Here is a 72,089-nt window from a genome sequence, read left to right as displayed (position 1 = left end):
GTAAAAGCCATAATTCTTGCTGTTTTTACAGTCTCTGGTTCCAGTAAATTGCATTTTTGGGTTCAGAATATTCCCAGAAACAGCTTGTGGTTCAGAGAACTACAGTGATAATAGCACAAATGCATGAGGAGACGGGAAAACATGAAGGCATTCATTTTGCATGAACAATAATGCAGACAGATAACAGTAGATATATAGTAGGAGTTTGCAGTACACTGTAAATTAGCATGAGATATTAACAAATTAAAATGAATGATTCCTTTAGAATCTGGCCTATGGAGCCAGTTCTTGATGCCTAACCTACTCAAGGAGCAACAATGGAAGGCCAGTAAGCAAAATGTTAAACATAACCCATCGAGATAATTTTAAAATGTTAAATTTCGAATCAAACTACACTCAGACTGTCATATTGGAAAAAAAAACACATACATTTTTAAAGTGTTTGTTATTTTCAGGAGTCTTCACTGTAATTGTCCTTAATGATGTAACACTTATGAACACACAGAGAATGTGACAGTGTGTTTGTAAGGATTGCGTCACACTTAAGATAGTTCTGCTGCACAGTAAGACTTAAAATGCGAGGCAAAGATTACAGGAGGGAGACCGAACTGCTGCTGTCAGGGTCTCAGTCGACTCCGAGCTTCAAAGGGACTCAACTCCGTAAAACACAGAACAAAAAACACCTGCACTCTCCTCAACTGAATCTGGATTCCTGCACTCGCCAGATTCCAGTCTTGCTTTGTTTTCTGGTTTTACATTCAGCTCACCGTCGCCACAGCGCTCTAGTTATGCCTGATTGGCAATTAGGGACTCGTCACTTCCAGCAAGCGCAGAGAAAAGATGACAGACGTGATTTGGTGATTAGGTCTCATCCTTCAACGTGCAGTCCCAGATGCATGCAGGGCTGCTGTGTATCTAACCTCATCACTGCCATATTAGCCTCTACAGCCGAGGAGAGCGCAGCCACAGGTGAAGCTAATGATGGAAAAGACTCTCCCCACTGGGAGCGTGATTAGTTGAGGGCCTGGGCGGCGATGTTACTTATCGGGGACATGATGAATAAAACATCAACTGTCAAACCAATGGTAATGAGAGATGGGAAACGAATTTTGCAAAAACACACTGTAGACGGGGATTGAAAGGGCAAATGCGGAGAAAACAAACAAGAGATGCAAGCTCTGACAACAAACACACGTCTGCTGGGTAAATATGCTTTAAAATCAATGGAATGCAGCAAACAGAAGCCTTGCAAATTGAAATTTTGATGGCAGTTTCTATGCTTTGGCAATGTGATTATGTAAAAATGTGAGACAACTAAGGTTTATTAAATGACAGATTTGTTGCTGAAAATTTGTGGCTGTGATCCAGTTTGAGTCCCAATTAAGGGTTCAAAGATAAATTGGCAACACTGTAAGACTATGAACATGACAGTAAAGTAAAAAGTAAATCTGTGATACACAAAATTACATTTATTATTCATTCAATATCATTAATTCTATTTATTTAGCAAGCATTGCTCTTTCTCTTTTGGTAATTACTGGATGCGTTTTAGTCTTGAGGCATCTAAAAATTATTAAACTGAGCACTCTTGGTATCAAACACAAAGAGACAATGCCTTATTACAAGAGGTCACAAACCAACATCAGTATTTGGACAAATAACTGAGCTGACGATAATAAGTATAAAACTATGGAAAGTGAAGATAATAAATTAGAAAGAAAAATACAACCTTCCTGGATGGGTTTTCTAATAAATTATCCAAAAACTGACTATGTCACAGTTGAAGTGGATGACAAGGATCAGTCTTGTATTATGTTACTGTTTCTGCAATTATATTTGTTGAGGTACAGTATATTGCTTGGAAAAACAAATTGTGAAATTGTTTGTAGTTTAAATAACAAGATAGGAATGTACATTTCTGGTTAACCCAGCTAATCAAACACGTCAAAGTATTTTGATCCACTGATATAAAAATCTAATTCTCTCATAAATCCTGGTTATTGATATGCAGCATTGGCCAGTGATATTAAAGGCATAACCACCATGTTGTAAATAATAGAACAATTCTACCAGCCAATTAAATTACACTTTCCCACAATGTATTCCTGTTATACTCCAAACCACTAGGTCAAGATATACTTCAAATGCAATCTGAAATTACATCTACCACAGTAGCACAATGTCGAAGTATGATATACAACAGAAGTGAGTACACCCCTCTGCAATATCACTTAAATTTCAACTGATTCAGAACTACATCCCCTTACAGCAACAGGGATTTTTTCCTAATAGTATAATAAAATGGAAGAACTACAGTTTCGATTTACTGTTTAAAAATAAAGGTCCCACAGTAGGACCTCAAAAGTGCAACTAAAGTCAATACTTTTCATTACCAAGATTCAGATCTTATTTTTTCAATACTTCATATGTCCAATTTTATTTTTGATAACAGACTGAATCCTCCTCATCATAAAAGATATCAAATTTCTGGAGAGATGTTCTGCTGTTTCAGGAAACTTCTCTCAGATGCTCATTGCTGGCAAGTCAGGCAATAAACCTCTGTGCTTCACTGCCAGGACTATGCATTCACTGTGTTAGTCCCGGACAAGTTTACACCAAACAAGCTGGGTCTATCTAAACCAAACAAATTTCTCCTGACCATCATCTAACCAAAGAATGTGCTGCCTTTATTCGTCATATTTGTTTTCATGGTATTTAACAAAGTTTAGTCTTCGAGTTTTGTTCCAAGCAACAAACAACTGTTTTTGGATGCCATTCATAAAAACTGACATTATGAACAGTTCTTTAAACTGTCTGCGCTTTCACAGAAAACTTCCACAGATAGTCCCTCTGCAAAGTCTCAAGTTTTCACAATTAGATTGTGCAAGTAGTGCACTGTCTGAGGGATGACCACTGCAGCCCTGAATAGTGGTACTGTCACTTTGTTCTCCTGATTACTGTTCCAGCTGTTTTCACTGATTATGGTTCATTAATTTGTCTGTATGAAGATCTTTGTGAAGTCCAAATTCAGAGTTTTTAGCTCCTCTTGCTAGTCTTTTTCATAGGGAGCCATGATGTAGACATGCAGATCAAAACAACCCATTGGTATATGTTTACATCTCATTTTACAAACATGCTGTTAGACTTGAAAATCAGAGATGTACTCACTTTAGGCCCCATGTTTTCAATAAGGTTTCCCTAAAAATATTTATCTTCATGTTCATAAGAGGAAACACTTTACTTGTCAGCTTAAAAATAATGCAGCTGAGAGGTGCTATAATTCTTGATCATTTCACCTCTAAGTGACATTGCACAGGGGTGTACTCACCTCTGCTGTAAACTGTATTTTTGACCTCGAGCAGCAACAGAAACTGTATTCAGTTGCCATGTTGGAGTACAGCAGCAGTTATTCATGCAGAAACATCCACTGTGGGCAGTGTAATTTATCACTGGATGTGTTGGTGGGCAGAATGGAAGAGGCTCCGCTGATAAATGGAGGTGAGAGGAAACGACACAATAAAGATTAGAGATACAAAGAAAGAAAGACGCCACTCGATGTCCTTGACCATGAGGAAACATATCGGTCCATACTGCACTTATCGCCGACTCACCTGATCTGTATTCATGGGAAATGTGAGCTATGGGCCACTGCTACAACATATACTCCTCCACGAAATGCAGTTTTGGCCTCTCCGACTTCGCCAGTTGAATCATTTGACCTCATTTGGCTCTTATGTCGGTGCACAGACACGCAAACTGACAAGGCAAATATGTAATAAAGCCCATTCGGTTTTGCTACGGTGCCGTATGGAGCTTGACAATACAGCGTGGAGGAGTGGAGGACATCCCCGAGGACGGAGCTTCACAACTCTCTGGGCAATGAGCCTAGAGTGCAATGTTTTCCAACAACTTCACTGAGACCGTTACCGAGTAAAGCTGCCATGGACTCACTTTTATCTCTCTGCTGGGCTCGATGCGCTAACAACTACAGCAGTTCATCCCCCGACTATCACACCATCCATCCACTCGCCTTTACAGTACATACCGGCATGCATCACCACACACAACCTCCAAGCACACACACTTATGACAAGCACACGTACATAGTGTACAGATAATACATTTAAGCAGGAAGGTGGGGGATGCTTCACCACCAATAACCACAGCCATCTCTCTTCGTTTTTTTTTTTATTATTCCATTCATCCACAGTCGAGATGTAAATGGTGCACTGGATTAATCACATATAAGGCCTGAATACAAGTACTGCCAGGTGGCAAAACTGAAAATAAAACAGCATTAGAAAGAGTAATGGAGGCAGTTTGAACAGACAGAAACATCACATATAAAAACGTTCGCAGACTACTGGACTCACACTAACAGGAATACTAAACAGTGACAGCAGGTTTGATAGCCAATGAAATTAAATCTGCACTACAAACTATAACTACAAAGTATAGACTACATCTGGCTCCACTGTACACCATTTTAGTACAGAAATACAACTATAATTCCAAGTTCTTTGTTATTAAAAGACCAAACATATATGACCCTAAACACCTGAGTGGAAAACCAATGAAATAGACAATATTAAACCTGAAATTATAAATTTTTTCAGCCATCTGCCTGCCTACTGGTGCAGTGCCTCAAAAATTCTGTTTCTGTACAACTAAACTTTATTCTGAATTCCATTTTTTCGACCGGATTACATTTATTTGACATTTATTAATACATTTCTTATCAACATATCTTTGCCAGTCATTTTATTGCATCACTGTTGCACCTTTCCAACCAACAAATACTATATTAAATGGGTTGGGAGCATTTTCACTAAAAACCTGCTGCAGCCATTAGCAACATTATGAAAGTGTTGAGAGTGAACCATAATACTAAAGTTTCAGGCCACACTACTAAACAATGAAATGAACAAGTCCAAGTGAGCTGCAGATTGAGGTGATAATTCTCCAAAAGTTAGAGTCAGCAACTGTAATCTGACAGTCTTTGTCAAATTAAATGAATATCTCCTCACTGTCCCCTAGGTGGTTGTTCTGTATTCGTGCTGCAGAAAGTCCGGTGTTTGTAGCTATAGACTGGATAAAATGAAGGCTTGTGGACTACATTTTGAAGCCTTGAGTTTGGCATTTGGCCCTCACCTCCACACGGTGATACAGTAGCAGCCTGATGATCGCAGTTGCTCAAAAAAAAAAACCCACCCTGCTTTATCCTCTGTTTTACTGTAAATGGGACCGTAAATTACAAAATGAACATCATTTCGTAAGAAATGAAACTTAAAACTCAAGATTGAGAACATGAACTCATGAACAATGTTTACTGAGTGAACAAATCAAGTAAGAACTTGGGTCATTTTCTCATAGAGTTCTATACAATCTGACTTGTATTTGCAACCAGATCAGTTGCCCCCTGTTGGCTGTTAGAAAGAATGCAGGTTTAAGGCACTTTAGCATGGCTCAATCAAAGCATAACACTATTCTAACATGTCTGGTCAAAGAGGATGAAGACAGGAGATGAGAAGAAAAGAGTCAGTAAAGAAGGCAAATCTGGCACATGCTATGTAAAGATGCTAACTAGCTAAATACCAACAACTGCTGTCCAGAATGGCAGACTGCACCTTTAAGGTTAACAACTCCAGTCAAATAGTTTTCATATTGTCAGTGCTATTATAAAAATACAAATAGCACGTTCAATAGTGAACTGTAATGTCCCTAAGGAACGTGGCCTATGCTAAATAATTCCAGGTTATTACAATGTGGAGCTTAAATTTGTAGGTTATGAAAGCACTGTGTTAACAAAAGTCAATCTGGGAGCATGGCAACAATGGTAAAAATGGACTTAGTAGAATAGGATGTGTTCCTCCATAAGAATGCATTGTTACTGTATTACATGCACATGGTTTCTATAAAGTGACTAAACTGTGCAATCTGTTTGACCGTCGCATGGTTCTCGCTCCACTGGATCATAGGAATTAATTTAGTGAGTACAGGGTTATTGTGACTGATAGAAACAAAGTCCGGTCCTATAAAAATAAGATCCAGTTTATAACGAACCAGAATTATCCCTGATTGAGCGTCTGTACACAACAACACTGAATGATTGGCCTGTCAAAAACAGACGGTGGGCGAGTAATAAGGGACTGCAGCGATATATCGGCGTGCAGAGATGTGTTAAATGTGTAGCAGAGATGAAAAGTGATGCTGAGATTGAAACTGAAATAGGTGGGAGAATGGGACTGTGAAAGGTGGCTGCAAATGGAAGACATGGATACGGAACGAAGGTGAGAATGGAGGTTGAGACTGGGGCCACCAAGAGTCAATCAGATTACCAGAATGGACGGACAGATGCAAGCCGGACGGATGATTAGCAGGTGTCCCCGTGCAGATTCGGCCTTGATGACACGACTTCTGAATGAGCCAATTAAATGGTCCGTCACAGCGAAGGGAGGAAGTCATCTGTGGAATCACTCTGCTCCATTTACACCAACACCACCAGGTTGTCTTGTGATTGCACCAATCAGTGGTGCTGCGCATAATTTCAATCCTGTTTGAATATTCCAGGAAATTTTCAGAGCGACTTACATCCCCGTCATCGCTAGGGATGGCTGCCACGAGCCGGTTTTATTTGGGAGCCCCAAACCTTTCATTTTTCTGCATTATTTTGACTATCAAAGACCCACATTGGAAACAGGCAGGTATGACTATCAGCTTCTCATTTATAGTCCTGTCTCCGGTTAAAACGATCACACCGACGACTGATTGTATCAGCTGCAGCTAATTAACGTTAATTCTGCAACAGCTGCGAGGAAACTTCAGTCTGTTGGTTAATGTGTTCTACTGTCATCCTATGACAGGCAGTCAGTTGTGATTTTGGAGTTCAAAGAATGTGATTTTTCAATTTGAGGAAGTTATTGCTTCATTTTAGGTTTAGATTTTGTAATGTCGTCCCTCAAAGTCATGCTCTCTCTCTAAAATGGACACTATTTGGGTGTAAATCTGGCCTGCTAATGCTCAAAACTGTTAATCTGCACTCAGATTTACTGCTGCTTCCACAAGTATCCTTTGCTTTAGTTTGAATACATCTCTTCGCACTTGCGACTTTAGTTTTGCAGTTGCACCTTCACTTTCTGCAGATGACATTGTTCTGTTCGTTTCATCAGGCCTTGACTTTCAGCAAACGCTGGAGCAGTTTGCAGCATGGTTCTCTCCTGGAAGCTGGTGGCGAAAATGAAACTTAGAATGTCTTTTTAGGTAATTATTCAAAAAGTACAGGTTTACAATACTTAGTCAAGATAGTTTGGATACTGAATCAGTCAAAATGGAGCTTCGACTGCCAGTTTAGATCAGGGTTGAATCAATACTGCCTCAGTGCCAGTTCTATTCAAAAACCAACATTCACCATCAATCACAACAAGCATTTTCAATTTGGTTTCCTTGTCGGGTGTCAACTCGTCAGTGTTGGTTCGGTCTGATTTTGCTATTTGGGCTCCTCCACTCTAAGTTTGGGGAGAGTCGCTGCCTCAGTAGTTTTAGTATCTTTGGATCTTATCTACGAATGACAGGAAGATGGATTGTTGCAGCTTTAGCAGTAACATTGGCTTTGTGTGAGATTGTGGTGGTAAAGAGGAAGCTCAGCTGGAAAGTAAAACTCTCGATTTACCAGTTCATCGATGTTCCAACTCTCACCTACAGTCCTGAACTCTGGGTAATGACCAAGAGAATGAAAGCGTCCACATGATCCATCACCTTCATTGCATTCTGGTAGCATCATGATGTTTATTGCCATGTTTTTCATTTTACAACTTTTGTTGGTTGCAAATGATTAAATTTATCTTAATGATATTTTAAAGGATTCTGAAGAAACTCTTTAAACTTGGAAGATGTAAAATGAAATCAAGTCTGTCTGCAGTCTTTGTCTGTGTGACCAGTTGATTCAACTAAATATCTCAAGTTCATTCATCTAGTTTTCTCAGGTTCAGGCAACTTAACTCTTCTCATTTAACATTTTCACAACTCAAAACATAACTTTGAAAGAAATATATAACTTGAGTGGAGTTAGCCCACATTTTTAAGCTGCATTTAAATCATTTACAGCGCAGACATTTTTTTAAATATTAGTGCATATTGATTAAGAGAATGCCTCATTTGTACATTTAAACAAACAAAAAAGTAATCTCAAATATTGCAATACAAAACATACCTGTCTTAATGTAAGTAATTAACTGGGAGAGTTTCATGGTAATATCTATTAGTTTAAATTAGTGTTTTCCAATGAAAATATATTTTTGAAATACAAATCTTTCTCACATTATGAGGCAGAAATCTGGATTTCAGCAGCACTTGCATGAAGTAAACTATATTCTGAAGGTTTTCACAGAGGGGTTTGTTCGTGTGTCAACTTGAGTTATAATACATTTTATTCCTAAAAACGAGGCGAAATTAAAATTTTTTCGCTGCTTCTTGCTGTTGGAAGTATTTTCTGATTTATGGACAGAAAAAAAAGAGATATCTAAAATTACCTCTAAAACTTGACAACAAAAGAATGGGTCTGCTGCTGGCTTTTATTCAATGTTCAGATTTCTGTTCTGAAAATTAATGTTAAAAAGAGCATTTGTATAAATACAAAAGCACACTTGTGCATTTAAAAATTTCACAAAACTTGAAAAACCAATCTTTGTTTTATTGTATATAATCAGCTGGGGAAGTTTCATTGCTATCTGTTGTTTACTCTTAAATAGCAGTTTTCAATAAAAATGTTTGAAATTTTACAATGCATATCTTTAAAGGTTGTTTCTGTAAAACATTTTGTTCTTTAGACTTTAGTAGAACTTAGTTGTAACAAAGTTTCCCATTTTATTGCCATCTATATTCTGGAGTTTTTCACAAAAGTTTGCATCCATTTATCATTCACAGTCTGATAATAGAGTGTTTTATTCTTAAAAACTTTTTTTCCTCTTTTTGTTGACAGTATTTTCTGGTTTACGAAGTTAAAAAAAAAAAGAAAAATGTCTAGCATTTCCAAATATGCAATAACAAAATATCTGTGTCTTACTTTAAGTAATCAACTGGTAAAGTTTTTATGGTTATCTATCAGTTTCCATACGTTTTATAGAAATGTTTATAAATTCCATACATTTGACCAAAACAATGTATGGAATTTTACAAGTCTGAAGTTTGTTTTACCAAAATTTCTCCCATTTAAGTTAAGAATCTCACAAACTGATGCCAAACGTTCCTGTTTCATTTCTTTTCATATTTTGAATACTTTCAGAGAGGAGTTTTCTCATTTATCATTTGCAGTTTGATTTAAGGAACATTTTGTTCTTAAAAATTGCAGAAACTCGATTCATTTTTCTTGTTGTTGGCAGTATTTTTTGATTTATAAAAAGAAAAAATCCCCTTTGTAAAAACCTGAAGAAAATTAATCTATTGTGCAGCTTGCTGTATCTTTTATGGAAATTAATGCATATTTGTTCATATTTGAATATATATAACAGGATTTGCACATTTAAACATAAAATTTCAGGATTCTTGTAATGCACAAAATCATTGCCTTAATTGGGGAAGTTTTATGTTAATAACCTGTAGTGTATATAAGAGGAAATGCACATCATTACCATTTACATTTAGCACCAATTTCAGGTATAGTGATTTTTTTATATTGTCTTCTGGGATTACACTCAGAGCCCATAAAATGTGCACTAAACTTTTAGGATGCACTAGTTTTCCACTCAGACAACAGCTTTTTCCAAGTGAACTGCAAGATAACATTATCTTCTCTAACATGTGCATTAATGCAAGATGTGGCGTTGATGCTAGCGTGGATCCCAATGGGAGTTATAGAGGAAAATCCAATCGGGGTCAGGAAGGGGCCAACACACAAACACTGAAATGCCGCCAAAGATGCCAGCGTGCAGCGAAAGCGTGCGCAAGTGAGCAGAATGCATAATGTTAGCATAAACTCAAAGAGGCTATTTGCTAATTCCACACGAGCCCTGGCATGATTTAATAACCCTTTATGAATGAAAGCTGCTTTCTCGTGTACAGGACACACCGTAATTATTATATCAGCACTGAGGCGGTGAGGAGGGGGAATATAAGGCAGACAGGATGGAACATTACCCAGCAGTTATTTACATTTTGACTGAGAGAGCTATTAACATGCTTCTGCAAACACAGACACATAAATAAATGACACACAAATGCAAATTTGCACGCGAGACAATGCCTTTACGCTCCAAAATTTCTATGCAGGTTATGTCATTTTTCATCAAACTGGCATAAGGGAAAAGGAACAGGGGAGAAAAAATGGCAATTAGTCTTTTTGAAAGAGGGATTGATTGTTCATATTTAATCACTGTTACATGGTTTTTTGTGGTGCATGGGCTGAGCGGCTTTCATGTTCAGTTCACTGGCTAACATGGGAATAGGGCCTGACTAATTGAATTGCTGTGTTGTAACAGATCTTAATCAGGCGAGAGTTTCAGCACGAGGACAGCAGGTTCGTATGTCTGCAGGCCTCATATCTGATTGCAGGCAAGAACAATTATAACCCGATGCACCGGCCTGCTGCACCGGTGATAAAACACGCAGCCGATGATGGCAGAATAGCGCTGCTCTTTCAGCTCTCTTAGCATTTGTTTCCTACACATTTGCAATTTAAATGCACCAATCAGGGTCTGAGGGGGTTTTTCAGACCCTCCATAATCAAGAAGAGGTGCCTTTCAAGAAAAACGACAGTTAAGTGTTTATATGATACTCGGGGCCACTTTAGTGGGACACACTCTGCATATCAATGCTATCTAAAATAGAGATAACAGTCAAATTGCAAGAGTGTGTTGCTAATGGCTAATGCTTGAGCATGGATGTGCATATATTTGTTTTTAATTGTCCACATGCATGTATGTACTGATAAATATCTGAAGATGTAAGTCACTGTCTGTGGAGATATAAGAGGTGGAATAACTATTCAGATTCTGCCCTTGACCACAGATCGCTCATAAAAAAAACACATATGTAACAGATCTGTATTGCTAATAGATTTTTTTAATAGTACATTTTATTACATAGAAGCAAGAATTCTCAGTTTTCCTATGAGCTTGCATGTAAATTTGCTGTTTTATGCCGTTTGCTGGTAAACCAAACCATCTTTCACATTCAAAGACTTTGTTGGTAATTTCCTCAGATTTGTATACCTGAGTCTGACATACGTATAACTCCAATGGTATAAATGTCTCTTTTTAAAAACTGTTTTCATTCACAAGTATTTTGAAGGTAAAGTTGGGTTGACAGTAATTGAAAAAAAATGCAAATATTTCACATTAATATGGGTTTAAACTGTCTAAATGCCAATTCATGGTTTCCACATGACCTGTCCATACTACAACACACTTTGCCCCTGACACCAAACACAAAAATAAATCACATGGATGTTGCTGAAAGGCTGTGACCTGGCACTTTTAACAGGATATAGCAGCTCGTTATAGAATTAAATCATGGCACTGGTTTTATTCCTGAGGCGTATTGAGCACTGAAGGTGGATATAGCATGGGATATCTGGAGATTTTAGGACTTCCCAAAGTCTGGCTGTGGCTACTTCAATTAAAACCCTTTTAATGTTTAAGTAGAAAGCTGTGTATTATGGAGAATCTCTTCATAACAGGCATTTGTTTTAAGTAGAAGTTAGCAGTGCAGGCGGTTCATGAAGGAGTGGAAGCCAAAATTTACATCAATTGTTCCCTACAGACCTTTGCAGACACATAGATGGGATTATAATGTCAAACATCTGTGCAGGACATTTTTTGGATCTATTGTCTTTTGACAGCATTGACGTTAACAGTGACTTTTTTTAAATGCAACAAATGACACTCAGGCAGAAATTCACTAATGTAGATCTGTTCACTAACGCTCCATCTTTATTCCTTGAATATTCTCTCTGCTCCATTCAAATCCAATGCTGTGAAAATGACTACACTCCCAATCTCTGAGAGCCACTTCTCTTGTTAAATGATGTATCTGCCCACATCAGTCAGCCTGTTGGCTATGTACTTTGAATTTATTGCATTGCTGTCATCCCCACCTTCCAGGACACTAAACATTCATCCTTCATCCTCCCTATTGCTTCCTTATCCGGATGTTCAAGACACCTCACCCACTCTCCATCAGGCACTGCCAACTGTACTTCACCACCGCCAGCCTCTAGACTAAGAGGTCCTGGCTTCATCTAGGGCACCACTCCACGATGGTGCCTCTCACCGGAGTCCAACCACCATATCACTCATAATAACATGTTCAAATTCGGCAACAAGAATAGCACTTAGAGGGCACAGACCTCCACCCAGGCTGTTCATTCTCACATGGCATTGTCAGAAATGAAGCATTTTTATTTAGAAATGCAGCATTTGTTTATTAGTTTTTGATGATTGGAAATAATGGCACTATAGAATGTGGCCATTTAATATAGATATGCCCACAAATAAAATGACCTTGTGCTGAGCACAGGTGTGTGTTATGCATGTATTCGTTATGTACGGGTACCAATTTGCGTGAGCTAAATACGTAGCGGGCAGTGGGAATTGATGGGACTTTGAAACACGACCACAATTTCATTAGTTGTTCCTTGTATAATCTCGTAGGGATAAGTTCCGATCAGTCAGCAGTGGTTGATTATTAGTAGTATCGCAATCATGTGATTGAAAGCATGCGGCTGACGTAGCGTTCACCTGTAGTCATAGTTACAGTGACGGCGTGCCACTATCTTGCAATAACACAGAAATCTTTAACAAATCCGTGGATACAGACTATAAGCTGTATCACTGCCGAAATGTAATCACTCTGTCCTTGTGTCATTTCTGACCTTCCCTGAAAATTTCATCCAAATCCATTGGTCAATTTTTGAGTAATGTTGCAAAAAGATGGAATGACAGACGGACAGACAAACGTGCACCGACTGTCAGATAATTCCACCACAGAGTAATAAACTCTACTTTTATATATTCTCTGTTTAATGTAATTAATTTAGAACAAGCAGCAACCTCCAGTGCTGTAAAATGAAGCCTAAAACTGCAGTTCCTCAAATGACAACATGAGGCTGCCTCCAAAAAGTCAATCCCCATAAACCTCCATGTTCAAAATGTCCAGTTTTACAGTGGAAATAAACATGTTTACAGCCTGGAACATAAAACAGTTTTGGTCTCTATAGCTAATTTCTTCATTCGCAACAGCTGTACAATGGGTAAATATTTATGGAGCTTGTTTAAATTAAATCAAGGCTTAAAGTTATGTATAATTAAGGGCACAGACACTTGCAAAATGGTAGGTTCTGTTTGAAACCTATAAACGACATTATGGGGGTTTTGTCTGTCTTTATGTACAAGCTAAGGTTTGGAAATAATCAGTAAACAAAAATAATATTGTAAAAGAAACTCAGAACAACAACTTTGCAAGTACAATAGTACTATGTTGCTGTATTTATGCAATTAGCATTGTGATAAGAAACAAAGAAATTAACGTGAGCTTTTACACAAGCTATGTCCTCACCATATGGGTCTTCTATTTGAGGTTTCACCAGTAAAATCTACTGTATAGATTCATATTCATAACAGTAAATATGTTTATTATGCACAATGGCCCTTATCAGAGCTCTTATATTAATGTATTGGAATATTACTGCCGATGCATTGAAGGGTAAGGAGTGTTTTATATCATTTATACTGCTGGATGAGCCTTGTTGTTGGTGTAACGTATCTGAAATGTAAAATAAGTAGCAGCTAGCTGTTGAGTAATTCTGGCTCAGTAGAAAATATTTCACTGTAGCATACTGGAGTATTCAAGCAGCAGAATGAAGTGCAACCGTGTAAGTGTATTTTCCAGTATGGGGCAATGCTTCAGCTTTCTCAGAATTCTTCTCAATTTTCTTTGAGAAGTGTGAGAATATCCGGCTCCTCGAGATGGATTTCATTCAATCTCGGACTCCCTGCTGCTGATCCAGAGGAGGCCCCGCAGCTGGAACACCATTACTCTGCTTTTATCACCACACTCTTCACTCACTTTCCTCTCTGAAAGCAGCCTCTTCTATCTATCCATCTCTGGCTAGATTTAAAATTGCCTGGGCTATCTGTCTTGGAGCACGGTGTAAACAGTATTCATCGTGCAGCTCCAGTGAAACACAGTAAAACGGCCTTCACTCGGCCGTCTCAAATAAAAAAAAAAAATCCCTGACAATAACAAAACACCCGCTGTGTTAGCTGCACTGATGAGAGGAATGGGACCATTCAGCATCGCACACGAGTAGCCACGGTCCTGTGAAACCTGTATTTTCGCTCAATGAAAACATCAAAAACACAATCCAAAGCACATCCCTTTGTCCCGTTGAATCTCCATATGAAATGTATTTGCCGAAGAGGTGCTGTTGCTGGCGATGGAGGGCTCCATATGTTCCACATTTGTTTACCCAGTCATTACAGGCCTCTTCACTCTGTGCGGCCACGCTGTTGTCTTAGCGGGAGCGGCGCTGGCAACGCACACACCTCCTCTTTTTCATCTCCATCGTCACGGGAACGGCAGCCACAGGGGAGAGTCGGTCCACAGGAAATTAGGAGTGTGACAAGATAAGAGCCAGCGTTCATCTGATACTGTTCCCTGGCAACCAGTAAGCGCAGTAGAGAAAATAAAACAGAACAATGTGCAGGAAACAGCCCAGTGTCACATCAGCTGTCCCACTACATTCACCTATAGACGAGAAAAACCAAACTCCAGCACCTACTTTAATGTAGGTCATGTATGAGGAGCATTATCTATGAGTCAATATTTCACTATCATCCTTCAAAACACTGCCAGGAAGACGTGAGCCTCAGCTTTATGGGTTTCCACATCAGCATGTGCTGATAAAGTGTTATTAAAGCAGCTGTCCAGCCAAAACAGTCACAATGAAACTCATGAAAAGTTAACTCCAGTTACACAAAACCATGCAAAAGTTACAGAAGAAGTGTCAAACGTGGAAATGTAAGCAGCTGAAATAAATCAAGTTCTGACACAGAGAACATTGTAAACAGGACTGTAGTTACAAAGCATTTAACAGGTTGCAGTAGTCTTATTAGCTACTAACTCCAACAACCAACTGCTACTTTGACATTTTGTCAGCTAATTTGCTTCTAACACTAGATGCAGGTCAGTCAGTATAATTTCAAATAGCAGTGTTGCTCTGCCACCTCAGATTTGGTTCAGAGTTTATTCATTTGTTATTTAGGACTCAAAGTTCTGTGAAAATATTTTGGCTGTTATCCGTTGGAGCCAGAAGTACATGTTCTGTCATCATCCCAGCTCTAACTATGAGGAGTTGAAGATGACACAAACTTGACATTAAGATCAGCAGAGTAAAATTAATTGGCTTTTGAGAATTTCCTTTCCACAAATAAATGAAATAAATCCACTAAGGAATGATGACTAGCATTTTCTCTTGTTGGCTCTAGTACAAGCTTGATGTCTGGTCTTGTTCATTTAATAGCTGATATGATGTGTTTCAATACACATTAGATTTATTGAAATGTTCACTGAATCATCATCCATTTGTCTGTTCAGTATTCATTTCTAACATATGTATGGGAACAATCTGTAAAGCAAAATAAGGTCTCATGTTGTGTCAAGTTCCAACATGGAAGCAACTTGTGACTTTACACAAATGACAATATATAGACTCCTATGAAAACCAGTTTTTATGATCCTACCAACAAGTCCACATCACTATTTTTTAACATGTAAAATAGCAAAAAAAAATCGAACACTGGCTTACTACAATTGCCATACATCAAATTCTACTGATTTTATATTTTATATATATATATATATATATATATATATATATATATATATATATATATATATATATATATATATATATATATACATACATACATTTTGAGGAACTTTCTGAGGCCCTAATTCCACCCTCATTGGAAGTTTAGCTATTTTAAAGGGCCAATCATAAAAAAATTTGATTTGACCTCTTCCGGAGTCATTTAATCATTTCAGTATGCTAGCAACCTGATTTCATGACTATGGGAGTAACATCTCTCAATATATTGAACAGTTTAAATGGCTTACCAGGTAAGATGTATTTTTTGAGGATGAAAACACAAAAACTTCCAGTTCTGAAAGCATGAATCTCTCAAAATTCAGTCCAAATATTCTACAGAACTTAATTTTGGGGTCCCAAATAATAAATACATGAACTATAGTAAATTTGGGAGGGAGAAGCAAAATATTTTCTGAACAAACACTCACTGACCAATGGCAGGTTAACATCAGCTTGACTCTAAGGGTGTCAAAAGTTTACTTTATGTCCTAATCCTACATTCTTTTTAGGTTGCATATCACTAAATCGCATGAATTCTTTCCAGCTGATACGTCATCTGCATGTGCATCCAATGCACACCAATTTCTTTAGGTTACACGTCTGAAGCTGTTTTCTTTGGACTAGGTTATTGTACCATTGTAAGAGTAGGTCATTTCAGTTTGATAGTCAGCTGTATTTACAGGGAGTGAAGTCTACAGACAAGGAACTAAATCAAACTGGTAGAAATGTGGGTCACATAGGTTGAGAAAGGCTTAATAGAAAGTATCAGGAGTTCAAGAGAGGCGGATCATAAAGTGGCAGTGTTTAAGTTTTAAACAACTCACGGAACTATTGAGTGCAATGGGCTGGGCTGATTAATCCAACTTATCTTCCTCTCTCTGTCACTACTTCACTTAAACACTCACATAAGGCGCTGGATAGTTCAGGTCCTGTTATGCTCTGGGTTGTAATAATCTGCTGTGATGAACTATAAAGCAACCATCATTCACACATCTCTCTGCACCGAGACTGCAGACTCATTTTTATGTGCACTCGCTGAGGAGAATCATTGCATCTAATATTTATATTTTATAATCCTTTAATAGGCCCATATTATGATGATGTATTCCAAGATAAGCATCTGTGGTGCTAAAAATACACCGAGCCACATCTATAACAAAATATTACCATGAAGACATGGTGGATACAGTTCTGGATATTTAGTGTAATTTGAAAGTGAAACAGACCTCCTCATCCTGAACATGGTTTGGCTCCGATTGGGTTCAGGTGGTTGATGAACACATGTATTTGCAGATTGGCTCTTTGAACGGTTTGGATGAAAAACCTCAGACCTGCAGATCACTACTGGTGATTTTCTGCACTCGCGGTTGCTGCAAAGATTGAAACCTGCTGATGCCAGACTTGAAAAATTTCCATTGATGAGGAAACCCAGCTGTGGAACAACTAATGAATCTGAGCCCTTGTTTGGCTTTCTGTGTTGAGTTCAAAGACTGGTCAGCTACAAAGGGGAGTTGGAGGGTCGTGTCTACCGAAAGAGAAGAAATACTTCCTAAGATCCCAGCAATTTTTAACTGATTGTATTGGCACAAGCATAAGCCTCATCCTTTGTTTATCTTTGTTTACCTCCACTGTCATACAGATATTGTTAAAAAAAAAAAAAAAAAAAAAAAACTGTATTATCAGTCAATAAGTAATGTAAGCTGCGCACATTTCAAATTTGTCCTGTGCTAATTTTGTCATTTGAAGCCATGGGCACATGATATAGGCCGCAAAAGTGTGCTAGTAGTATGCTACTGAAATATAAATACGCAAATGTGGTTGATCTTGACTTGATGTAACATATATGTGCTGTCCAGAGTTCATGAAGCATCACTGAAGTCTTTGTCATAGTGCCCCTTCACTAGCTAAACCCTCACAATATTCTTTGTTTGCTAACACAAAACTGCCTGCCTTCTCCGGTCCCTGGAGTACTAAGCAGTAAGAGGCTCCACCTGGAAGCACAACCAGGTACTACAGCTACCCTGTAAATGGCATTTTGGTATCAACAGACACTAAATATTAAATGATAGCATCCTGGCAGGACATTTCTACTTGCTACTGCTAGCCATAGATAGCGGTGCAGAGTAGGGATAGACTATTAAGTTATTTTTTTCAAGGACATCAGCCGCCAATATTTCAAAAAGATACATATTTGCAGTAACAATAGAAATCTTGATGCCAAAATTTTAAATAAAACATACTCTGACACAAAACATAATTGAATTATTTAGTTATGTTTTACAAATTTTTAATTAAAAGCTAACTTTTCAACATTTATCCCTCAGTGTTGATTGGCTATTACTCCTGACAAGTACAGATAGTGAAAAGCAGTGTAGCACATTTCTAAAATCAAATTATTTCATCCAAAATCGGTGAATAAAAAGACAAAGACAATCAGAAGAATGCTAAATGTCAGAGTCGATAATCACTATAATAATCATAGATAATCATTAGTCAGCCACCTATTACTGATGAGTAATCTGTGATGTATTCTTTTCAAATTTACTTTTTAAAAGATGAATCATATGTAAAGAGTTTGACGAACTTCACACTACACTAGTCAGCAATTTGGATGTCAGCCAGAAGATGGAAAAGTAATTTACATGTCTCATTTTATCTCATTTAGTCTAAATCATCCTAATGTGATGAAACCTGCAGATGAAAGTGAACACCATTTCACCCTAGATTGTTCACAGATGATAGAAAAGGAAAACGTTTTCTTTCTTTTTTTAAGATTCAGCTGCTCACACAAACTCCTGTGCAGAAATACATCCCATCAAAAAGACTATCAAAGCCCATGCAGCGAGCATACAACCCCTGACTCTCACAGCACTATACACAGCATGAACATGGCCTCGGTTACGTCCACGGAGAAAGAGAAGGTGATGTGTGGGCCAGGATCGCAGCAGTTAACCTGGCTCGTGTTCAAAAAGAAAATACATTAAATTCTGGATGCCTACTAAGGTCATGAGTCCATGAACTGACGGGTCAGAGCTGTTTTGGCGGCATAAGGAGGACAATATTCAGCAGGTGGTTTTAATGCTGTGGCTTATTGGCGGTGAGTGCATTGAGTGCAAAGACAACCATAAATCTACAGGAATAAAGATTTTTGTGACCAGGGAACATTTTCACAGTGGATATTTCAGAAATCTTGGTTCTACCTCTGCATGTGTACAAGACTTGTGTAACGAGCGGGTTATTTATAATACTAAGAGTGCCGTACGCTCAAGTTGAAGGGCTTGTTGGATGGTTGATCGGCATGTGAAACCCCCTCCTCCCACACTTCTCCACTGTCTAAATTTGAACTATTTCTGTAAAAGACAATCCAGAAATCACACCTACTTCGTGCAGCGTCTGGATAAGCTTCTGCATTCTTTACGCAACTATTTCTGCTTTTGTGTGTGCATGTTCTCCAGGAGAGACTGTCCAAAGGTATGTACTGTTCAATGATAATCTTTAAGTGCAGCTGTACAGAACATCTACGAACTCTTCAGCCTTCCAGTGTGGTCAAACCTCCCTGTTCTTTTAAAGTATATAAAGCATCTGGGTCAATATAATTGCAGGACTTTTTGTAACATAGTTACATAGTAACATAGTTTTATCCAAAGCGACGTACATCTGGGAGTAGATCCAACACAAGCAAGGATCTAGTCAGAAGAAAACAACCTGGATAAGAGCCATAGTACAACTTCAAATGTGATAATAGGACCGTGGTTATGTGGTTAATGTCCAATCCTTGATGAATCTGCATGCCGTCTGCATGCCGTTTATGAGGTTTCAGGCTGCATCTAAAAACACGTCATATGAGCAGACAATATGGCTTAAAAAGAGGTTTAAATCAAGATCTTAGACCAGAGGTAAAATGGCCAGAAACGTTCTGTAGCCTGAGCCTGGATTAAGCCATTTTAACGTGGGAAGTAAGAGTCTGACAGTACAAAAAATTTTAAGTTATCGGACTTTCAGTCTGGCATGAGTACCAAACAAATACAGCCACTGCACATGTAACTGTGGGTTTTTTAGGAGTTTAATCAAAGCCTGGAGCAGGACTTAAAAGTAGAGAATCCTGATTTTTAAAAACTAGCCCACAAAGAGCTAAAACATCTAAATTTGTAGCCTTTTTGTTCTGCTCATTACACACTGAGCGCAACACACTCCGATATCTTCGTCCTGATGCTGATCCACCAATCCGCTTCTATCCCAGCTTCAGCACTAACTTGAAACCCCCTGGTGACCTAAACCATTACTGTGGAGGTCAGATCTCATCTCCACAGCTTCACTGACATCATTAGACATAATGCTCTTTCACACACCATCCATTGATTTACTGCTTCTCCTTCAGAAAATTAAGAGCAGCCAGAGATCACAGAAACCTCTTATGGTAGCATGGAACTATTTTCAATCAAGTCCGGACACGTGTGAGAGACACAATTGGTTCTTCTCACTGCTGCTGTTTATTAAAATAGAATCTGTTTGCCTGATGGGATTTTCACTCGTGCAACTCCTGTGGCCACTAAAAGCAACCTAGACGGAGGCCAATGCAAATTAATGTGTCAGTCGGCCTGAAGAAGAGCATTTTAATGTGTGCCTGTATTCTGCAGAGGGAGCCGACAACCAAAACCGGATCAGCAGCATGTGCAGAAATCTGTGCCAGGTGTCATTTTTAATTACAACATGACAACAGTGAGCCATCGGGCTGAAAGGCAGCGAGATAAATCGCTCTGACGGGTGATTTTTCTCGTCGCTGGACATGCAGGAGAAAGTGAGCATCTGTTCACATACATGTGCTGCCATAAATGAGTCTATTTTTGTCTATTTCCACATATGCAGGTAGGAGAAAGTAGGTCATCACAATAATTACAACGCACACGCTACGATTAATGTTGCAGTCATTAATATAACAAAAGAAATCACGCAGTCACTTGCTCTCATTGGTATTCGTAATAAAGTGACTGAAAGAGGATAATTATCTCCGGATTTCACTTTTTTCTCCCTGTCCTGACCTCCTCACAGAATGTTTTTGACAATTAAACTGATCAGCAGTGAAGTCACAGCAGGAAACCCTCTTAGCAGAGAGGGAGAAGCCAACATCAAAGGTACACTTTAGGAAAAAGGACAGGAAATAGATCACAAACACTCAAACTAAACAAGAAACCTGACCTTCAGTGCTCCTCTCAGACGACGGGGAATCTCAGTTAGAATCAATAATCAACATGAGACAAATCATCTACAAGAGACACTTAGATTACACATTTTCCCTTTTCCCGTCACAGTGACAGCCAAAGCATTTAGGAGAGCCGCTGCCAGTTTTTGCCGCCATTTTAAATTGAATAGCTTCTTTTATGCAGTTTAGATTGCAGTTAACAACAGCTATCACTTTAATGAGCTCATGAAAACAAAAACAAATCTGAGCAGGAAAAGTGCTGCCAGGAATTGATCCTATAGTTTGTACACATTCAGGTGCCAAAGATATTAACTGAGTCACAACAGTCTAAAGGCATCCCACAGCTGATTTCATTTAGGACTCAGCACCATTCTCCAGCACAGGAGAAACTTAACCTCATCAACATTCTGCTATGGGGGGGAAAGAAAAAGTTCTGGCTTGTTTGTATTTCTTTAAACCAATCACAGCCATTACGAGAGGAGCTAAGCCCAGGATGCAGCAATGGTGCCCCAATGAAATAGTAATTTGGGAACTAGTTTTAATGGAACATCTGCAAACACCGTCATTAAAATGGCTAATTCACAAAAAAGACCAACTGACCTAACTGCAAGATCTAAATCTTCATCAAAATTTTCCATTTTGAGCTTTCAGATTAATGCTCGGAGGCTGCTGTTCATGTTTTTCTATAGTGGAGGAGATTTTGAGAATAATGACAGGCAGATAATGGAAGTTAATTCAGGACCAATTATTAGCTCGTAAAGTTACAAATGGCTAAAAGAATGTGTTTTTTGCTGGAAAAGGTAGTAGATACACAGTTAAAGTTTTTTAAATTGTGTACATAAGCCATAACATTTACTTTACTGGGCATTTTTTTGGTTACATCACATTTTTACTCACTGTGGGTTAATTTTTTGCTGCAGTATAAAGTCCTGCATTTCTATGGAAACAACCTCAGACAAACCTTTAGTGCAGTAGAACAAAGTTTTAAAGTCGTAAATCATTTAATTTCTTTGATTATTTTACAAAAAATATGAAAAAGAATGGAATCAATATGTCCAACATTTTTCCACATGTGGTAACAATACTGAAAAAAATGAGGCACCAAATGCTGTAGATGGGATATTTGGCTAAGTGCATTTAGATTTTTACAACCTCTATAAACTAAGCATTTTTTACACCCCCCTCATTACTCAATATATTGCACTGTGCTGAGATTGCTATGAAAACTCTAGTCTCCAGGTTTAATTAATTTAGTTAATTTCTTCCAGAATTAAATGTGTGTCAGAATTTGCTGACCATTGAAAGCTGTGGCAAATTCCTTAAATGGACTTAATTTAATTCATCAGATTTGACGAGACTGAGAAGACCTAATGAATCTGTCAAGACATGAGATAAGGCATGCAAGATTGTATTTTAATCATATTTATGACATTAAAACAGGATCATGAATTAATTCATTAACCAAGTTTATTAATTTTAGGCTCTAAGCCCTAAAAAGTAATTTTCAATAAACGACTGAAGATCCTAAAGCGTTCAAAGATATCAATTATGTGGTGAATAAATTACTGATTAAACATGTGCACTGCAAACATGGAAGACTGAGGAGTTATAAAAAAACAAATGAGGTATTGATAGATGAATAAAAGAGTAAAATAAATGACAGTTTAATCTATTTTAGGAACAAAATGGCCTATCAAGGAAAAAGCTTTTTCTTATTTCTTTTTACATCTAAATGTAACACACATTCATGGCTGTGAATTATGAATACTTTGTACAATTAAAAATCCTGTGCAATATCTACTTTTTCTACATATGCACAATATCATCCTTTTTGTACTTTCAGACAAATCTGTGTAATATTAATACTTCTCTAACAATTTCTATTCATGAAAAAATCTGTGCAAAATCTCTGATATGTGCAATACTGTTATTTCTAGAACTAGTTACTTTTTTATTTTGCAGCTAAATTTCCCTGCTGTAGGATTATTAAAGGCTCATCTTAGCTTTTTTATCCTATCTTAATTATTGGACTGACTGTTATTTATGTGCTGACTTATGCATGTCTTAACTTTTTACTGTATTTTGTTGGCTTTTTGGAGGAATGAAATGATGCACATTACAGATAGTTATTCCATTCTAAACGGAAGAAAATAGAAGAAATAGCATCTTTTTACTTAAGATACAGTACATAAAAGGGTTTCCATTGTTTCAAAGTATAAAAAATAAGTTCTCTATCTTCAAACTATGAAAATTTTAAGACGTTTCATAGAGATGTAGCAGTCGGGATGCTTTAACTGTATTCGACAGCTTTTCACACAAGCTTTAAAACAAGATTTTTCAACAAAGAAAAATGCTGAGTGTGTCTTGGACCCGATGACAGTGACAAACCCTCAGCTCTTTCCTCTGCCAGCCCGGTTTCAGTTTCTCAAACCAAACGTCTCATGTTCAGCAGGGCGTCGGCTCACCGCTGGGCTCTGCCTTCACAGGAGCATCACATAAAAGCTTCGTGTCAGTCCTCATCACGTAACAGATCTTCTCCTCCACATGCAGCCTCTCTGCTGTCCACACATTTCCCTCTGAGCTCCCTCCACCACTCCTTTGCTGTCTGAACGTGCACTGATGTGTTCTGATGGGATGCACCTGAGCAGGGCGGTGACTCGGCTACAGGCTCGTAGCTCTGTCTGATTACATAACGCCGTGTGATGATGGTGACGTCAGGCTTGTTGCCAGATGGAGCAGAGACAGATGATGATCCTTCTTGCATCACGGACCGTCTGAAATCACCTGCAGCCTCCTCTCTTGGCATGTTTTATCTCGTGTGTTGTCTTGCCAGACTTTTACAAGTTTTACGGTCTTGCCAGCTCTTGGCGACATCTGAAAATTTTATCCTCTGTGTGATGCACAACCTTCACTCAAAACTCTTTCCTTCTTTTATCTTTTTTTTGTGCAAGAAGTTTTTCCACATTCAAAGCAGGAGAATAACCCTCTGAACCCCAAGTGTTTTTTTTTCCTTCTGTCACATTTTTCAATGCAATATAAAGTCCTGCACATCTTTGGAAAAAGCACAACCATGAAGAAAGAGAGAGAACTCAGAGACGTCTTCTGTGCAGTAAAACAGAGTTAGAATGCCATAAATCAGTAATCGCAAAAAAGTTGAATTTCTTTCACTATTCTTTTTTTACATTATTTAATTGAAAAAATCTAGAACCATGAAGTTAAAAAATAAAATGCTGTAGGTATTTTACTTTTGGCATTGTTCATTTGGTTTCATACTTTTGTTCTATTAGCTCAGTGTACACACAGTTTGCAATTCAGCTGAGAAGTTTCATATTTTTTGTCAAATCCCAGGCATTTGTAGCAGAATCAGTAATGGATTCACAGGTGCATCAAGGAGTGCAGATTCTTTAGTATTTTATAGAATCTGGTTACTACAAATTATTTATTTTTGGTTCATTTTTAAATGAGACATAGAAAAAAGTGATTTGGATGAAATATCACAATTTTAAGCTTTGGTTCAGTTGGGGTTTTTTTTGTTTTTTTACAACGAACCACAGGTCACATATGATGATTTAAAAAACCGTCCAACAGGTGAGAATCGAAACATTTTTTCTGTTTTTACAGTTTATGGCTCTGTTAAAAGGTGTAATTCTATCGATTTTTAAATGATAATATTCCTGTCGGACCCAGCAGAGAGTTTTGAGGTTCAGACGGTTAAAGTTAGAGGGCAAAAATAAGTCAAAATACGTGTGATTGTGGATTAGTTTCACTTTTTGCATATCAGTAAATCTTTATAATGATCAGTCCATGCAGGTAAAAAATTTTGTTACTTAAGATTAGGGAAAATAATCATACACACTTATCTCTTGTCCAGAGTCTAAAAACTGTCACTGATGTTCCTGCATCACAAGACTTTGCAGCACTGCTCAATAAATTTGAAAAATGTGGTTATGGACGGCTTGATTCTGACTCAATGTCACTGCAACAATGTCCTCATTTCACATCCAGTTCCAGGAAAAATTTATGTAAAGCATCAGTTACGCATGAGGGAGGCCGTTGGGCATGAATAACATATGGAAAACACACTTTCTAACACAGTATAGAAGCCAATACAAGGGTATATACAGCTAAACATTTCACTATATCACATCAGGACTCACCAGTAAAGAGCATCTGACCTATATTGTAAAGTCAGTGTCAGGTCATTGATTAAAACTAGAGCTGGGACTTTAAGGCGTTAATGTCGATTAATTAATTACAGAAAAAATAATGCGTTTTAAAAAATAACGCATTTAATCGCACCTTTCTCAGTTACCTAATTTCTGGCACACTGGTAACCATAGACCGTCTATGCTGGCAACACTGATGAACACTCCAGCCCAGTAGGTGGCGGTAATGAACCTAAAGTCTGTTTTCCAGCTGTGAAGAAGATCCACAGTAGTGACGTCAGCACAGGAAAATTTGGTGAACAGTGAAGGAAGACTAGACCGCACTGAGCTTGTTGGGCAGAAAGTTTTCTTTTAAAAAACTTCCCGATGGCAGCTTGGATAAAAGCCTGGTTGTGTGCAAATTGTATTGAGTTTTCTGATCACTGCGTCACTTCAAGCTGATGGTATCACCTCAGTACGAAACATGTTGCTGTTAGCACCAGAGCTAGCGTTAGCTACAACAGTTCTGGTACTGGCAAACAGTGCAACCATCCCATAATAGACCACTTCTCAAGACACTGAAAGTGCTTGAGTTTACAAAATGTGTTATAATGTTGAATATAATCACTATAATTGCACTTTGAGTTTGCAGAAATCTGTGAATGTAGTAGACAGATGAAAAATGTAGATAAATAGAAAAAAAAAATCATTTTTGTTGTTTCACCCTGTAAAGCCTGACCAATCAAAAAATAGATTAAAAAAATAAAATAGATGAGCTAGTCTCAGAAAGTCATATATCAAATATGATACAAATGTTAACATATGTCTATTCATCGACTCAGTCGTCAACCAAAATTTATTTGAATTGAAAAACTTTGCTTATTTTGTCAAATATCACTATCTGACAAAAATGCGATTATTCCGACTAATTCATTACAAATTCTCTAATTAATTAGATTATTTTTTTTAATCACATCAACCACTAATTAAAACCCTGAAAAGTCGCCCAATTTGGATGTTATCAGCCCATTTAACGCACATCTGTCTACATATGAGCCAGCAGGGATACCCCCACTCCCTTTCTGATCATTGACTAAAAAAAAAAAAAAAAGGAGTGACTCCAATAATATTGCTGACTTCTTGTGGTTGTGTGATTAAGTTCATGTAAAATCTCTACAGGAGTTACCACCCAGGAAACATCCAACATGGACCTTTGCAACATGTAGTGAATGTATCTGCAAGGTGTACAACCAAACCATGATCCTTTTCTAAACCTAACCAAGCAGGTTTGGTGCCAAAATTTAACCAAACTGAAAACAGTGAATCAATGAAGTTAAAGCAAAAGTTTAAACTAAGTCACCTAGCTTACACTTCTGCTAACCCCTCTAACCTCCAAATTCAGACTATTTTCCCTCTTTGTAATTGTAAAATTGTGGCTTCACCACCATTAGATGAGGTGATAACGCAGCTCTATTAAATTGGGTGATATCGCACCTACTACGGCTACCAAAAGGTGCAGGAAATCCCTACTGGTCCATCTATATGGTAATGATTTCCAATGAAAACTGCCATTTATTGGGCTGATAACATCTGAAACGGGTGAAAAACTCATCCGTTTCTCCCACAGTTACGTATTTATACGCTTTCCTCCATGAAAATAATCCCTTCCTGCCTTCAGGCTCAAATCTGCACTACACTACACAGTGGTGAGTTGGAATATTGGAGTAATTCAGCTACACGTTTGAAGAATAATGATACAGAAATCCCCAACCTGCACGTTAAGAGGATTTATTCCTTGATTTGAAACCCTGGAAGTCTGAATCCATGTTTTTGTTATCAGTACAATGCATTTCAAAGCAGAAATACTCAGCCATGGAGTTCACTGCATATTTTGCTCTTCTACTATACAAAAAACACATTGTGGATGTGACATAAAGGTTTTTACTGGAGGTGGTCTTTAAAAACCCTTATTCCAGATGTAAGGATACATCTGCATTGCTATTCTGGTATTAACAGTCATGGAAGAAGTCAGGTTAAGCAACACTACCTACAACACAGTTAAAGTAGAAGGCCAAAGAGGACACTAAAAGAAAGTGATGAAAAGAAAAATGGGAGTAAGAGAAGACAATAAATTAAAATAAAAAGCAAAAGATAAGGTCAGGCTGTCAAGCTCTACTTGAATCAAATGCCAACAAGAAGAAGTAGCGACAAAAGTTTTTCAAGTCCAAGAAGTTCTTACATGAAAAGGTAAACTGTTTTAGAGATTAAAAGTGGCCACTGCAAAGACCTGATTGACTTTATTTCCACGTCTGGATCTCAGAACATCCAAGAAGATTTGGTTCATCTGCACTCTAACTGGGGTATTATGATGCAAGATCTAAATAAAGGTGGTCCAAACCCATTTACATCTCCAAAAACAGAGAAAACCTTAAAATTAATCCTAAAGTGGACAAGTAGCCAGTGAAAAGACGACTGCTCTATGAACACATACAAAGGAATTTGAGATAACACTGTGTACTAGTGTAACTTTCAGCTCAATTAATCCTTTTGTCAGGGAGTCCGTTTCACAACAGAAAACATTTGACAAAACTTAAGTGGTACAGCGTCTCAAGGCACACATATCCAGACATTCCATTACACTGTATCAGATATAAATCTAGACGTTTGCTCCAAGCAGCCCCAAATTCTAATCTGCAAAGTGACAAGACGCTTCATCAATCAAACAAATGTAGTGGAATAAAAGTACAATATTCAACTCTAAAAAGAGGCAGAAGAAGTGTAAAGCACTCCTAAATGTAACTTCAGGTGCTCATATCTGGGGATTCCAGATGTTCCTCTCCCCAGCAATGTTATCCAGTTCCTCATGGGGGATCCAAAGGTGTTCCCATGCCAGATGAGCTATATAATCCCTTCAGTTTCCCAAAAAGCCTCCAAAGAACCATCTCAGATGGCTCTGTTTCACAAGAAGGACAAGCAACTCTACTTCAAGCTCCCTCCACATGTCCAAGTTCCTCACCCTATCACTAACTGTACATCCTAACAAGATCCATCATCTCTACACTTTCTATTTACTGTCTATCTAATCAGCCATGTTAGGAATTTTGGTAGCAGCACATTGTGTTTTTGTGTCAGTTTAGAACATCTAATCTAAAACAAACCAAGGATCTGAAAAATTAGCCTCATGATGGAGGTCAGGATGAATACTTCTGTCCTGACCTGAGAAACTGACCAGTTAGGTTAACAGAATCTTGTTTAAGAGATGTGAAACGGTGCTTATGTAACGACATGTCAGCAGAAAACTAATGTTACTGATTAAAAATTAGAACCGACTGGTTTAATCAAACTAATATGTGCTTTGACAGTAGTTATTAAAGGGCAAAGGCCCTCATTTTTATTTGCTAAATAAATCATGATTTCTCACAATTGTGTTTTAATAGGTTAGACTGAATTATGGCCAACATTGAGGTCCCTATATCATGTCAAAACTAAAATATGACGATACAAAATTCCCAGAAATTGGTGCACAAATGGAATTGAGACAAAGTCAGAGGATATTAGATAGGATATACAAAACTTTCAACTCAGAATCAGTGTCTGCATTCACGAACCAGCCTTAGTTTGCAATATTTTGCTGAAAATCAGTAAATCTAAGACTTGCACCTGACTGGCTGACTTTTACTTTATTGTTTTGATAATAAGAAAGTCTGATTACAGAAAATACTTGAAATTCACATTTAGACTAAGTGGCATGGAAGATTTCCTTGACCAATTTAAGAAGTGTCTCCACAATAATTGTCACTCTGGCTACTCCTTATTTACATAAAGATGAGCTCTAAGCTACTTTATGCAACTCAAGTGGCTCAATCATTGTTAATGTAAAATGAGACAGGTTCTACATCCGCATGGCTTATTTCACACCTCAGGTGTTTCCACAATCACTTTCTGATGATGAGCCGCCATTTTTGTCCAGTTTAAAATTCAGATGCACCTATGAGTGAAGCATTCATCCAATCAGATGCAGTCTGTGTTTATGTGGTTGCAGAAGGGTGCAACCTGGATTTCCTTTTAGGGAACACCTATTGTGATGCCTGCTAGTTGTAAACCCATTAAACAACCAGTACTGGGAAATTGCCTAACTCTCGTGCCAAAAAAGGGCCCTTTGGACATGTACTCATTTCGCTGTTTGCATCTTCAATCTTATTCACGACAAGTACAGATATAAGAAAATTTGAGAAGATGCATAGAATAACTTTTCACTACCTAGTGTTTTCTGCAAAAAAAAAAAAAACAGATTCTGCAGGAGAGGTAGGGTTGAATGATGTATATGTTGCAGAAAAGCAGAATCTATGCATGCAAATTTGCACTTTCTCCTTCCTTTCTTGCCTCCTCACTGCAGTAATCACGTGTAACTTGCCTCCATGTAACCCCTGACCTCTACATTAGTATGTGAAAGTCAGTATATTTACCAGGTCCGCAGGCAGGCAGTCAGACAGGCTGTCAGCTCCCATCAGCTGCTGTTCATCCGTGATTCAGCAGCTGGATGCAGAACCAGAGGGAGGCTGAGAAGAGGAAGACGAGCCGGATGTTGGGTAACACACTGGGCCTGGACCCTCCGTCATCCAGAGCCCTGCCTCGGCTTCCCACCAGCCCCGGAGTCACGCTGCTCGTCACGACGGCAGCAAACATGACAAGGAGACAAGAAGGCACAAGCAGGCAGGTTAATGGAGGCCCAGATTTAGTCGGAAAGCTCAGTCGCCTCCCCTTCGGACCCTTATGACTTTTACAAATCACAAAGTCATTCATTCACAGCCCGATTAGTGCACTGCCGTCATCCTAACACCTTTTGAGGCTACAGTAAAGTGTGTGTAGTTAACTTGGTTAATAACTGCGGGCTCCGTGATTAAACCCTTTACTACATTTGACAAGGTTTCAGTCTGACATTTGAGGTCCTGTGAGTAACACGGCCATCTCCTAGATTGACAGCACAATGACAGATATGCCAGTTTTGATTCAGTGAACTGACTAAATTTGTGATTTAGTAACATTTCTACTTTAAGTGAAAAATCAGAAAAGTCAGCGATGGCGACTTCAGGCACTTTTAGTTTCTTAAAAACCTTCTTCATTTTTGATCAAGTGAATTTGTAGTTGTCAGCTTGATCACAGCGACTGTTCACAATGAAGGGAATAAGGATGAAGCAGACCAGTGGTAGTTTCCTAAAGCCACCAAAATGAAAGCTTTTAAGTTCAACTTATCATGACAGCCACATACGACTTCTTCCTGCATCCATTAATCTGCGTCCTGAGGTTCATGCATTACCTCCCATGCTTTTGGGAATGCATGTTTAATTTACACTAGATCACTTCCTTTGTTCTGCAGCAGCGCATTAGTAGTATATCAAGTGTGGAATTTTCCAAGAAACATGCATGCTATACAGAATAGCAATACCATTGTAGAATACTGTATTGAAGCATAGAAGCAGGCCTGGTTTTGCACCAAAAGGATATTTCTGTGTATCAATGTTGCACATGTAGAAGTTTTGTTTCCATAAAAATCATCCCTTCCTGCCTTAAAACGGCTTAGATGTAGCTCTACACCATTGCTTCTTCTAGAATATGTGGATCTATCCCAATACGCTCCCCTTTGGCTCAGTTTTCTACAAACATAAAGTGGGTTAGGATTGTTTCTCTTGTTCTAAAATAGGTAATAATAATTGATTTTGTATATTTTAACATCTTTTCTGACTTGCTCTCTGGACTCACTCCTGTTTCATTGCTGCAGCTTCAGCACTCCAGCTCACCTACAACTCTGCTCAAACATTGTAAAACTACTCTACACTCAGTAATGGAGTATTCAAACCATACACGTTCAATCTGGAAATCAAGTCTAAATGAGAACAATGATACACAAAGCCCTAACACCGTTAACAAGGTAAATAAAAAATAGATTTTCACTGGAGGGGGTCTTTAAGAGGCACTGTTCCAGATGGAAGGACACACCTGCACTGTTACCTTGGCAGCAACACGACTCACACGTGTACTACACTACACAGAATATTATTAAGGCTGTAGAAAAATGTAGTTTGGCTCCAGAGATTTGATTCTTTAATAACTAAAGTAGGCTTGGTTTTGTTGTAACAAACTTAAATTAATACACTTTAAACTGACACTGGAATAATAAACTGAATGATAAAACAAAACCGAATTGCAGTTCATGCTGATCAGCGAGAAATGTCATTGAAGTGCAGGAACCTGAAAATCAAAACACGACCTTTAAATTATTAAGCCAGTTGTTTGGTTTCAAATGTCAATAAAAACACACAAATGAACCAATTCCAGAAATATTACAATACTGATTATGCATTAAAACATCTCATCTGTATGCAGCTTCTCTTATATCTGCTAGAACGTGTGACGAATTGGTGCCTCAAATCTGCATCTATGGTTATTGTGTCTATACAGTAACAAACAAACACAAACACACAAAGCCTGAAGCATCATCTCCGACCTGATAATCGAGGAGAAAGCTACAAAAAACCTGGAGTTATCGAAGCCATCATCAGAAAAGTTCACCTGCAGTTGGTTTCATTTCAAGTTCAGCTTCTTTTAAAGCCACAAGATATATCAGCTCTTTGTTCTGTGTGAGGTGAAGAGTTTTTCACGAGCTTTGCAAACCAAATTTACCGTTTTCACACCGGAAAAACCCGCATTACCCTTTTACATAATGTCTCAGTAACCTTGCACCATGCATGCTAAACTAATGAACTGAATCTGAGTGAGAGGGAATCCCCAGGCTACGTCTTAAACCAAAGACTACATTTTGTTTCGCTTTAAGTAGCATGAAAGCTGCCGTCAGGTCAAATGAGAGCTTATAATGTGAAAAGGTGTCTCTCACAGACAATTTATTATTTAGTGCTGCAGTTTTAGCATCTTTAAACTCACCGTTTTGCATTTTTAGTGTTTCAAGTCAGTCATGAAGCGTTTAACCAGCTTGTTGTCAGTGTTCAGTGGTGTATTAGAGCCAAAAAAGCTCTGAAAAACTTGCTAATTTACACTGCCTGACCAACATCAAACAACAGATATGTAAAGGTAGAATGATAAATGCATATAAGGACATGGTAGAGTGAGTCATAGGTAGCCTCACTCTAAAATATATCGTGCTTTATCATCTATTTTACTCTAAACAGAATCATCATTTATTTAAAGAAAAGTTGTTTTCTATTCAAAAAGTCTTTAAACAAGCAATTGAGACCATAAACTCATTAGGAAAATGTTTACCAGGTCAACAAATCAAGTGAGAAGTAGCTCATTTTCTCATAGACTTCTATACAATCTGACTTCTTTATGCAACTAGACAAGTCGCCCCCTGCTGACAGAATGCAGGTTTAAAACCCATGACCTATTTTGTATACAACTATGACATTTTACCAAACTGAAATATTAATTAATGTTTTGTGCTTTATTTTAGACACATTTACCAAAAATCAAAACTACTTGGAGTTTTCTGAAACATTGGGATATTCACTGGATTATAAAAGAAGCCTACAATAAAGATAATGTTTTGATTCAAATGTAAGTGGGTCATTCCATGAAAAATCAACCATTTCTTTGGTACAACATCTTTGTTATGCACAATGAAGCCACACAAAATGTTACCTTCAAATGATTATTCGAAATGTCATACTTAAATTTGCATAATTTTTCCAGTATTTTTGAGCCCTCTTATCTTCATAAGTAGGAAAGATAGCTGTTGGAATGGTTTTAGTTCTGAAAATCACATTTGAGAACTATTAAAAACAGTGAGAAAATAAAAAATCTTGTTTTTGTTCAGCACAGTTTTTCTAAAACTGACTTTGAGCATCTATATCATGGGATATATGATAGTTTCAGCAACAAAATTGTAGCAGTTTAATGTCCATTAGACTAATAGAAACAAGCATGGATGTGTTTCTGTTTTTTGATAATTCATCAGAGAAAACTTCAAAAAAAAATGCATTTTGGAGAAACATTCAAGACTCATATCAGCATGTGTGATAGGTGGTTGTTCAGAATAAGTTATAGCATATGAAACGATTATTTTTATACATCTCATCTTCTAGACATGATTCCCTCCATGTCAAAATAACTTTCTAATATAGTCATATACTAAGGAACAATACTGCTGCAATGGAAACAACTTACTATATACTACTGACAAACATTTTCCATTGTACTATCCAGGTTGAAATTGTTAAATTGCCCTATTTTGAGGTACATTAGGGCAGGCTTAGACAGTTTTTGTCTTTGGAGGGCGAAAGTAAATAATTGTAATGTAAGATGTGCCATCCTCCTAGAAGTCAAAAATTCCACACAAGTAATAGGTTTTCGATTTTCTCAATGATGAACATTTTAATTCCTGTCTGACAGTTGAAGGAACCACATTTAGTTGCATTTTGTCACTGATCATTACTGAAAACATAAGTTTAAAGCTAGTTGCTGCTATATCGGTTGCTTTTTAAGCATAATGTTATCCTGGCGTCAATCGAGGTTGACTAGTCTGATCCACACTGGAAGTTTTATTCCAAATCAATCGGCATACTGCAGATTTTGCCAATATTTTTTTTTTGCATGTGCATGCTACATTTGGAACAAATCAGTACATGCTGCTGATTCGAAGTCTAGTAGCCAGTTTCAAACACCGCCAAAGAGTTCAAAGTGTTGAGTCGACCTTCAAATTCTCCAGATCTAGAAGAAAACAAGAGCTATTTTGTAGCGTAAGAGACTTGATGCCTGAAACCACAAGACACCTTCAGAGTCCTGTAGAGTTGCTTTGGTGGCACTAAAGGGAACTACGCAACATTAAACAGGTGGTTAATCAGTGTATGTACGCAAAACTCAAGTGCCACATGTGTCACTACAATAACACGGTGACCTTTGGACAGCATTAAGTCGGTAAAGTGTTGCCTTAAATGCAGTCGGTAAGCTGCTGACTGCTGTGGTCGGCCAGTCTGAGAGCAGAGAGGAGGCTTCTGTTGCCACATCAGTAACACTCAGTGGTCTCGCTGATCTCTCCCCTGCTGCTTTAATTACTGCAACCCCGAGGATTATTTGTGCGGCGGTGGTGGAAAATTTACACTCAGCAGGGAGTTCAGACAACATAAAACCCTCTCAGAGAATCCCCCAAATCAGCCTGATGCACGAGTGTCCGCCGGTCTGCATCGAGGCTCTGCAACTTTTCTGATCACTTTGCACAGAATGACTCACCACTAAAGCACAGAGGGGATGATTAGTCTTTTAAAAAGTCAAACGTCAGACTGCATCAGACGTTTTAGCCGCTGTCGCCATGTGGAGCATTAACCGGAATTCAACCATGTAAAATCCTAAAGCAGAGGAGAGGAAACTGCACGTGACGTCCATGAATGAAGAACATTTGAATAGTTCCTTCCAGATTTAGATGGTCAGCACTCAGTACAGTCACAGCTCATGCAGAATTAGCAGAAACATAGCCAGAGGCAACATGTTTCCATCTGCTGACTGACCAAAAACTACTCCGGTCATCCAAGAAGACATGAACTCACATCTTTGAGGATGTTTATAGATTTACAGCGTTTAGTAAGTAGGATGTTTACAAAGACAAAACAGGTTTTAATCCTCTGGAAAGATGCAGCAGATAGCGTCCAGACACACAGGATGATCCACAATGGTGTCATTGAAGGAGCAGTTTGACATTTTGGGAAAGATGCTCATTTGCTTTGCTGCTCAAAGATAGAAAAGACTAAAAACGCTCTCATATCTGTGTGGTAAATATGTAAACGGAGCCAGTGGCTGATTAGCTTAGCTTAGCATGAAGAAACTGGTAGCATGGCTGTACCTAAAGCTGACAAAATCCACCAACCTGCACCTCTAAAGCTCAGAAATGAACATGATGTGGATAAAAATAAATTGTTAAAACAATAGAAATTCATGTTTTAGAGGGGCTTATGTTCCACAGTTTCTAAAGTGTTTCTAAAGCTGTAAACCGAAACAACAGCAAATTAAGTTAAGATAAACTTTATTGTCCCAAAGGCAATTAGTCTTGAACAAATATAAAACTCCTATTAAAATACATCTCAGAATGCATAAATATTTCATATCAATCAACAAGCGGGACAATATCTGTTGTTCAGTCATCAGGAATGTACAATAAAACTAGGAATTTAACGGACAATTAAACGGGGAAGGGAGGAAAATCCTGGAGGTCACGAGTTCGACTGAATAAAATTCTGAGCTCCTATTTGAGATTTTATATTAAGAACCTTTGGCACTCTTGCATAATGTTGCACATATAGGAAGAATGTGGAACATATGAACACAATTTAATCTGAATTCCTACAAGTCTGACAAAAGTATTTGCAAGTAAACAGAAAAGTAAAGTGAAAATATTAAATAGCCTTATGATTTAAAGTTAATTTCTACAGTTTTAGTTAAGGTTTTCTTTATTTGTGTGATAAAGCTGCGTGATATAGCTTGATTTGATTTATTTCAGGCATGCTACAGTACTATAAAGGCCAAAAAGGCTAAATAAATCGCACAAAATGTAAAAAAAACACCAAAAAAAATGAATCTTGAAATGATGAAAAACTGCAGAAAAAGTGATTACAAGAAAACATTTAATCTCAGCCAACATTGATACTCAATGCTATTTTTTAATGGCGTATTTTAATAAAGACCTTCAGAAAAAAATCTTTCATTTGAATTTAAATGCTTTAGCTTATTTATCAAAGTACGCAGACGATGCGTTTAAAATTAACACAAAGAAAAACACACAAATAACTAATTTTACACTCATACATTAATATAAATAAGGATCATGGTGTGATTTCACTTTTAAACACATTAAGTAAAGAAAGCAAGTAAAACTTGAATGTACACGAAGCGCAGTCTGACGCCACAATGCACTGAGTTTAAAGTTGAAAGGGCTCCACAGAAGCTAGCATGGATGTTGACGGGGTTCCATTATTATAGGATATGATAGGCTGTTAATGAACCAAGGAGGGAGCACACAAGCAAAGTTTGCATTTTCTTTCTGCGTTTTCACAGTGCTTTACATTTAAGTGAAACCACAATATTCTATTAAACAGCTTTTTTAGTGCTATTAATTCAGTGTCTATCATTGGCATACATTTAATTTTATCTCCCAGGCCCAGTTTACCGACTCCTGAACTCTCCAGATGATAGCAGAAAGCCACTAAAAGGCATCATTGCACTCAGTTAATATATTCACAATCAGTTTTTAGCCTCAGTGCACCTTTCACCTCATGAAGTGACAAATTTTCCAGCTACTGAAGGCAACGTTTAATTTATGCATCGCTGTTAACCGAGAACAATGAAGTGGATGTTAAGCTTTTCAGGCTCGTCTGTTAGTCTGTGCTGCGAACATGATCAGAACATTTAGTCATCGTGCATAACATGAGTCTCTCTCTGTTTCTTTGTGTTTCCAGTGTCTTTTGCCTTGTTCTCTGTTTGTCTAAGATCCTGCTTTTTTCACCTTTTCAAAGACCCAGAAAACCTGATGAAATGAGCCACTAGGAAATCAAGATCTTTGACATTCAAAGAGTGTCTGCACTAAGGAAAAAACAGGGTAAACTACTGACAAAATATGTAGTTACCAACACTATGCAGCACTATGCAGTCAGACCTAAAAAAATGATTTTACTGCAGTGATAAAAACAGAAATTGCACAATTTTGTTTACTCGAGTAAGCTGCAAACACTTTAACCAAATATTAAACCCAAATGACTGAATGCATTTTGTATATTTATTCTGCTGAGATGATTGTGAAAGGCCCGAGATATGTTTTATGTTTTGGTGCCACGCTTCGATGAAAATTTAATGCTTCCCTTGAGGAAACTGGGCTGTTGCTGCAGCAAATGATGGCAGGAAAGAAAATATGTGGAGTAAATAAGAAAACAAAATGTAATTTAAATGGCAGCATGTGCAAAAATAACATCAGTAGGACATGATGAGACATAGAGAAAGGATGAAAGTATTTATATTAAAAATTTGCTGTAAGAGTGAAAAATATTCAAAAATTCATTAATAAAGAATATGCACTTGTTCACACTGGAGTGAGAACTAAGAACTGAAACATTTACATGTGAAAATAAAAAGAATATGAATTATGTGTTATATATGTCAAATCATTAATATAAGCTGAAAAAACTGTTAATTTTCATGGAAAACAAATAAATGAAATGAACATGTAGTGAAAGACTGACTGAAGGCCTGAAGTTGTGCAGATGTCATCATGACTGCGGATGTAATTTGTTTACGTACTTGTTGACTATCTGCACTTTGTAAACACTGCCTGCAGTTCAGCCAAAAAGCAGAAGAATTTTGGGAATAATTTTGACTGTTGTGGTTGTGCTGTGAAGCACAGGTGTTTTTGCTTTTCATAGACTCTAGTCAGTGCAATTTATTTTAGGTGGTTTTTTTTTTTTTTTTTTTTTTTTTTTAAACATTTTTTTTTATACAACACGTAGAACAAAAGTGATTTGGATGAAATGACACAATTTCAAGCTTAGATTTGGATAATTTTTCTGACAAAACAATTCATCATAGATGAGTAGTTCATTGATCTTTGGAAAGTTAAAATACAGATGATTTTTTTATGCTTTTAATGTTTTTGATCAATCGTGTAATTTTGCAGATTTTTAAGAAAAGGGTTAACCCTAACCCTACTGTGCCTTTACTTTGCTGTCAGAATTTTTTGCATGTTAAAAGTCTTTAAACTTACGGATTCCACACCAGGCTTTAAAAGGGACAGGAGTTAAATCGAAGTGTTTCAGAGAGACGGTGAGAGGAGATGCTGCAGCAATGTATAATGTGAGAAAAATAGCATGCTTTTGAAAGATTAAAACATCTAAATATATTCTAGTAGACTCCAAAAATAGCATTTTAAATCTGTAAACGTGGGTAATATGGGCTCTTTAAGTTAACTTGATAGTCTGTTGTGAATTCAGTGTCTCCTGGCCTGGTTCTGAATGGGTCTGTGTAACTTTGAAGTAATAAACAGGTCTCATTTGCTTCCAGGTGGTACATTAACTGTTCTTTGGGCACTTAAGCATGAATTTTTGCTCCTGGGAAGACCACTGCTTCCATGAAAGACTGTCTGCAATGACAACATATTGTACAAACCAGTACTTTTCATAAACCTTCCTGACGTATGAGGCCGATTTAACAGTGCTGGAAGGTGGAAGCACCAATGTTTCATGATATTTCACCAAAATAAACAACATCACAGACTTTCACTGGTCTTAGTTAGTGGAATTTGTTCCTGTGAGAGACGTAGTGAAATTACCTGACTTTTCTGATTTCACAGAAGAGAGAAGGCCATTTGCTTCATAACTACATAAATCAAATGAACGTAATTAGGTTGCACATTTGGCTTGATGTGGTCAGCCAGCTGGAGAAACCAGTGAGCAATAACTGATTATGCCACGATTCTGGTAAACTGTATTATGTTTGGGGAAGCAGTGGACCTGAGCATTTATAAATCAGCAGCACTGCTTCACTTCAAACAGAAGAATGCAGGACAGCTGAGAAACATACAGTTAAAAAGCTGTAGATCAGCTCATTCGAACGCAACCAAGAGAATAAAGACACATTTTATATGTTGTATTTGGGTTCAGTCTGCACTTTAAAGCTTATGTGTATATTAATTTTCGCAGGGAAGAATAACTGATTTTGTTTGTGGGTCATTAGTGTTGGCTGCAAATGGATCACGTGTTCTGAATAATGACAAACACGGTGAAAATGTGCAAAAAGATTCTCAAATGAATACTGAGGCTGGATTTAATGAAGCCCAGAGGGGATACCAACACAACAGACTGTAGTTTAAACTGTGTTTTCTGAGTTATTGATCAAAGAAAAATCCATGATTAAATGTTATGAGTTACATGAACAAATGCAAGATCAATTCTTGAACAGTTCACAAACAGCAGATGAATTTATGAGCCTTATTTCTTAAAAACTCTGTTTCTCACCAACTAAATTCCTTTCTTACTTCCTTTCTGAAAAAACTGTATTTGTAGGAAAGTAATACGGTTTGAAGAAGCCACAAAGTTCTTGTCCTGTGTGGGGACATTCTAAGACCTAAATTTCATTTTCACCAGCTTTCTGGTCAGGTTTAGGTACCAAAAGTACCTGGTTGGGTTTAGGAAAATATGCTTTTTTTAGTTGCACTTTCGCACTGATAAGCACTTGTTAGAACTTTGGTTAAATTCTTTTTCTTGCAAGCAAAGTTAAAACCCTAATGTATCCAAGAACCCTTAAATTTTAGTCCATTTTATTCTATTGAACGGACTTTAGAGGTGAGTAAAGCAGACATTTACAGGTTGCAAATTTTGGGCTGTAGACTTTGGGGTAAAACTAATGTAATGCATGCACTTAGGGATGTATACGTGGAAAACATACTAGACTGTACCATACTATACAAAAAATCCTGTACCGAATCAAAGAGGCGGTCACTCAGAGTATAGACGGTTCCATGTTGACAAGCAGAGAGCATTGCGGGGGTTTAGCTAGCAGTGGGCACCATGACAAAGACTTCTGTGATGCTTAATGACCTCCAACCACAGCGTATGTCTTTAAAACTAATCAATTCTTTATTATATCCGAGCGTCATCTGCAATCATGTGTCTATCAACTGAAACAACAATAGCAGGACAAGACTAATGTTTACTGTACTTAATTTGTGTTATCATCATGCTAATCCAATATTGCTAAATAATACTACTGATTTCTGGTTTAAAAAGCTTGTTACAATTTGCATCTCAGCATTTTGCTACAAATTCTGCTCACTTTAACATGTCTGTGTGACAGCAGGGAAACAAAGGATTGGGCTGAGGTTCATGCCAATACGGCTCACTAAAAAAAGAATGCCTTGATTGGCCCTGATTCAGATGAAAGAACACTCTAAGGTCTGGAGGTGAATTGACTGCTTCGTCTGACCAATGCATACTGACAACAGCCTGCAGAGAGATTATCCAAATTTATGTCAAGTGTATCCACAAAGCATGAATTGGCTTTAATACTGTTGTAGTCCAAAGAGACGGCCACATGGACTACAAGCATGTTGGCAAGCAGAGAGCATTGTGGGGCTTTAGTTAGCAATGGGCACCATGACAAATACTTCTGTGATACCTAATGACTTCTGGCCAGAACATATGTGTTTAGGACAGCCTCTGATTGACTAGGACACATTTCTTATATTCCAGTCTGTCATGTTTGTTGACTAAAACAATATCAGCACAAGACTAATGCTTACTGTACTTATTAGTTTAGAACAATATTTACAATTTGCATCCCTTGCATGTTGCAAATTCTGCTCTCCTTTAAACATGAGTATATGACAGTGGACACAAAGACAGGATCGCGTTGCCAATCTGGTTTTTAAAAAATGCCTTGATTGGCCCTGATCCAGGTCTCTGAGATGGAATAACACTCTAAGGTCAGGAGGTGAACTGACTCCAAGTCATCAGAGAGAGTTTTGGACCTCCGGCTGCTTCGTCTGACCCATACATACTGACAACAGCCTGCACAGAGATTATCCATGCACAGCATGACGGAGCTGGAAAAGGTCAGCAGCCGTGATTAGTTTCTCACACTTCTTTGCCAGAGCACCTGCCCCCGATGAGCCTTGACATATTAGTGTGTACACAGAAGCGTGGAGTCAGCGATTTCACGCCATTTTTCATCTACTGTTACATTTTCCACGAGTGCGCACACAACTATCTTGTTTGCAGTAAATATACTGTATGTCAAATCTGGAGCAAGTGAACGTTAACGGGTTTAAAGGGATTCGAATGGGGTTCAGAAAATTAAAGTTAACTTTAAATATGCATGTAAGAAATCATCTTGGCTCAATTAGCGCTTCAGTTTTTTAGGCCTCCTTTGAAAGCGTCATCCTTTCTAGAGCTCCGCTCTATCTCTGTCTCGGAGAGCTCTTCTTTGGTGAGTCAGCCAGCACCAAGAGCCAGACATCAATACTTGATCAGGGTCCAAGACAGCCTGCAGCTACCCAGCTCCACCAGCTGGTCAGGGTAGCTCCACCGTGGAGTGGGAGAAGAGACGGCCGGGTGGAAAAGACCGGAACAGGCATCGCTCGCAGGCTCTGGCAGCGTCCCGAGAGGCAGCAGGAAGCAATCTGCAGAGCACAGTCAACCTCAGGGGGCAGCGAGAGGCCACGACAGGGAAATGTCTTAAAATATCCCAAACACAAAAACTGGAAGAAAAAAAAGAAACAAAAACGTTGCCTATCGAGCAGCCGAGGGATTGTGTGTTTTTAGAGAATGTATTGTTTGTTTGTCGAGTCCCGCGGGGTGGTAAATGTGTTAAGTCCAATGTGAGACGACGCGAGACAGAAACCAGCACTGTTTTTTTTTTTGTCCACAGAGGGAAGCCACGGTTCACCTCGAAGGAAGCATTCAGTGACATCCTCAGAGAGAGCTTCATCTCACAATGAATAAAGCTTCCATTCTCATGCTAGTAATTAAAAAGAACATATGAAAACTATTTAATTATCACATCATGAATAGATCTCACCATTCGCCATCAATGAGACGAATTTAGAATAAGAGGCAGAATGGGCATCTTTCTTACACAGTTGTGACAAGGATTAATTATAATATGGAAAGCCGCAAAACAGCTTCAAAATGAAACTGTTTATTGGAATCAGTGGAGGCAGACAAATTAAGATCCTTCAGCTGAGAAAATAATAAATACAACAATGTGGAAATGCTACTAGGAAGTCTTTATGCTGTTTTCTTGAAGCTTTGGCTTCTCATGTATAAAAACGGTTGTGTCAAAACACAATATTTTATTGGATTATTATTACTACTAATGCTTTAACATGGAATCTGACTCAATTTCCACTTTATGGTTCTAACCAGACCTTCCAACTGCATTTTCTAGTTCAGCAACTTCAGTTGAAAGCTCTGGAGAATGACTGAAAATGGACCTTAGCACGATTGCCACCAAGTTCAAGAAGAAACTTTCAAAAATATTTCCAAAATTCATCTCTGTGTAGCAAATTTACCAAAATTTGAAGTTTTATGTCCATGGAAATAATCCCTTCTCTCCTTAATATGGCTTAGCTGTAACTCTACACTGTTGCTCCCTCTAAAATGTGCAGATTTATGCCTCTCTTCATCCTGTTGGCTGCAACTTGAGCACACTTCCATCAAAATCAGAATTTGAAACAATGCCACCCCCAGGCTTATGACAGTATCTTGTGTGGCAATGCCCTGCTACAGTTTAAATCTGCTACAAAGTGCATCTTTAAAGATTATATTGTAAATCAAATCACATTTGCAATGTCTGTTAGAAAAACTGTAGCTAGGTATCTTCTCCAAATCATTCAGCTCTAAATTCAGCCACACATGTTCGAACTGGAAACTGCATTTGGAGAAGAATAATGATACAGAAAGCTCTGATATGTAGGTTGACAAGATTGTTTCCTGGAAGTCTAAATCCATGTTTTTTATGTGAGGTGATATCACGGAATTGCATATGAATAGCACAGTACTTATGCCACATTTCACTTGTCATTTCTACGCATTTCATATTTTCTGTGTGATTTTATGGCATTTGCATGACACGTGAGATGGATAAATTTAGGGTAAGAGATGAGGGGGCTTCATTCATCACAATTACATGCCACGCAGTGAAACACTAAAGGCAAAAAATGCATTCTGCTGACACATAAAGTGACTTGGCCTGTTAAAAACAGACCTTTTTATGATATCAGGCTGTTTTGTATCATCAGTAAACAGCTCCAGTTTCAAGGTGGACCAGCTCAGACATGGTGTTTTATTTTCCTCATGAACACTGAAAATATTTAAAGATGTTTACAAGGAATTAAAATTAGTTGATTCACACTTTGCAAAAATTTAAAAATACAACTTTCGGATGAATATTGTCTGCTATACCAGGTTTTATAGAAAAAAAAAAAACCTCTTTTCTCCAATTTGACCCTAACCCTGACCAGTCGAGGCAGATGTCCTCCCTCCCTGAGCCTGGTTCTGCTGGAGTTCTTCGTCTCCACTATTGCCATTATAGTTGCCACTATTACTACTGAATCCTTGGATTTGTTGGGTTTCCTGTATAGTTTTGGTGGGGTCTAAATCTTAAATTAGTCAAGTAAATTGGTATGTCATTGTATGGCTGTAACTAATGTTTTAATTAGCGTAAATTTATCATAACGTCTCATCTTTAACACTTAAATTTGTTTGGTGATTTTGCAAACATTTCTTTGTTTGAAAGAATTTTTCCTCCTTGTCTGTAAATGTATACTGTAACTAACAGTGACTTGACTATTGATGAGGAGACGCCAGCCTGAGGGATGTGCGATACATTTCCTTGGCAAGAGTTTTTCTTCTGAGACTGAGAAATATAAAAACACGGCGTGCAGATCTCCACGGACTGAACTAAACCACAGAGAAATGCGCAGAAACTCAAGTGGTGTGCTATCGCTGTGTGGATACTACAAATGTGTCTACACGAAGCTTGTTACCGAGCTGTTTGTGTGTGCATCAAGGCCTGGGAGGATTCGCCGTTTTATAAACCTGGCTCAGACTCTTGGAGGAGAATCAGTTAATTCCTGTGAAAATTGAAACTGCAGGCTGACGCTCATTTGTGCTGCCAGCTCGGTTAATGTCCTCTGATTGCGAGAGAAGTATTTTACATTTGCAGATCTTGTCTTGACGAAATACAAGCGTCCCGTTGAGATCCATTTGCACTGCAAATGTTGGACGGGTTGAATCCTTAATCACTCCTGGCCGGAGGAGTCAGGGCAGAAAGTATCATTAGCTGTTGGTAAGACATCAACCCATTGTAGTATTTATAGTTCATCAGCGTACAAAGCTGTCCACTCCGCCAGCACTCACATGCTCGAGCCCAATTAGCCCATCAGTGTGGCCAGTTTTCTTCCTCACAAACGGCGACCTAATTTGAACAGAGTGACAGTCTTGGCGGAGCCGAGCGGCGTTCGCGTAGCCGACAACCAAACGCTCGATCAAAGGCTTTATGTGGAGCACAGATCTGCGAGTGTGACTTGGAGCTGCGCTTGGAGCTACAATGAGCAGACTGCAGAGAAAAGTGTCAGTGTGTCACTGGAGCTACGAAGCACAAAGACGAGGTCGAACCGACGGTAACCTTTGATCACTGGTACAGCCGTGGGGGGCGCAGCAGGGAAAAGAGGTTAACATCCTCAAAACCACACGAAACGTGTTTGGTTTGGTTTTACACACTGCTGGGCTCATTTTTAAATGTATACTGATAAAAAAACTACACTTGATCTCCATGTGATCGTTTCTTCTGCTTGTTTTCCATCTCAATCCTGATTTTTCCTTTTTCTAGAGGTGACTGGAATCTGATTTGCAGAGTTCACAGCATGAAAAAGTTATATTTAAACCTTAAGCAGTAACATTTCTTCCCAGAAAGACCCTGGTTAGTCTGGATTAACGACAGGGTTTGATTTCTATTTTGTTTCTCTTGATTTTCTTTAGAATTTATTGTGTTTTATGACAAAAATTAAGGTATCATACTGTACCAGTTATGCATTTCTAAATGTGCTTTAATAAATGACATACTGCATGGCAACAGGACGGGGGTTAATAGCATGCTGTAGACATTCTTTTCGAAATGTATTTGCCTAAACTTCAACATTCGCAGGTAACTAAAGGCTGAAATAAGCATAATTTGAAGCTCATAATCACCTTTTGTTGGTTTCAAAAGGCATAAATACTTATTTCTAGAATTAGTACACAACTGTACCAGGTTGAAAATTACTGTAGCATGGTATCTTGAAAATTCATCTATAGCTTCGCAAACTAGTCTCGCAACATTGAAGGAAGTAGCTTTAGATGTACAAGCTCAGGACTAACTGGTTCCGCACTATTAACCAATATGAACCCGAGGCTGTTTTAATGTCACTACCTTTATTTTTAAGCTCTTATCTTGGTCAATGTAAGGTCAAGCCTTTCATGCTGGATCTTTTTATATTCAGGATAGTCTAGACAATCTGAGTGTTCCATCATTTGATACGATAATACTTGCAGATTTTATATAATAGACTTTATATCAAGAAAATTACTTGATTAACGAAATGTTTTTTTGTGTATCTCACAATGACATGCTGGCAGCAGATAGCTTTACATAATCATGTAGGAGAGATTGTCTGGAATCTGGCAACATCAGAATCAGATACAGCTTAACTGCACTGCTGTTTGAAAAAAACATTTTCTCCGTTGGAAAAGGAAATGCTTCCGTTTTGAAAGGGCCTCGAAGTCTACAGTAGATTGAGACAAGTTTCTCATCATCATTCTGCTATCGTTGGAAAAATGCACTGACTTGTGAATATTTCATCAAACCAAGCACAATTGTATTGTAGGAAGCTCAGAAACGGATGTGACAAGAGTGTTTATGCAAAAAAGTGATCAAAGAATTGTTTTGGAGGAATATTTACATGCAGGGAGATGAACACTATCATTTAAATAGATAATTTACTTCTGGATGCCTTACCCAATGTCCTCAGCAAAACTTCAGATTTTCAGAGTGATAAGTTGTTGCCTGGAAGTTGTTGTTTCCCATAATGAAAGGTATTGGAAAGGAAGAAAAAAGCCGCCTGAAACTTGCAGCTGACGGCAGCATTATACCCGCATCTGTATCTGGTGAGTCAGACTAGGTGGAGGTGAAGAGTCAGCAATTTTGTTTTACAAATTTAGTATTTGCAATTGATGTCTTCTCTGTAATTTTCACACTTTGCAAAGTCGTCCCACGGGCCAGATTGGACGTTCTGGCGGCCGGTTTTGGTCCGTGATCTGTGTGTTTGACATCCCTGAACTAGTGTATGCTGTGAACGACAAAGTGTCAAATTCTATTCCTTTGAAAGATGTTATGATTGTAATTTGGATATTAGGTGAATGGAACAGATCTCACAGTGTATAGCTTGATTGAAACCAAGATGAAATGTTTCCTGTAAAAACAGATTAATGGATACTTTCTAGAAAAGTCCCATTCAGCCCCATTGCAACAGACGAACAACAGATGCCAGACATCTGAAGTCATGGGCAAATCCTAAACCTTCTGCACAGCTTGAAGCCACAAGAAGTGAGAAAACATGCTTTTTGTAATGTGGATGCAGTGACCCATTTCTTCTGAATCACTACTTTTCACAGACATACTGGGCACCCTCCTCCTTGATTCATCCATGACCACCTCCTTTAGAAACTTTATGACACGGAGCCTTGGGAGACTTCAAAAAAGCCTCTCCGCATCCCATGAGCCTCTGGGCTCAGCTTGCAAGAGTGGAAATCTCCTGAGAACCATCCTCCTCACCGGGACTGTTCGCTCAGTTGCCAAAGTACACATGTATGAGCTGTTCTATATAAACACTCTGAAACAAAAGGCCTCTTCTGACTGACAGCGAGTGGTGCAGGTGCCGCGGTTTACAGCCTTTACAGCAACGCAGCCCTGCAGTCAACAGCGATTCTTTAGAGCTCAAATAAACCTTCACATCCACCGAAACACACAGAAATAGTGAATTCCCATCAGAGTGGCACACAGGCAGACTTCCTCTCTGCTTCACTGCTCGCCGTGCACCTGAGTCTCTGGCCTCTCGCCTGGACGCTCCGCTGGAGAGATGGATCTTCCAGGAAAAAAAGATGCCGCAAAATCAGATTGCTCATTCCTGCGAGGTTGGAGGAGGGTTGGAGCGGGTCTGATCTGGCTTTTATTGCCTCTCTAACACTGCCCACCTATGGACGGAAACACACAGGACACCGCCATGCATCCAAAACTGGCCTCCTCTGAACCGAGCTGGAACACCAGATCAGAAAATGACAAGCTTCACAGGAGGACGGACGAGAATGCAGAGTGAAATTAGAGTGCAGCAGCGAATCATCTCCTCTGCCCTGACATTTGATATGATTGCTGGTCTGTATCTTCAGGTGCGTGTCAGTAATACTCAGCTCCCACCAACAGAAGATGAGCCCGAGGACGGCCTCCGTTGCTTTCCTCTTCCTGTTCATGTGGAATCTCGCTCATTACTGTGGCGCGCATGAGTCACCGCGAATAGCTGGAACCACTGTGGGAGTGAGCGCTGCATTATGTATTTGTCTATTAAGTACGTGTGGATGTATTTTGTGAAGATAAATTGCGATAATATGAAAAGAGGAAGGTTGCTGGTGTTTATTGATTTCTCTTTGCAGCTGAATCACGGTGGAGGAATAAAGTAGAAAAGTCATTATGAGCGGGGAAAAAAATCATTTTGCATGCATCGATGTGTGTTTGTTTCTACGAGGCAGCCAGCCGACCCTGACACCTGCAGAGAATACAGAACACAGGGCCGACGTGTGATGGCTGAGCTGCTGCTGTCGGCCAAAGTGTGCGGCAGCGTTTCATCTGCAGTTAAATGAAACGTCATGCAGCTTTCTGACAATCAGCATATCGACAGCTTTGTCTATTTGGACAAATTAGGCATCAGGTTGGGTTGTGATCCTTCTGTGGTTGTGTATCCGTAGTAAAACAACAATATCTGGATTTTGTAAATGATTTGTTTTAACTATATTTGCAAATATTAGTCAGTTCTAGTTGCAATCAACAGCGAGTTTAACAGTTGAATAATCTATTGACTATTAAAACATAATTGAATATTTAGATTATGAGTTGCACAGTTACTGAAGGCTTTAATTTAATCTCAGCTTTTGCATTTAATTTGTTTTAGCCATGTGTGTTAAAGATCCACAGATGCTTGTTGTTTGTTTTTGTATGATGTGTGTGTTTATGTCAATTGCTGCTACAACACTGCAATTTTGAGGTTTATTATGTTACATTATGTTGAAAAGGTTATGGCACAGGAAGACAGTTGGCAAGATCTTTATGGATGTTTTGATGCCTTATCGGCAAGGAGGCAACACGGCTGCACAGGTCACCCACGATCCAAAGCAATGTATGTATATCTGAGAGCAGACACAAATAAGTAAGGATCTAGTCAGGAGAAAACAACCTGGATAAGAGCCGTATAACAATCAGATACACCATTAAAAAAAAAGAAATAAATGAAATTAAAAAATAAATGCAATCATTAAAAATAAAAAAATCTGTTAAAATTTTAAAAAAAAGATAATCTGGCAGCAAAGACGCCAGAAAAAAATCTAAAATGGTGGTATACTTTTAACAGTGAAAAATTGTTCAAAAAAACTCAGCAATTATCTGTAAAATATTGCTATTTTTAGTGAATTTATACACAGTAAAGTTGTGTAAGTTTATCGTCACACACTATAAAAGACTCTTTGATTGACTTAACTCCTAAAAATGTATTTCCATGCTTTAACTATACATTTACATGTTCTTTTTTAAATGAAAACAATCCATTCTTCCAATTTTAATATACCTTAGATGCAACCCTACAAGGCTGCTTCCTCTAGAATGTGCAGATCTATGAAATCCCTGCATTTCTCTGCAGCTTGAGCACCCAAACACCGTAAAACTACTCTAAACTACACAATGGCAAGTTGTAATATTGGAGTAAATAGCCATACAAGCTCAAAACAGAGACATTTTTTGAATAATAATGATACAGAAAGTTCCACTCTGCAAGTTGACAGGATTTGTTCTTTTGGTTTGTTACATATGAAACTCCAGAAGTCTGAATTTGTGGTTTTGTGCTGCAGTTTCAAGGTGGAAATGTTATTCCAAGGTGTTGACTGTTTATTTCCCTCATTATGTGTCTTCTGGCATATTTTTTTTAAAAAAACATCATATTGACATGTTTACAAGGTTAAAAAGTTGCTTTTCACCAAGAAAAGCTGACTAGAAGAGCTGGCGTCAGATGCTTTATGCCGTTACATGATGACTACACTTGTAAATAGACCATGAACACTGAATAAACATTTCTGGAACTGCACTGCAATATTTATTAATGCTACTACAAGTCCATAATTGCTGCCAGTTTTACCAAAAAGCATCAAACGATTCAGATTTCTCCTCTGATGAGCTGAAATTTCTTGACTAATTATCTAGCATATTAGATTTATGAATACAATGAAATGAATTCTATCACTGAAGGAGCAGAAATTCTGCATGCATAAATCTTGAAGGCAACTACTCAGACCATATTTTATTTTTGCTGTGGTTTCTTTGAAAGCAAACATCTTTATTTGAAGCTGACAGGAGACTCTGAGAGGCAGATGAATAGAAGCAGCACAAACAACGACAATACAAACATCATGACAAGGTGTGTTGTTGTACTGCTGCTTTTGTGCACACCTCTGGATCATCTGTCTCTCTAAACACTGAATCACATGTAAGCTACACCTGAAATGTGCATGTTTGGTCAGAGGCGTTATAATCATGCATGTCTGGTGGGTTTAAGTTGCATGGAAGTAAATGTCAGATTAGTGATTTCTGCATCTTTTATCACTTTGCTTTTCTGTCATTAACTGCCCTAAACTCACTCAGAAATATCTTTCATTTATATAAATATGAACTCTGCTCGCTTTTCTTTCACACTCAAATGAGCAGCGCCCACGCCAACAAACGGATTTATTAAATGTGCGCCATATGGTTGCAAGAATAACCATGATTCTTATGATGAATGATATTCAGAGCCACAATGTTCTAGCACAAGGTCACATTTAGTCTGGTATCATCCGCCTTTCCAGGAAGGATGAATAAATGAATTCTTATTTGGAAACAGCCCCAGTCAAGGCCCCAGATGTGGAAAAAGAGGACATCAGTTAGAGTCGCACTGAAGACGCGAGATAAACAACATCACGTAACCCTGCGCTCTTTTTCTAACATTCAAAGAGCATACACTATCTAATTTGTGTGCTCTTAAAATATTGTTCCTTCAAGCTATCCAGAGATAATAGTCATGTTTGAAATCTTCAGGAATAAAAAAGCTCCTGCAAGGTGAATCCTTGACTTTAATATACAGAAAACAGAAGTGAGTAATATTGCTTAAGTGCCAAATGATTAAAAGTTGCAGAACCTTACAGTAATTGCATTATTTCTGAGTTGAACAGTTGGTATTTGATCATTTTTAAAACTTAGATTTACGGTTAAAATACAGGCTCCATAGTAGGAACTTAATGCAACCAAAGTCAGCCCACCTTTCATTACTGAGATTCAGATATTTTATTCAGTACTTCATAAGTTCACCTTTATTTTTAATGACAGGAGGGTTTAAATTGCTCCTCCTTCCTCTTTAAAATACCCCAAAGGTGTTCTATTGGATTCAAGTCAGGAAACATACTTGCCCAGGTCACAGTTTTTACTTCTTTTGAAACTCGTGAGTTTTCATGCTTTAGATCAGTATACGTCTTCTGCAGACTGTGGATATACCAGAATACACCAGACGTTCGTGGTGTCTCTATAAACATCACCTTCCTTTTATACTGATGCAGCCCGAATCCTCAAACTCCCGCTTCTGTGCTTCACTGTCAGGATTATGCGTTCACTGTGGTAGTCCTAGTCAGCTTACACCAGACATGCAGGACTCAGATTTAACAATGTGCTCCCAATATACACCAGATTTCTTTCCATGCGCTTTAAAAAACTTTTATGAGGATGTTTTGAATGGCCGAGCAAGCAGGAGTGTTTTTTGTGCTTGCTGTTTAAAGAGGTTGCCATTATACATGATCCTTCCCAGTAATTCTGATTTCCATTGATAAGCCCTGTGACAAGTCTAAAGCAACTGCCATATTTTTCAGAGCTAAATTGTGAAAGTAGTGCACTGTCTGTGGCACCATTTTAGGACGACCACTGCACTGATTTGTGGTACTACGGCTCCTTCTATACCTCCTGATTATTGTAGCGACTGTGTTTTGACTGAATTTTAGATTCCAATAACCTTCCTAAATTCTTTTCCATCTTTGTGAAATTTCACAAATCAGATTTTTCAGTTGTTTTGTCAATTCTTTTCCAGGCGGAGCCATGATGTAGGCTGCAGATAGACACAGGTCCAAAAATGATTCACTTTTGTTGCATCGAGGTTCTACGTCGGGTCCTGTATTTCCAATATAGTCTTTCTAAAGTATTATTTTTTGTGTGTTCATGACATAAAATAATCAACTTCTCAACTTAGACATAATGCAGTTCTTGAGAGGTGATACAATTATGAGTGAGAACCACCTTAGAATCTCTTTTTTTAAATCATTCTTTTAGTCAACAAAATAGTTGGAGAGCTCTACTTTTCGTACAAATCATCCTCACATACTTCTCCCAGGGATAACTACTTAACAACTTGGCAATCTGTAAAGTCATCCAAGCAGGAAACAAGCACAGCTCTTTGAAATTCTAAACAGGCTGGGAGGTATGGTATGGTGCTCTTAAAAATAAAACTTTAATGCAAACTGCTTAATGAAAACCTGGAGAGATGCTCCTTCTAGTCAGGGTTTTTAGCCTCCGCTTTGTGATTACAAATTCAGAAGATAATTAGCAGCAGTTGTGGGGTGAAATTAGCAAACACCCAGTGACCAGAGAAGCAGATGTGTAAGATAATCATCATTTAATGTTTAATTAAAACAGATTTCAGTGTACTGAGGGAGGATTTGGCAACGTTCGAGTGCTCGGAGTGTGACTTCTGGATGTTAGGTAATGCAGAGAATTTGTTCTTTGTGTAGGAAACAGTGAGCACCGAGGGGAGGGAGTCTTTTAATTATCACGGCTGAGCGCGTCGCACAAACAACTGCACAACAGAGTCACCGCGACGGATACAAAGCTGTCTGACAGTGAACATCTTTGCAGCATCTGTGGCTGCCTGTGGCCACTCGACATGTGCAGTTAGAGCTTAAAAAACCCAGAACATGCAGATTCTTGATTAAAAAGCAACCAACTTCTTGCTCGGGTGTTTTTTTGTCAGGTTGTGACTCAGTGAAAATTCAATATTTGCAGCCCTGGTACATGTTTTACTTGCTGCTCCTGTGCTGCTTTTACATGACACCAACCATGTCGCCTTTTTAATGGGTAACTTAATGATAAAAACTTGAAAATCATCCATATGGAAAATGAATCAGGAAGTTCCCGGGCTCACCTGTTGGCACAAACAGCCGAGGCTCTTGATTAGAAATTCGAAGCACGCCAACACCATTACAGAGTTCAGGCACATTTAACTCTTATGGTTCTAGAAAAAGCCTTTGGGCTCAGTAGCCCCTTTTTACATCCATCCACTCCTTCCCACCCTCTTCACATTTGAAAAGAAAGATTACTTTTTTAAATTATCTTCCTGACAAGTGTTTGCCTCACAATTAATGTGACACCACAGGCGGGTAATTCTGCTAATTTAGGCGTTCTGGCCCAGGGAGCGCTGCAGTATAGTAATTAAGCTGCGGCGTTAGCATCCAACAACAGGGAACCGAGAGCTATGAAATCCCAAGAAACCTCACCTGAACCTCCAGTCGCATCTTCAGAGATGATATTAAACAGTCCCCCCGTGGAGCCACGATCCGGCATCATTAAACAGGTGTTAAAGTGAAGCACAAAGTGTCGTGGAGCAGCTGTGCAGGTGTCAATGACGTTTATATATGGTTTAGAATTTATGCATTAAAGTTCACACCTTGTCTGCAGTCGAGTAGTGAATTTTATGTCATTAAAAAAAGGTGAAAATTCTACACTTGCAGCATCTCTGAGCCTCTTTCATGTCTCACTGTCATAACATTTGAGATGATTGTCAATATTAGAACAGCGGTTATGTAACGCCGCTGCAGCTGCTCACCAGAGACGGATCTACTCACGCATACACCTTAAAGGTAGTTACAGAGACAACAGAACACGATGCTGAACGAGGGAGAAGAGGAAGAGGAGGAGCCAGAACTTTCCATTTTCTGCCTCTCTTCTTCGCTCTTTTGATCAGCTCGTCTCCCCTTGCCGCTCGGTCACGCTTCAGTTCGGCCATCAGCCTCACGTCTCCAGAACAGATGTGATTTATCAGCAGCAGCCCACCCACCAACCCAGCTCCATCCTCCCCCAGAAACACCGCCGTCTGAGCCACACTCTGCGGCTTCGTGTTCTCAGTGGACCTCAGATCACAGAAAAACACTGCAAACTGACACTACGGTTACAGAAAAAAACTGGCATTCTACACTCTGTTTAACAGAGAATACAAAATGTCTCAAGTGATCCGATAACAGAGATGGAGATCACAATACATGAAAAGAAAAATGTGAAATAATAAAACATCCATATCTTTCTGCATGAATATGCAGTTGGACTCATGAAACTGTGCAAATATCCAGATCAACATATGATCACTGCAGGTTGGTACTTAAAGTCCGTCTCCGGTAAATGAAGAAAAATCCCTAAAAGCTCATCTCTGTGCATCGTGCTGCAGCCTGAGCACAGCAGCTCACCTACAACACTACACAAACACTATAGAAAGACTTCACGCTACACACTGGTAACATCGGAATCTTTCAGAAATACACGTTCAATCCAGAAAATGCTCCTGATAAGGACTAAAGACGCAGAAAGTTCTATCCTGAATCTGTGTTTTTGATTTCTACACTAAAGGTAGAAATGTGGAAAGACAGTTTTGACTTGCTGATTTTGCTAATGACGAGTCTTCCAGCGAATATTAATCATCATATGCACCATTTGATCTTCAGCTACAGTTGTATTTGAGTATTTGCATTCATTGCAACTTTGTTTTATGCTCTGCTGTTTTTCAGAGGAAAATATCTGTACCTGACTTTTCTATGTATCTACATGGACATTAGAGCTGTGAAGATCAATCAATGAATAAATTATCTGTCAAATATTATCATCAGCTATTCTGAAAATCAATTGATCACATCCCAGTTCGAATTTGAATACCCACCACTATTAAATCTATATTTTTTTGGTCACCTTTAAGGCAAAAGAGATGCATTTGTTTTCATGATGGGATAAATTTGCCATTATTTTTTGGTATTATTCATATTGTTTTGGCGTTAAATGTCATGGAATAATGAAAATTCACATTACAGTGTGTTAAAGCGAAAGGTGACATCTTAAAACGATTTCTTTTGTTCAAATGTCAAACTCAATTAATCATCTAAAGCTGCAAAAATGAATTCAGTCTGGTATCTGTGGTGACATTCCCTCACTGGTGCAATGATGCTGATGCATTTTATGTCGACCAGCAATGATTGATTTACCACAGGGACTGTGGCGACTCTGAATACTGCAAAATCTCTGTGGGAAAAACCTTATCTAAGAAAAGCTTTTATTGACCCAGGTAAAAAAAAAAAAAAAACAATAAAAAAAACAAATTTGTCATTCAAACTGGTGAATGGCGATAAAATAGAGTCCATCATAAATATGCATCAAGAGTTTTTGTGTAATTACTCTCACCGCCTGAAGGGGGAGACAAACTTTCTGCAAGTTTAAGATTTTACATGCAAAATATGACTAAATTTAGTAGCTGCATAAAATGTGTACAAGTGTATCAGCAACAATGCAGGATTAATTTAATTTTTTTTATGCTACAGCCTTTTGTTAAATATAATTATTTTATGTGTTATTGCTTTTCTGCCAGCCTCAACGTTTTCAAATGTTACAGAATTTTATTTCTGTGCAATATCTGGCAAAAGAATTTCCTTCGGGATTAATAGTTTTTCCTCTTATCTTATTCTGAATATTGCACTTTTACACAACTAAATTACTCAGCTGCGTATATATACAGTAAATATGTATTTTTTACTCAGGTTTTTGTACTGACTGCAGTATTTTTGTTGCTGTTACGTAAATATTTCACTACATTTACAATTTTTGTAAAGCAACATTTTCTTCCCAGAAAATCCCTCATATAAGGAAAAGCCTGCAAATATGCGACATGATAAATGTTTGAGTGGATCACCTGAGGATCTAGTTTGGAAAGATTATTGATGTTGGCATCTATGATCTCATTCTTCAAAGACCATTGACTCGAAAACCGTGCGCATTCGTGAAAAAGAAAAGGAAAAAAAGGCTCCATTAAAGTCAGAAAGTGCATTGGCTGTTAAAAACATACCAGTTCTAATATTTACCTGAAGCTGCTTGTGATGTAGATGGAACAAATAAGTGATTAATAATTGAATGTGAAAGCTGGAGGACACTAAATAGAGTGATGAAAGGTGTTTTTGTTCCATTCAGGTTGCTTCAACGCTGTGAGCTAATCACCTCTGTGCAGAAACCTTCATCAGTAACTCTGAGGATCAATGGGTGAAATGACTCCTCCATCCTTTACATGGTTCCAAAGCATGTGACTTATTGATGAGAGTCGCACAACTACTTTAGCTGCTGAATATGTCTCTGAGAAAAACACAAAGACCGAAGGTGAGACGAGAGATCAAAGATGGAAACGCTGTTGCATCATAAACACGACAAAAGAAAGGTTCAGTTTAACAGCGGTTCAGCTCTTCATGCACAATTTAAACCTCGCACAGATTCACGGAGGGAAAAAAAACTTCAAAAACAAAAAGTATTGAAAAAAATATGAAACATTAGAATGAAAAATGTACTACTGTATATAGATTTGATTTACACACTTTTCTATGAACATTTCTCTAAATACTATTCATCCAATAATGAGCAGCAGGATCTAAACACCGGCGACTCTTCTATTTTGCATTTATTTCCAATTTTACAGAACATGTGTCGCTACAAATGACCAACAATTTAAGTAAGAAGTTGCATCTCTGAAAATTCCATTTCAGACTTTTTTGTTATCTGGTTTTACGCCTTTCACTGCATGGACTCTATAAGTTCCTGCACAGCCCGATAACATGTTAATCCAACATGTTCAATATGTTTGGCTCGACTTCATAAATGTTCAGCCGGGCTGAGGTCAGGTGATTGTGGAAGAAAGTCCATGACAGGTTATGGTGCGACTTTTAAAGGGTTGCTTTGGAACTGAACTGACGCTTTAAAAAAAAATCGATTGAGGCAGTGATATTCCAAAAATGCTCATGTTCTGAGGTAAAATTACAGTTTTTGTCGTAGGAGTCTGTGTGTTTTGAAGACAGCAATATATCGACTTCAGTTTTCTGTTCGAAAGCGTGTCTGACACCAAGGTACACCGGTGAAAATACTCTAAATAAAGTGGACACTTAATCCTCTGAACTCCAAAAAATGCCAGCAGATCTCAAAGGCTTACAATCTTTTCTAAAATTTCAAGATTACACCACTTACTGGAGCCAGAAACTGTAACAGAGAAAAAAATTATCAGCTTTTCAACTTTCTGATTGTCCCTGAACGCAGCGTATGTGGTTCCATCAAGAAAACCAAATCTGAGCTTAAAATTGTGTGGATGATGACAGTCAAAATGGTTTTATTCTGTGATTCATTTCTTTTTTGGAAAAAATGTAAAAAATGAACAGTTCCCAACAGATCCTGTAAAAAAAGAAAAAATGCATTCCTCAGAAGCCATAACAACTGTTACAGTCATGTGACAAAAATTTTGCGAGTTTTCGGTGAACGGCAGGCAGTGTTTCCACAGAGCAGAGCGGAGACATCCGGAGAGTTTAACAGGAAAATAAAACAGACTTGATCAATAAAATAAATGCAGCATGGCTCAAACACAGTGAACAGATGAGCAACATCTTTCTACAGCTGATGAGCAGAGTAGGGTCAAAACAATTTGTCGAGGATGTAAAAATGTAAACAACTGAACATCTATAGTATGCAGAGTCACCATTTTTCACACTACTGGGAACATTGGTGGGGGAAAAAAGTCGTACATGTTGATTCCAAGGTCTTTCAATTTTTGTAAAAATATATTAAAGATATTCAATTTTTAATTTTGTCTTTTCAATTTACTGCATTACGTTAGACTGCACAGAAGACATTTTAAGCTCTCTCCACTTCTAGCCAGTTGTTCTGTTTCCATAGAGGTGCAGGACTTTATATTTCAGTGAAAAATGCAATAGCATTCTCTTCGGCTCCACCTCCAAAGTTCTCAATAAACTTCAACTCATTCAAAACTCTGCTGCCCGACTCCTCACCCGAACCTGTTCTCACGACCATATCACCCCCGTCCTGCAGAACCTCCATTGGCTCCCCATTTCACACCGCATCCAGTACAAACTGCTTCTCCTCACCTTCAAGTCCATCCATAATCTTGCCCCCTCTTACCTTACCGATTTGCTCCTCCCCTACACCCCCCCCAGGAATCTCCGCTCCTCCCACACAAACCTCCTTTCCATCCCGCACAGGACCAGCCGGCGACATTGGGGGGACAGAGCCTTCGCCATTGCCGCCCCCACACTCTGGAACTCACTCCCCCATGCCCTCCGTGACTGCACCAACCTCACCACATTTAAATCCCTTTTAAAGACTCACCTTTTTAGATCTGCTTTCCTTAAGTGATTCTGTATTTTATCTTGAACTTGTTTTACTATCTATTGATTTTAATTAACAGTTTTGTTTTATCTTATTGTATTTTATGTACAGCGTCTTTGAGTTTTTGGAAAAGCGCTTTATAAATAAAATTTATTATTATTATTATTATTATTATTAAAAATGAGCCCACAGTGAGTAAAAATGAGAAACTGCTTGAGGGTTCAGATGGTTAAGCTGATACAGACTTCGAAATTGGTTTTAAAGGGGACAAAGAGACATTTTGCTACTAACCCTATCCATAGTAGTACATTATTCAGTATTACTGCCTGCTTCTCCAAACTACTGCATGCCGAGCACCATTTACTGCAAGTAATACACCAATTATGGAGGCCTAAATCTGGTTGTAAATCTACAATTAGTGCAGCATTTTAATATTTATTTTTCATTTTACATGTTAGAAGTTCTTAAAGATTCGAAACTTCCAGATTATTTCCAAGTTTACATGAAAATGGCATGAGTTCTGATGTGGTCTCAGACTTTTGGACCTCATAGCATATAGTTTTAATTGTATATCAACGAAATCTGTGCAAACAGCAACATTTATGCTTGCATTCATGACGATTCATGCATACTTGAGTTCCAACAAACTTCTTTTTAAAATAACTGTAACCCTAACCTTTGTATATTTGCTAGCTTTTTGTCAAAGCATCACATGCTTCTTTGCTGCCCACCAGTGGAACACCATGGAAACTCTCCTGCACGGGTTCAGGCATTAAACACCTTTTTATTTCTGAGCCTCTGTGGCGACATTAGGCAGCATGGTGCTACTGATGCCAGCTTCTGTGGTGTTTTACTAATTGGAGCGAGTCACAGCTCTGTATAGCCTGCGGATGATAACACAAGACAGACTTTTCCCCTTTTTTAACAAGCAAACATTTAGTTGCTTATGTACAGTGGAGCGATTTAAAGCCGACCCCTACTGAGTCTCCCACAGCGTCAGTCAAAAGCAAAAGAAGAAAAAAACAACCTGAATTTAGTCTTTTGGGAATTTACATACAAAGTACAAAAGTGAAACAAATCAAAAGCACAAATATGCTGATTTTCTGCATGATTATTTCAGTTGAAATACCGAAAATGTGTGCTGAAACAGTGCAAAGGAGCTGTGTATTTAAAATCGTGCAAAACTGCTCGAAGGTGAGCCCTGTTTTCGTCTTTTCAAGCTTTTGTCTCATCTTCTAATCTGTCAGTCGGCTCGGATTTGACAGGAAACAGCTATGAATATTGGTTCCCGCCTGCAGGTGCTCAGTGGTTCGTCTAATCACGACAGGAAAATTAATTTGCACTCACAGCCGCGTAAAGTTAGATATAGACTCGAGCTTCCGTTTGTGAGGCGACAATGTTGCAGATCCTGACCCCTTCTGCAATCAGTGATTCCACATGTACTATACAGACCTATTTCCCCCGAGGACGCCTGCGTTACCTTCAAGAGCACGATATGCACAATCCTATTTGCAGAACAGAGAAGTCATTACTGTCCTGTGTGCTCACACAAGCCTCTTGTGTAACAAGCCAGAGGTGCTGTTTTATTCAACTGAGTCATGAGGATGAAAACAGTAGTGTGATGTTAGCCAAAGGCGCAAGTAATGTATGCACATGCAGGCCTATTCATCACCTAAACAGGCACACGTGCTACGATGTAGTATATCAGCAGAGCAATATACGAATACATAACTGCACATCCTTCACGGCGTTAAGAAACCATCACTCATGCATCTACACAGCGCTGGAGAACAAAGCGTGGGCTCTGGTCTGTACTGACAAAAAGCCCGAGTGGAGCGGTGTTGTCTGAACTCTTCCCCCACTCGATTGTGGGCGACGAGCAGGGGTGATGCAAGCTCAGGCAGTGGCAAATTCTCATTTCCCTGCTTCAAAAAGCCGGCAGCTCTGCGGCGTTTCATGTCCTGGCAGCCAAGGCCTTCCCTCTGCTCTGCCGGTGAATGCAAACCTGACCCAGAATCCAGTGCGGGGGAGCCGACTGCCGGGATCGCCTTCTGTTCTGTCTCTGCTTTCATGTGGAAGTGAGAGCGTTGTGGGCATTTTGTCTGAGTGGGTGTCGGGCTTCAGTGCGATACTCATTTAATTACAGCAGCAGCATGATTAGGCAGAAAAATAAAATGCGTTAATTCCAGCGCCTCTCCATCTGTTGACCTGTTGTTCAGCATCAAGTACGAACTGGACTCGTCTCCAATCAGCACTAATTGAAGAACACAATAATTAACAACCATCCGTAATTGGCACGTCCTAATGTCCCCACTTATCATTTTCCGTAGCATGTGAGGTTCTGCAGGTGATTAAATCTTCATTTTTCCAACATGCACACACACCATAGTTCATGGGCAGTTATAATCCGAACAAGACACTTGGGATGTACAGGCCCAGAGATGAAGGCTGGTATTGGAAGGATGTGCAAAATATCGGCCTCCCTCAGATGAAACCGATTTGACTATTGCAGAGATGAGAGTTCAGAAAAATTCTACAAACATTCATGAATAAGAAAATGAGGAATATGGAAGCCTAAATCTGCCAACAGAGAACGAACACATGATGTGCAGGAGTCTTCAAACATGCTGAGAAAAGTTCATAGTATAAGATTTTCCTGAACCTAAAGAAGACGCTTTGGTGTCTAAACTTAACCAAGCTTCTAACAGTAGTATCTGTTATTGAGTATCAACCGAAGTGTGATATTTTCCTAAACCTAATCACATAGTTTAGGTAACAAAACCAATCTTGAGTCTGAGAATGTTGGTCCCACATGGACTCTGTGGCTCTTTCAAATAGGAAGTTAACTAACTTTTTGTGTGATCTTGGCAAGAACTTGAAGGTAACAGTCCTTTATATGCAGAAGTCTTACATTCTAGCTTGAAATGTGATGTTAATTATGGTTTTAGCAGATTTTTTTTTTTTTTTTTTTTTTACAACAGAATGTCAACATTTTGCCTTTTATCATGAACCTGTGAGTTTTCACTGGTGTTGTGTTCTTTTCCTGGCAGAAATGAGTTTCCGTATACACAGAAATACATTCATTTCTAATTTTTTATTATTTCATTTTGTCTCTTCTTCTATAAATCTGTGTTTCCCAGTATGAAGAAGAAAAAGTCCAAAGTTGCTACCAGAAACTTGAAAATAGTAATATATTTTTCCAAGAAATAACAGCTTAATTTTAGAATTATAATAAAAACGGGCGCCCGTATAGCTCAACGCGTTGAGCGGGTAACCCATGTACAGGGCTGGTCCCCCACGCAGCTGGCCCGGGTTCGATTCCCGCTCGCGGCCCTTTGCTGCATGTCTTCCCCTGACTCTTCTCCCCTGTTTCCTGTCTCTCTCTCACTGTGCCTATCCAATAAAGCCGGCAAAAAGGCCAAAAAAATAACTTTAAAAAAAAAAAAAAAGAATTATAATAAAAACACTGATTATTGCCTGAAAAAGTGAATTTGTGTTTGATGGTAGAGGTATAAAAGAATCAAACTCACATTACTGAGCAAGAAATAAACCAGGAAACATTTTCACTGTTGCTTTTCAATTTGCTTTGTCATTTTAACTGGCATTTTATAATTAACCGCTGGGGTTTTATTGGAGCTAAATGTCAGTAGTCTCTCATGCAGTTTCACCATCACCAGGAATGACGTGGCACATATGCAGGATTTTTTAAATTCATTTTTTAATTAAAATTTCTATGATCGAGTCAGGCAGGCTCGTGTTTCACAGAAACTGGGACTGCTGAGAGACAAATCCGCTGATTGCTAAGCGCTCGTAGACAAACAGGTAGAAGGATTATGTCAACAAACAGAAGGATAAACGAGGATAAAGAAGAGTGTAAAAGACGCTCTGGAAACAGTGATAAAAGCTGCCAAACAAACTTTTTTTCAGGGTTTTTGTCATATTACATAGTATTATGTAAATGTGATGTAAATATGACATTTTACCCAGAATACATTATTAACATTCCATGACATCATCCTTCAGCTGATTAATGAGTCTGGACTCAGAGATAATTGAACAAGCAAAGCTATTCTCGGATAATTTGTTAACTTTTATACTTAGGTTGTTTTGTTGAACTGTTCTCAAATTTCCAGCAAGGTTCTCCTTTTCTTAGTCCTCGACCTTTTACAGACCTTTAGTTAACCCATGAAATCTCATCTAGTTCCACATTTTTGCTAACTTATGTTTCATTCTAATAAATTAAAGGCACTGTTACTCAAGGCAATAGAACACATGGTACAAGAAATTGTAAAAATTCTAGTTTACTGGTTTAGATCAACCTTTTAAGTTTCAAACAGCATTTTGATGACCAAGTTAAAACAAATGTAGCATCAATATCATATTTAGTGTAATTTAACCTTAAATATATGTGTTGGTTGGTTTAAAATCAAATTCAAGTTGAGGTAAATTAATGAAATTGGCTTGATAACTTAATTTTTCTTAACTTCAGGTTCAGGATTTCCCTTCTTTAGTTAACAGTTGCTTTTTAGAGAGTGCAATATTATGTCTTGCAACTTCACCATTTCTAGGAATTTATTTCAAATTTTTTTTTGTAAACGACTATGGCAACTTGCATTACTGTTTCCAAACACAATGCAGGACTTTGTGTCGGAATTTCAGTCCAAATTTAGCCACAAGAAAGTTAGAAAGATAAATTCTGGAGTTATGTAAATATATGAAAAATGAAAAAAAAATTCTAAATATAAACAGTGACATTTTACCCAGAACACATTATTAACTACATCCCATGAAATCGCCCTTCAGCTGATTTATGAGTCTGGACTTGCAGATAATTGAACAAGCAAAGCCTCTAAATGAAGTGTATGTATTTTACATCTGTTACCATGAAGGATTTGCTGCAGAACAACTGCACACAAGGAGGAAACTGTGAGGTTCTTCGCACCGTTCGATCGATAAAAACCTCCGATAGATATGTATTTGCTGGAGAAACGTGCAGGATATTAGCTCCTTTCCTCACCTCATGGGATTGTGACTCATTTTGTCCGGTGCGGCGGCTGTCAGTCCTTTTTTCCCCACCTCTGACTGAACATTGCTGCTTCTGTAAACATAGACAAATGTGCCCTACAGGAGCGAGCACCACCCTGCAGCTCCCCCATGCCTCAAACTAATGAATTTTTAAAGACAGCATCAATCAAACTGCAGGCCCGATCAATAGAGCATAGAGTGGATTTCAGTGGTGCTCTAGAGGGAGGTTCGGGTACAAATACTGCTTCCGCTCGGGCGTTTTGTCCCCACAACACAGCTTGGGTTAAACTCAGGCACTCGACCAAGAGTGGCGACATAATGAAAGCAGCTCTGAGCACTAATAGTCTGATTAAAGAGATTAAGGAGTGTTTATGATCACTGAACCTACGTGGCTGATTAGGATGTCCGTTGTCGAGTCAATCAGAGCGACACCACAGCATCCATCATTCATTTGAACCAGTTTAGAAAACACCGTAGTCATCGTGAACATTAATCCTCATCAGAAACACGACATCTGTTCACTGGCGTCATTACAAAACGATGCAACCAACATCAGCTTTACAGGAAAATGACAAACACAAGGGACCAGCTGAGCCACCAGGACACAAGTACACACAATCTCAACATTTTTCACTTGACAGATGGAAGATTGTAGTTTCAGCCACTCAAGAACTTAGAAAGACACAGAACTGTACTAAAAAAAAAAAAAACACATAAAATATTCTTAGAACATTAAATCTCACGAGGCAGATTGGTACATCTGAATGACAAGGAGAAAGTCTGCTCAAAACATGAGCAAAAATCTGCTTATTTGATTATTTTGTAATATATGACTTTCTAAAATGTCAGCAGACTCTCCAACTAACCACATAAATATCGATCAGTAGTTTATGTTGTTAAGTCAGACTTTAAATGCCATCCCCGGCTAACTTGCAAACTTTTATATTTAGGTAGTTTTGTACAACTTCTTTTGAATTTTCCCATAAATTTTCCCTCTTTTTAGTCCCCAACCTTTCACAGACATTCAGTTAAACTTTTAAACACGTAATTTGTCACATTTTTACTCACTATGAGCTAATTTTAAACTCTAAAAATGCATGTATTCCCACTTCTTAATTAAATGCATGGCTAAGGGCAAAAAAAATTCAAATTTACTGATTTAAATAACATTTTTAAAGAGTTTTGATAAGTTAGGTTGACATAATGTTGTATAAACTTAATATTTTATGCAATTTAGACTCAGCTTTTAGTTTTTTTTGAGAATTCAAGGAATAAAAAAAAGCTAAAAAATCCTACAATTCTATCTTTTTAAACTTTCCTTCTCCGATAAATGGTGTAATTTAAGTGATTTTTTTAAAAAAAAAAGATAATATGCGTTTCAGATCCACTGATGGGTTTTGGAGTTCAGAGGGTTAAATCACACTGGAAAATTACAGTTATTACTCTCCTCTCTGACGTCAGTAAAAATCTGCATCACTAAAACTCCAGTGTGGAGATCTTTTTTTAAAAGGAGGCAGGTTAACGGTCTGTGTTGTGTTAATTAATTCTCCGTCTGCCTTCTGTGTGGGAGGTTCATCCACTCCATCTTATATGAATAGTTGCACAACAGCGGTGAATCTATCCATTTACCTGCCGCTTAGATAAAAGTGTCATCTTTCTCACATCTTCCCTCCAGTCAGCTTTTGGGAGGCAAGAAATTGCTTAAAGATTAAGAGCAGAATCTGAAGAGGAAGCAATTCCTCAGCTCTCCGGTGCCATGATAAGAAATCGAGAGGGGAGTAATCCCTTAAATCAAACACGATTCAATTAAATTAGAAACGTTGGGAGGAATACAGAATAGGAGCAATATCATAGGAAATGATAAGTGGACGCAGAAATAGAGTGAGAAAAGAAAGATAAATGAGAAACAAGCACTCAGATCCCAGTGCAGAATATTCATTTGTCACTTGTGCCAGATTCTATGTGAGCTGTTCTGCGTAACAACAGAAAACCTCTGGAGAAACAGGCAAAATGTTCCCGGAATTCACCGGAATAAACTTGCTAATTGGCGAAAAGAGTAGACATATGTCTTATCTGTTTGCTAACAATATAAAGAAACATTTCTGCCTGCGAGCCAGAGTCCTCATGTGGAGTCAGAGGGAACAGAGGTGGAGCACATGGACCCTGAAGGGCCGGAGGCTTCGCATGACGCTAAACTAAAGTTCATTTCCAGGATGACTCGGCTATAATTTCGGTCTAGTCGGATATTCTAGGGCTGCTCTCGGTCGAGACTCTGATTTCAAACTCAAATCTGGACAGTGCTGCCTCTGGCTCTCAGGAACCGTGTAGCCCATGATAACATTAAAGGGACGCTACAGCGAGAATCCCGCAAAGCCAAAGCGCTAATTTAGAAAAACCTCCCATGACAAGTGAATTATGTTGTGTGCAAGCGGCGCTAATGTGAAGTGAATTTTCTACTGGTCACGTCGAAGCACTGTGGGCTGTGTCACAGATGGCTGAGCAGAGCAGGAAGCCTGAATGTGAGGAGGCCAATATAACAGCACAACAACACTGGGAGAAATTACTACTTTAATTCAGTTTTTTACTAAACCAGCATCCAGTGAGTCAGATTAGAATATAAGAGGTTCTTACTCAGATTACTTGCTCATTTAGAGGAATTGGTGGGACTTTTTGGCTCATATTTTGAGGCAATTTCACGCTTAAAGTCAGGTTTTGTTGGACATTTGTGCTTAGTAGAAAAGTAGAATAAAAAGTTGGTAGCAGTGATTCTTCTTGTAAACACAAACATGTCACTCTTTTTGAGGCAGATTTGTTTATCTGCTGAGGAGTGCAACTTGTTGGCGGCACAATTGGCTTAGCATATTTACCATTTAAAAATGACCTTGATTTGAATCTATATTTATAACAACGAATCAAAGGACGAAGGCCTGATCAAGGTCCAGCCCTGAAATGTCATGAATAAATGTGTTTTTGCAAGTTATGACAGCTTGCAGTCTTCTCTGAAACTTCTGAAATGAATTAAACATGGAAACTAAGTAAAAAAGCTGCTCATATCAATGTAGCTGCAGAAAATTAACACCCAAATCTGCAGTGTCACTCATAAAAAAGGCATTTATACTCATAAAAAATGCTTGCCCTAACAATAAAACAAGAATACTATTGTGGTATTTCCTCACACTAACTTCGAGATGATAAATATTCTGGTCTGTAACTCTGGTTACCATAGAAACCTTCTTGAATCGACGGTCATCATCGTCACCAATTGATGCAAAGCCCAGATCAGCCCTACTTTCAGCACAACTTAAACACGATGCTTCATCTACTTAATGTAAATGAATGCAGCGACTGCAGCCCACGGTATAGAAACAGTCTTTGGCGGCTTTTAACCAAAAGGCACAAATCCAACCAAGCTGAAGCACAAACTGACAACTAAACATGTGAGTGAATCCAGAGACTTTCTCCAATGGAAGGCTGAAGAATAACCCAGAAGAAAAAACAAGTTTTTACTGCAACTTTGCAACGCTTTCAGTGAAAGTAAGAGAAGGCGTCTTATTAGATGGCTCAGTAGATGTCTATTGCAATGTGACTGTTTTAATTCACTTTCCCCAAACGTTGTTTTTGGTTTGGTGTTGATGCTACCTGCATTAATATTCAATTCATAAGGACTTTAGAGTTGACCTGAGTTTGTCTCCTGTGTTTCCACTTAGCTTCATTGTATTTTTTGACTTTTATCTAATTTCATTCACTGTTTGGTTAAGTTTAGTGTAGGTTAAGAAAAAAAAAATCACACTTTTTGTTAAAATACACCATTTCTGATAAACCTGTAAACCTGTTAGCTGACAACAGATTGTTTATTTAGTAATGGCAGGGGCACCATCGCTGCATCCTGGGCTTAGCAGTGCCCAAGGCGTTTTTTTGTATGCATTTCTTTAAATCCATCACAGAGTGGTTTGTACCCCTCTAGCAGAATGTAAAGTGGTGTTAGACCATTCTCTAGCATTAGCAGCACTGTCGGGATAGATCTGGCTAGTTAACTATGCAAACATAACCTCCGTTATAGGGAACTGTAGGTTCTGGGATGCCATACATGTAATATATTAGGATTTTGTTAGAAATTCTGGGATTGCAACAGCAACTTTTAACTTAATTATACCAAATTTAGTGTCTCTGAAATCAATCAAGACTGGAACCAACCAGGACCAGCTGAGTCCTACAGAGACTGGACAGACATGAAGACTGTTACCACCGACTTGGACAGATTTTAAGGCTTTGACAGTCAGGAAGGATCACACGTCTTTTGCTCAAATTAATACACCAAAGAAGATGTTAAACAAATGATTAGTTAGTAATCACTAATCATGATTACTGACTACAACATAGCCAATAGTAGCAGCTGTAGTGGATGTTGTTGAGGGTCACATTGTCACTAAACTGATCATGTAATATAAATATTGTTTTTTGTGTTGTGAAGAACTTTAAATTTCTTTACAGATCAATTCAGATGATTGTGTTGCTAATTCGACAATGCACATAATCCACATGTACTGGGATTCTGTAATAGCCAACACCATCCCATAATCTGCCACAAAAGAAAAACATTCGCTGTGTTTCTCTGTTTTCCTGCCAAGCAAAAGGATTTGACTGAGGAGACCAGCACAAGCGAAATAAAGAAGCAGAGCTGTTTGGATGAAAGCCGGCTTCATTCTTTGATTCTCAAGGACATTTATGTGTCCTCATCCTCCACCCTTTATCTGAGCCCACCCCACCCAGCCCCATTGTATCGGCCTCCGTCACAGTGAGCTTCCCGCAATTCCAGCTGCTTAGAAAACAGAAAGCCATGTAAGCCTCTGGAGTCGCAGGGATTGGAGATCCCTGGGGTAAAGCCGGGAACATTCAGAGAAACTCTCCAGTTTTTCCTTTGGATTTTTTTCTTTTTTCTGAGCCGCGTTCCAAAAGTGAAGAGATTTTTAAGTCACTCTTCACAGAAAATTGGCTTTTTAAAAAGTTGAAAGGCCAGAGAACCTCATGAGCAGCACAGGTCTTATAAAACAGGGTCATTAAAGGCAAACGGCATCAAAAGTTGCACTCAGAAGTGGAAATATTCTGCATACCCAGAAAGCATATTCAGCGGCTGATCCATTCAGATACATCCATTTATGAAACATGCCAGTGATTCAGTTCTTCATCGTCATCGGTTGCGTCATGAGCCTCAAACATTATAAACCCTCAAGATATTATCGTACAGAACACTTCTGCTGCTGCTGCATTGTTGTCACATTGAGGAAACTCAAAATGAACAAACCATTGAATCTGTTCATATACTCATATGCCTTCTGCATACAAGAACTTCCTTTAACAGTGCACATCACATATACTGTGGAGGAATAGCAGGACGTCCAGGAATCTCCTCTAACCTTTATAATAGGGAAAGCTTTATAATGTGTAATTTCATCAAAGTAAGAAAAGATTCAATGGAGGAGTTTTTAGATTGTATAGAGATGTTTTTTGCTGATATTTCTTTGCTTCTACTCAACTCTTTTTTGGTCTGATGACAAATATTTTTTGACTTTGTTCAGACTGCATGAAAATCCAATTTGTTCCTCAAATCAGGGCTTTAGGACAGACTGTTCACATGTTTTTTTGCACATGATCAGATCATGTTTGTTACCAACCTATGTGGTAGCAACTACATAGCTACGTTAGTCATGCAGCAGGTTCCTTCCAGCTTCAACTATGCAGAATCTTCCCCACAAAGTGCCAGTAGACAGTTTAATTTGGCCTCTGTCCATGGATGGGTGTTCTGAATGGATGGATTCTGCTCAGCACTCGTTGGTTCCTGCATTGTAAGTGACGCGAAAGACACTGAAAATTCAGTTCCAGTGTCCAGAGCATCAAGACATTGCATTTCAAACCACCTGTGTCTGTCATTTGCTGTCTAGACTTTCTAAAATCAATCTGGAAATGTCAAAAACGTGGATTTCTGGGGCGCTCGGATAGCTCAACGGGTTAAGCGGGCGACCCATGTACAGGGCGCAGTGGCCCGGGTTCGATTCCCGCTCCTGCATGTCCTTCCCCCACTCTTCTCCCTCCTTTCCTGTCCGTCTTCACTGCACCTATCAAATAAAGTCGTATAAGGCCAAAAACAAAAAAACCTGGATTTCTGGTGGCAATCTGAACGAGGCTTTAGAGCAGGGCTACTCAACTTACCATTGCTCATGGGCCACATAGAAAAATATCTCTGTCTGTGTGGGCCGCAACCTAAAATTACTAATTTAATACAGTATGACTAAATTATGTAAAAGACATTTAAATAATCAAGGTAATATTCAATAACAAAATATTTTAAATGCACTACAATAGAAAGACAATTTCATTAGGTTTTTGTAAAAGTAAAATAACATTTTGTTGGAAAATATATTATACTTGGCCTTATAGATCTATTTGTGGTTGTTTTCTGCATTTCCAGTAAAAGCAAAAAGGCCAAATGTCATGACATAAAAAATTGTCATATATATATCAAATTACAAAATGGGGCTTTATTCACAAAATATGAACAAAATACATACTAACTGCATATTAGCACTTTTTTTGGAACAAACAAAAGTACTGTTTCGAAGTTTTTAAAATATTTTTCAATCAGTTCTTCCTCAAAATTTTCCTTTGAAACACCAAAACTCTCACAGTGCTGTGAAACATCCCTCACGTCAGCGTTGTATGGATTTTCCACCATTTTAATCATTGGCATGATCACCTGTAGGTCATTAAAACGACTGGAAAACTCACTGGCAAGTTCACCCAAATACTGAACACGGATAGCAGGTTCAAATGAGACACTGTGCAACTGACTGACCTTTGGGAAGTGTGTGAAGTCATTGTCACCAAGCTGGTCTTGATAAAGAGAGAGCTTCTCCATGAAAGCAGAAACATCATTCACCAAGGCAGGCAGCAATTTGTTGTTTCCCTGGAGCTTCAAATTTAGGGAGTTCAGGTGCTTGGTTGTGTCAACCAGAAAAGCTGCTTCCAGTGCAAACTTCTCATCGTTGACATAATACAGAGTAGCTGCTTTCTCTGCGCAATGAAGGCTCGAATCACCGGCAGTAAATCCACAAACTTCTCCAGTACAATGCCTCTGCTCAACCATCGCACTGCGGCGTGCAGCGTCAGGTCTTCATATTGAGTGTGTCATATTCTTCGACCAAGGTGCGGAACTGTCTGTGCTTAAGAGCATGGCCTCGAATGTAGTTAACAACTTTCACCACCTTACCCATCGTTGTTTTCACTTCACCACCTTTGAGTTTGCAGCAGAGCTGTTCTTGGTGAAGAATACAATGGTAGACAAAAAAAATTCGGGAAATACGTCTTTTCTCATTAATGCAACAAGTCCTCTTTCTTTTCCAACCATCGTCGGTGCACCATCGGTGGTAATTGACACCAGTTTCCCCAAATCAATCTCTCTCCCTGGTCCCCGGAAAAAGTCAATGATTGCCAAACAAATGTCCTCTCCTCTTGTTTGGCCAGTCAGTGGCAAAAGAGCAAACATTTCCTCCATGAATGCGTCGCCATTAAAACCGAGCCCATATCATAAGTTGCGCTGTATCCGACACATCGGTGGACTCGTCTATGGCCAGGCTGAAGTGGTCGTTTTGGAATGGACTGTTTCTGGCAAAGAAGGCACACTGGCTTGTTATTTACCTCCACAAAAGCAAATTCTTCCTCCCATGACTGCTAAAATGTCCTGTGTTCATCACATAACTTGCGTTTAACTTTACCGGCGGCAGCCATGAACTCTACTTCGATTAGTCTTCTTTTGAGTGGTTTTTTTTTTGGCGGTTAGCAAACAGCCTATTGGTGCATTACCGCCACCAACTGGTACAGTCCCGCAATTGCAACACTTACCTGCCTGTTGTCAGTAGGTAAAACATATTCCCCTCTGGTGTCAGCATATCAGAAACTTTTTGTCCTCATCAAAAGTAAAAAAAAAATGTATTTACTGCTTACAGTAAGCCATGGGCGCATGCGGCCCGCGGGTTGAGTGGCGTAGCTTTAGAGCATAACTGGTCATGCAAGACTACAACTCTGACTTACTGGATGTAGATTTTGGGTAAAAGTCTGCCATTTCTGGATTGCAGTTCATATAGATTTCTCTTTTCTTCTGCGATCTACATGTTACAGTTTTCAACAATCATAATCCTCCCAGCAGCAACCTACTCATGGTAAATGGAATATTTTGGATCGTGCAATAAAGCAGGTCTGCTTGGTTCTTTTGGTAAATTAATAATTTCAAATAGCAGCTCTCATGTCCCTGAATACAAACGTTTCACCAAAATAGTTTATGTTCCTGGGGCACCATCAGTGCATCCTGGGCTTAGCAGCATCCAAACAGATTTGCAATGGGTTTAAAGAAATACAAACAAGCCAGAGTGTTAGAATGATAATTAGGTGTAGTCAGACAGATGTTGCCACCACTGTGGAGATAGGTCTGCCTCGTTAATTAGGTGAAAATAGCTTCCATTATTTTTTTTTGTGAATAGCAGCACCAAAAATATCAGCCGTGAGGAAACTCTCAGATTTGAGATGCCTTACATGCAATATATTAGGAATATAATGCCTTCAGATGGAGGCCTCTGTAAACCACTGAGGGTTTTAGAAGCAATGTTAGAAATTCTCCAACTGCAGCAGCAACTTTTACTTTAATTATAACAAATTTATCTCATCTGAAACCAACCAGGACCAGCTGAGTCTTACAGAGACTGTTTCCATCAACTTGGACAGACTTTAAGGCTTTGACAGTTAGAAAGGATCTCACATCTTTTGCTCGAGTAAACACAATAAAGACGAAGTTACACAAATGATTAGTGAGTATACAGCCTTGCAAATCCTCCACAAACATGTTGCAATGCCGAAACAAACATAGACGTCAATCAGCAGCTTGTACTGTTTATGTTCGCAGGGATTTGCAATAAAAAAAAGGCCAAAAAAAAGAGATAAACTCTAAAAGAGCAGCACTAAACTGCAGATAGACATAGTTGGTGAACATAGTGGCACATTAGTTAGTATGAGGGTCAAATATTTCCCCAGTAAGTAAAAGAGATTCAATATTGGATGCACATGCTTTACCCAACCAGAAACACAACTCTAAAACTACTGCTAATCTTTTTCATAACAGCTGGATGTGTAAATAAGCCACTGTTTGCTGACAAGTTTGCCATTGAAAATTAAATGTGATAAAATGCTGTGTTCAAAACTCATTTCTGCTGCCCCCAAGTGGCCAAAAACATCTGCCATAGCTGTTCTCCATCCCTGCTGGTGAGTGTTTTTGTTCCAGACCATACTAAGAACTGACTGTGAGTAAAGGCTTAGGGCTGAAACCTTTGACTGCAATCAATACACCGCCTCATTCGGCTGAAAGAATCGCAAATTTAGACTGAAAATCCCAGTGTGACAGTAAAAAAATAAACCAGCTGCAAATGCACTCAGTCTTTGGTCTGTTTAAATAGAGGTGGACTAGGAAAAAAAATCGCTTTTTCTGGCACAACTTGAA

The sequence above is a fragment of the Amphiprion ocellaris genome, chromosome 19 (genome assembly GCF_022539595.1).
Source record: "Amphiprion ocellaris isolate individual 3 ecotype Okinawa chromosome 19, ASM2253959v1, whole genome shotgun sequence".
Classification (NCBI taxonomy): Eukaryota; Metazoa; Chordata; class Actinopteri; family Pomacentridae; genus Amphiprion; species Amphiprion ocellaris.
This window is presented reverse-complemented; position numbering follows the sequence as displayed.